The following is a 60,657-nucleotide window of genomic DNA, read 5'->3' as shown; positions in this document are numbered from 1 at the left end:
GTTTTATGGTAATTAAGCTGGCTGAAAAAATGAAAAGCCTTCCCACATTCTTTACACTCAAAAGGCCTCTCACCACTATGAAATCTCTGATGTCGAATGAGATGTATATTAAGTCTAAAGAGCTTCCCACATTCTTTACACTCAAAGGGTTTTTTTCCAGTGTGAATACTCTGATGCTCAGTAAAATTTGACCGTCTACGAAAGAATTTCCCACAATCCTTGCACTGATAGGGTTTCACATCAGTATGAATTCTTTGATGTTCACTGAGCTGGTACTTCCGTCTGAAAGCTGACCCACAGAGCTTACACTTGAAAGGTTTGTCATCAGTGTGAGTTTTCTGATGCTCAGAAAGGTATAGGTGAAGCCTAAAAGCTTTCCCACACACAGTACATTCAAAAGGTTTCTCACTGGTATGAGTACTCTGGTGTCGTATAAGGTAAGAGCCACTGCTAAATATCTTCCCACATTGCTTACACTCAAATGATTTCTCTGAAGTATGAATGTTCTGGTGCCGAGTGAGCTGTGCCAACATAGTGAAGGCCTTTCCACATTCCTTACACTGAAAGGGTCTCACACCAGAATGAATTTTCTGATGCTGCATGAGGTTAGATCGTCGATTAAAGGCTTTTCCACACTCGTTACATTCATATGGTTTCACACCAGCATGAATGATCCTATGTTGAAAAAGGGTAGAAACACGATTGAAGGACTTCCCACAGTCCTCACACTCAAATGGTTTAGTACCTGTATGAATGGTTTTATGGTACTTTAGCAGGGTGGGAAGATGAAACGCTTTTCCACATTCATCACATTTGAAAGGTTTCTCACCACTGTGAGATTTCTGATGTCTTGTAAGCTGTTGGTGGAGTCTGAAGGCCTTCCCACATTCCTTACATTCATAGGGCTTCTCTCCAGTATGAATACTCTGATGCTGAGTAAGATTTGACCTACAACCAAAGTACTTCCCACACTCTTTACATTCGTACGCTTTTTCTATATTGGTAGGAAGAGTCTGGCAGGTGTGAGTAGGCATTTTTTCCTTGTTAGTAATTTGATTAGCATCTCCTTCTTGACAACCTTGTAGTCCCTTGAATGTATCGTTGGGACCATTACTAAAATGGGAACCTGTAAGGTCAAAAGTTTTACTTAATTGCTTTACGCTCTGTTTGGGTGGCTTTATATTATAAATACGATTGTCTGGAGATATATTCTCAGCTTCATAACATGACTCCAAATCTGAAAGAAAAAGAGAAAGCAAAAATACTTTATTTTCCTGTAACACGCACACATACAAATTCCATTAAATGAATGGCCAGACTCGAAAGTATTTTCTGAGAAGCTGAACAGGAGCAAGGAGAGCAGCCATAAGGAAAGTGTGTGTACAGCAATACTCTTTAGAGCAGAACAGCTTGGGGAAATGGGAAGACATGTCTGCTTAAGGAGATGATAACAAACTAAACTGAAGTGATCTGTGTGCTTCTTGCATACTACAGGAAATACACACAAGTTGGTGAAAATTTTTTAACCAAATCATGAGATAAAAAATCTACACCACACAAACACATACTATCTGTTACACCATTCTGTGAAGGTTTTTGAACCTGTGGGAACATGATAGCCAGCCCTAACCTGATGGCACTGTGTTACTGCCTGTCCTAACATGAACTGCTCTTTCCCAGTCATTAGTCTTCATATCTGAGTAATAATTTGCACAGGTTCCCTGTGATGACTAAAAATAAAAAAAATAAATGTAGAATGGATCTAGGCATCCCTTAAGTGGCACTGACCTTTCCCTCTGGAATACTTGGAAGATCTTAGTGGACTGCAGGTAAGACAAGAATAAGACAGTGGGCTGTGAGTTCTTTACACCTGCCTTTGTTTCAGTAAAATTTGCTCATCTATTTTACAAAAACACAACAAACAAGCAAAAAAGCCTTGCTTATCTCTGTGTGAAAGAGATGAAATGGTTGTTTCATCACTGTACAGTAGGAAAGAAACAACTGTGGGAAGTAAAACCAGCTGTGGATTCTGAGGACAGTTGTAATAAATGCCTTTCGATGTCCCCTTTTAAGTCCCCACCTAAAAAGGTGGCGTGTTTCCATGGGACATGCTCTTTGGCCCTAAGGCTTCCTTCCTTCTGCTAGCAGTAGAAATAAATTCATTTAATGTAAATTTGAATTGAGTCTGAGACTTTGATCTTTCACAGAAGATTCAAATGCCACAATAAACCAAATCAAGAGAAAGAAAAAAAAAAAGCAATGCTACATAAATATATGGGTCATGCTTTAAGAAAACTGGCTTGGACTTGGATTTTATTTTACTTTCTTTTTGGTTTTTCAAGATTAGGTTTCTCTATGTAGCCTGGGCTGTCCTGGAACTTGCTCCATAGACCAAGGTATTCTTGAACTCAGAGATCCACCTGCCTCTGGCTCCCCACAGTGCTAGTTCATAACTACCTCTTGGCCTGGACTTGGGAATCTTAAAAAAGAAAGGAGGTAAAATCTGTAGTGGTGGTGGTACATAATTGTAATTAAAGCAATTAGGAGCCAGAGTTAAGTATGTCATAGATTACAGGACAGCTTGGACTAGATAATGAGAGTGCCTAAGAAAAACAAGCCAAAAAGAAAACAAAAAGAAGGTGGTGAGGGAGTTCAATAGAATCTTTTTTAAGACTAGAAAGGATCTCCAGCCAGGAAAATAGGTAGGCTACCCTTCCCTTCCTCCAAATCCAATTCCCCGGTCTCATCCCTGGGTCTGTAGCCACCATCTACCGTAGCCTGCCTTTCATCCATGTCCCCATCTCCAGTCCATCACACAGACCTACATATCCAAGCTTCCTTTTCTCTACTCACTGCTTTATCCCACCTCCAACTCCAACAGGCTTTCTCTGGACGCTCTGCCCAGTGACACAAGCACGCTAACTGCAGAGCTTTACCTCCCCCTCCATTCTTCCAAGTCCAGTCCCCAGCTCTACAGCAGACCATCTGTTATGGCCTCTCCTCACTCTGCCCCAATTCCCAGAGACTCAGCAGATCTTTGTGAAGCACCTGCTTCCTTCCTTACAGTGAATCCCCTCGAAACTATCTGCCTATCCCATCCCAGTTCCTAAGCGGCAGCTCCCAATACCAAGAAACACATTTTACCCTGAACCCCAGTGGCTACACCTATCAGGATCCCACAAAATTTTTTGCAGGGCTGTATACTGCCATCACACTCTCCTAAGAACTAGAGAAGGCAAGAGAAACCACAGAACAAAACACTCAGCCAACAAAGACAAGACCAGATATGAGCACCTGCAGTCTTCCAAAACTCAAATGCTTAAGTGCCAATGTAAAACACAATAATAGTGTGTCTGCACTAGATCTCAGCAACCGAGTCACCACAAGCCCCGAGTATTGTGACATAGTGGAAAAATAAAAAAGGGACATTAAAATGCCACTATAGGTAGGGTAGAGATCATAAAAGAGGGAATAAATCCCTTAAACTATGGAAACACAAACTATGGAAAGAAATGAATATAATAGTTCAAGACCTGAAAGTGGAAATAAATCAACAAAGAAAACCCAAAATGAGGAAAATCTGGAAATGAAAAGTTTAGAAACTCAGACAGGAACCTCAGAGGCAAGCCTCTCCAACAGAATACAAGAGACAGAAAAAAGACACTCAGATGCTGACAACAACAGAGAAAGGGACACCTCCATGGAAGAACATGGCAACACTAAAAGCATTCCAGCACAAAAAATTTCAGAAGGTCTGGGACAATGAGAAGACCAAATCCAGACATAAGAGTAGAAAAACCCAAGCCAATGGCACAGGAAATGTTTTCAACAAAAGCACAGAAGAAAATTACCCTAATTTAAAAAATAAGATGCCTATCAAGGTACAAGAAGCAATCAGAACACCAAATAAACTGAAAAAGAAAAGAAAATCGTCGGTGCCCCTCCCCAGGATATAATAATCAAAACATTAAATGTACCGAACAAAGAGTTTATAAGCTGAAAGAAAGCAAGTAACATGTATTATAAGCTGAAAGAAAGCAAATAACATGTAAAGGAAGACATATTAGAATAAGACCTGGCTTCTTATTGGAGACTTTAAAAGCCAGAGGGGACTGGACAGGTGTTCTACAGACTATAAGAGACCACAGATGCCAACCTAGACTACTATACCCAGCCAAATTTTCAATCACCATAGATGGAGAAAATAAGACAATCCATTATAATACCAAATTTAAGCAATCCCTATTTATAAATCCAGCCCTACAGAAGGCACTAAAAGAAAAACTCCAACCTCAAGAGGTTAACCACACCCAAGAAAGCACCAGGAACAGTCCCAGACTACCAAATCAAAAGAGAAGAAACACACTCACCACCACAATAAAATAACAGGAATCAACAAAAACATCTCATTCATATCTCCCAACATCAATGGTCTCGATTCCTCAATAAAAAGACACAGACTAACAGAATGCATGCAAAAAAGGATCCATTCTTTTGCTGCATCAAAGAAACACACCTTAATATTAATGATAGACATCGCATCAGGATAAAAGTATGGAAAAAGATCTTCTAGTTCCAAGCAAACAGACCTAACAGGCAAGCTGGTGTAGCCATTTTAATATCTGACAAGACAGACTGCAAACCAAAACTAGTCAGAAGAGACAGAGGATATGACATGTTCATCGAAAGAAAATCCACCAATATCTATACACCAAACACAGGCCAACCAAGTTCATAAAAGAAACAATACCACAGCTTAAATCACATATTGGCCCTTACACACTGATAGTGGAAGACAGAAATATCCCACTCTCCAATAGACAGGTCATCCAGACAAAAACTAAACAGAGAAATGCTAAAGCCGCCATTACAAACCAAATGGTCCTAACAGATACTTACAGAACATTTCACAGAAACACAAAAGAATATACCTTCTTCTCAGCACATCATTGAACTTTCTCCAATATTGACCACATACTTGGATACAAAGCAAATCTCAAATACAATAGAAAAAATTTCAAATAACACCTTGTATTCTAACCACCACAGATTAAAGCAGGTTATCAATAACCACATATAACAGAAAGTATACAAACACCAAACAACTCTCTATTGAATAAAAAATGGGTCAGACAGCTATTAAGAAAGAAATTAAACTCTTCCTAGTTGAATGAAGACTCAACACACCCAAATTTGTGGAACATGAAAAACACAGTCCTAAGGGGTAATTTCACAGTACTATGTACCAACTTAAAAAAATTGGAGAACTTTCATACTATCAACTTAACACACCTGAAAGCTCTAGCACAAAAAAAGACAAAATTACACCCAAAAGGACTATCTGCTAAGAAATAAGTAAACTCAGGGCTGAAATTAGTAAAATAAAGACAAATATATATATATATTCTTTATATATATATATAAAGAATCAATAAAACAAAGAGTTGGTTCTTTGAGAAAATCAGCATGAGTGACAAAACTTGGCCAAAGGCATACGAAAAGAAGATACAAATGAAGAAACTTGGAGATGAAAAGATGAAAAAAAGACATAACAACAGACACTGTAGTGATCTGGATAAAAACAGCCTGCACAGACACATATGTTTGAATGTTTGGTCAGAAAGTGGCACTACTGGGAAGTGTGGCCTTCTTGGAAGACAAGTGTCAATGGGATGGGCCTTCAGGTCTTAGAAGCTAAAGCCAGGCCCAGAGGCTCCTCAGTTCTCTTCCTGCTGCCTTCAGCTCAAGATGTACAACTTCTAGCTTCATCTCCAGTACCATGTCAGCCTGTATGCCACCATGCTTCCTGCAATGATAATAATGGACTAAACCTCTGAACCATACGCTACCTCCAATTAAATGTTTTCCTTTATAAGAGTTGTTATCATTATAGTGTCTCTTTATAGCAATAAAACCCAAAGACAGAAGCTGGCCAGGGACTGGGGTATTGCTGTGATAGGCCTGACTATGCTGTTGATTGGAGGAATGTGGACTTTGGAACTTTGGGTTGGAAAAGCAGTTGGATGCTTTAAGTGGAGCTCACTGGGCTATCCTAGTAGGAACATGGAAGACAGTGGCGCTGAAAGTAATTTGAACTATAGTGGCCTGGCTCGAGAGGCTTCATATTTCAGAAGAGAATAAGTTTAGTATGTGTCCTACAGACTGTTCTTATGATATTTTGGTGAAGAATGTGGCTGTTTTGCCCTTGTCCAAAAAAAAAAAAAAAAAAAAAATCTGCCTGAGCCTAAAGTAACAAGTTTGGATTAATGGCACTGGCAGAGGAAATCAGAAAACAGCCTAGTATTGACTCTGTCATGTGGTTATTAGTGTTCATTCTTATGCAGAGCTATAATGAAAAGGAGCAAGCTGAAGAAGGAACAACAGAAATGTATAGTTCAAGAGAAGAGGAGCACCAGGAATCAGAATGGAGCTAAATCCTGTGTTCAAGGAGATAAAAAAGATTAAAGTCTAATGTTAAATGGAATAAAGAGAGTGTTGACCTCAGGGCAAGATCAAATCCAGGTAAGCTTCCAACTTGTGAAAAGAATAAAAGCTCAGAGCTAATTAATTCTAGCACTTCAGAGGTAGAGGCAGGTAGATCTCTAAGTTCAAAACCATTGTGGTCTACAGAGAGATTTTCTAGATAGCCAAGCCAAGATTTTCTAGATAGCTTCAATATCTTTCTAGTGAAGAAAACCACTGAAAACTGAAAGCTAATGAAGATGTAACTGAATGAGGGGCCATCTTCCAACCCCAGCAGGCAGAACTTGGCAGCTTCGGCCACATGGTTCTGGCTTTAGAGCCAAGGATAGAAGGGGTTATGGAATTTCCCTCCATGACCAAGAAAAGCTGCTGAGGCCAGACCTGTCAGGAGTGAATCTGAATGGAGGCCTAGAGAGGCCATTGTGTGACCCTCTGAAGGTGAAACATGAATTGCCCTGGGGAGCCTAAAATGTTGGCGATGCTGTAGCAGTGAGGTAACTGCCAAGAAGCTCTGCTAACAGGGAGTGAAACAAACCCAAGAGAAAGAAGTTTCAACAAAGCTGAAAGGAGTTGGCGATCTGAAGAACATTTTGACATAAGATGTGGAAATGCAGTGTTTGGAGTTTACACAGCTAATTTTCAGTCTTGCTTTGGTCCAATATTTCCTTACTATGTTCCTTTGAAATGGTAATGTATATCATATGCCACAATATATTGGAAATGTGTGATCTCCTTTTTTATTTTGATTTTACAGGGGATTAGAGTTAAGAGATTGAATGAATCCAGGAACAGACTTTGAGCTTCAGAAATCTATTAAGTTGGAGACTGTTATGGACTATGGGGACTTTTGAAGTTGGACTGGCTGCATTTCCGCATTATGATACAGCTACAAGCCTATAGGGGTGGGGGAGGGTAAGGAGCGGAATGCCGTAGTTTGAATGGGAAACCCCTCATGGACTGATAGGTTTGAATGCTTTGGTCACAGGAAGTGGCTCTATTAGGAGGTGTGGCCGTGTTGGACTGTCAATGGAGGCATGCTTTGAGGCCACAGACGCTCAAGCCAGGCCTTGTGGCTGAGTTCACTTCCTGTGAATCAAGATGTAGAACTCTCAGCTCCATCTTCAGCACCATGTCTGCCTGCATGATGCCGTGATCCCCTCCACTATAATAATGGACTAAACCTTTGACACTGTAAGCCAGCCCCAATTAAATGCTTTCCTTTATGAAAGTTAGCATGGTCATGGTAACTCTTCACAACAATAAAACCCTAACACAGACAGTAAGGAAATTCAGAGAATCATAGGGACATACTTTAAAAGCCTATACTCTACAAAACTGGAAAATTAAAAGGAAGTCATAATTTTTAAATACATACTACTTACCAGAGTTAAATCAAGATCAGAGAAGCAATTTAAATGGACTTATAACTCCTAGTGAGATAGACTCAGTAATTCAAGTCCAGGGCCAGATGGTTTTAACACAAAATTCTACCAGACTTCCAAAGAAGACTGCATGCCAATATTCCTAAAATTATTCCTCAAAATAGAAACAAAAGGAAGATTACCCAATTCTTTTTTTGAGGCCACAGCTACCCTGATACCAAAACCACATACACCAAACAAAGAGAATTACAGACCAATTTCCCTGATAAACTTAAGGCACAAAAGTTTTCAATAAAAATACCAAATAAAAAAACATATGAAAAAGATCATCCACCATGATCAAGTAGGCGTCATCCCAGAGATGCGGGGATGGGCAATATACATGTATTTACAACTGTATTCAACATGCACACGTTGAGAAATGCAGCCCGCCATATAAAAAAGCTGAAAGACAAAGCCACAGGATCAATTCATTACATGCAGAAAAGGCCTTTTATAACATTCAACACAACTTTACAATAAAAGTTCTGGGGACATTAGGGATACAAGGGACAAACGGAGAGAAACTTAAAGCAATTCTATTATAATATGAAACAAGACAAGGTTGCCAACTCTATCCATACTTATTCACACACATAACCAACAATACAATATTTTTTAAAGTTACAGAAGGAGGGTACCTGCTCCAGTGAGAGGGAAGAAAACAAGAACAACTTCAAGTGATTCCTGAAACAGAAGCCCCTTTGACAGCTTTTGCTATGACCTTGACTTTCTTCCCAGGGCTCAGGCATGTTTTCCACAGGCCCTGGGGTTTTGAGGAAAGTTTGTCAAATCCAGGGTCAGCTATGTGGGGCCTCTGACCACATGCTGTGCCTGGCAATGCTGGAGTCTCACCTTACACTTACTCACCTGGGCTCAGCCTGTCTGTCTCTTCCTTCACAACCATCCAGGGCTCTCTCTCCTGCTCCAATAAGGTGATCAGATCTGGTTTGCAAATCGAACTTCCCACTTAAAAAAAAAAAGGACACATAGTATAAAGAATTTTTTTTTTTTTTTTTTTATATATATTTGGTCTTTCTAATTATCCCAAGATGTCCTGAAGCTTGATATGTAGAGCAGGCTGGCCTTGAACCTGATCTTCATCTTGTTGCCTCTGCCTACCAAATGCCGGGATTAAAGGTATGTGCCAACATGCTCTGCCTGTATAAATTTTTCAAATATAGACTTACTTATTATAAATGTCTATATAGCTTGCTATGGTGGAGCATGCCTGTAAGCCAAGGAGGTAGGAGAATGAGCCAGGCTGTCTGGGCTCCACAGCAAGACCCTCAGAAAAACCATGAAAATTTCTAGGAGCCAAAACAATACTGAGGAAAGACCTTCAGGAAGGAAAAGCAACCCTGGTAGGAACTACCTGTTTCAGCCTAGGGTTTTAGTCTCATTTACATGCCAACAGGGGCTTGCCACTTAAGTGGAAAGTGTAATCGAGTGGGTGAGAGCATGAACCCTTAGGCTACACTGTCTAGTGTACACCCCATCTCTGCAGCTCACTAATAATGCCACTTATTTAGGAGAGTCCATAAGAGTCTCTGCTCAATGTTCCCATCTAAGAACTGTGCAGGGTGGCACACAGTTGAAATTACTACACTTCCGGAGTGTGAACAGGCAGATGAAAAATTCAAGGCCAGCTCTAGTTGGATACTAAGTCCAGAGCCATCCTCAATTACATAAGACCTGGTCTCATAAACATCAAATGATGATGAGGATGATGATGATGTCAGGCTTTAATGCCAGCACTTGGAGAGGCAGAGGCAGGCAGATCTCTGTACCGCAAATAGAAACCTTGTCTAGAATAATGATAATCATAACTTCGATGGACTTGATATCTACTGGGTAGGGTTGATACTAGACTACATACTATATTCAAACACTTTGACCAGTCTGGCCTATACTAACACAGAACCAGTATATTTTAAATCTCCATTTATTTATTTAGTAGTCCTGGGGATAGAACTAGGGCCTTGAGGATGCTGGGGAAATGTTCTACCACTGAGTTACATCCCCGCCATAAACACTATTACCATTGTTGTTATTTGCCTTCTCTCACATTTACACATCATTCTTAGATATTAGCTCAATGAAAAAGATGAACCACAGCCTGAAACTTCCACTAAAGGCAGGTAAAGTGTTCACTGAGAGAAATAGAATGTGTCCACTTCTGTTTTAAATTACTTACGCTAACTCATTATTAAGTATATCATGAAAGTCTTTATTAGTTCATTATGCATGCATGCACAATGTATGTATGTGTTCAAGAGGATGTGTGCAACAGTGTGTGTGTATGTACGTATGCATGTGTACGTAGGACAGAGACCAGTGTTCAGTGTCTTCTTTGGGCACTCCACTTTCATTTTGGAGACAGGGTCTCCCACCAAACCTAGAGCTCTCTGAGAGGACAAAGAAGGGTGGAAAAGCAGGTGCTTCAGGAAGCTCCTATTTTGAACCCAACAAAGCTCACATTATTCTATTGGGAAGAAGGAGGTACACAGCTCCCTCTTTTTTTTTTTTAATGAGAAAATTTTATTGGCCTTTTGGATAAAGTTTATTTGCCAGAAAGGATGATCCCATCATACTTCTGCTGGAACCAGCTCATGGCCTCCTCTTTCCTGATCCTGTGCTTGGCCCCAATGCAGCCTGAGCTTCTTGTCTGCGATGCTGAAACCTGGCCTACCCAGCACCACATAGAAGTCTAGGCCGTAGATACCAATGCTTGGGTCGTATTTGATGCCCAGATCAATGTGCTCCTGAATGCCAAAACCAAAGTTCCCCGTATCTGAGAAGTTATCTTTCCGTAACTCGTACTCCCGCACCTTCAGGCCTTTCTCCAGAATTTCCTCTGCCTTGGCTCCATGGACTGTGCAATGAACAGCAATCTTTTCATTTCTCCTGATGCCAAAAGACCTGACGGTGTACCTGGCTTTGGAAAACACGTGTCTGGCCTGTGAGCTGCTCCAACACCGTGGCTGCCCCAGGTCAGTCTGTCTCCGCTCTCCCCCACACAGATATTGAGGCAGAGCTTGTGGATGCGAAGTTCCCGCATGGGGTTCTCCTTTTCACCTTGATCTTGCTCCATGATGGAGGACAGCCTCAGCGCCCTCTTTTAAATTCAACTGATTTAAATGTACTTTCCTTTATGTGTACAGGAGTGTCTGCATGTAGACTGAGCACTACATGAGCACATGGGGCCCATGTTGGCCAGAAGGGGGAATCAGATCCCCTGGAACTAGAGTTACAGAGTTGTGAACCACCTTGTGTTGGTAGGAATTGAACACAAATCCTCTGCAAGAGCAACCAGTTCTCTGAACTACCAAGTTAGCTCTCTAGCCTCTGATTATATTAACTGATTGATTGACTGATTTTTTTTTTTAAAAACAAGGTCTCAACATGTAGACTAGGCTACCCTGAAACTCGCTAAGTATTTGAATGACCTTGAACTCACAGTAATCTACCTGCCTCAGCATTCTAAGTGAAGCAATCACAGGCATAGGTCACCAAACCAAGTGTCAACTAAACTTTGAAAGATGGCTATGACTTTGAAATCACAGTGAGCAAAGCCAACAATGTAGAGGACACATCCCCCATTCATGGGGACAGATGGCCTTACCCACTGTGACGAGGTGGCTGTAGATCTCCAACATCATGTCCCTGTATAACATCCTCTGAGGAGCATCCAGGCAGGCCCACTCCTCCTGAGAGAAGTCAACAGCCACATCCCTAAATGTCACTGAACCCTGGAACCACAAACACAAGCAGAGTGAAACTGGAGAAGCTTTCAAGATGGAAAACAGCAGGGAAAGGACTCAAGAGTGAGAAAGGAGCCACATGAAAATGCTCAAGACACCTGCCTGCACGAGCTCCCCAAATCCATGACTGTGCCCACCTACACATCCAAAACATGTGCATTTCCATCCACCCGCATCCTTCAAGTTATGCCACAAAAGAGAAATGCCACCCGGTTCAGTGTAGAATACCTAAGTCATACTGTGACACCTTGAGCTTATTATGGTATCTGATGATATAAAGATTTGTTTGCTGGGTATCGTAGCTCCTGCCTTTAATCCCAGCAGTCTGGTGGCAGAAGCAGGTGGATCTCTGTGAGTGAAAGGGCAGCCTGGTCAACAAAGAGAGTTCCTGGACAGTCAGAGCTACACAGAGAAACGACAACTTACACAGACCATGTCTTGAGACTTAGAGCTGGTCATTCTTCCTCAGCTTCCTCCCCTGGGGACAGAAAGAAAGCCTTTGGTTGGACTGTGACCTGATGTTCCCAGCCTGACTTATGTCAGTACGATTTCATCCACTACTTTTATCTCTCAAGCATCCCCACCCACTTTCTCCTCCCACTGCTCTCAGCCTCCCTCACACACATCAGAAGCAGACAGGAGTCACACAAAGCTGACCCTCTCCTAACCCCAGACAGCCAATGCACAAGGGGTCAGAGTGCGAGTGCAGCATAAGCGGGTCTGCCTTGATGTTCCTCCAGGAGATGCCAGCAGAGGGGATCCCATCTTCTATCCTGAGATGCAGCCAGACCTGGAACTAGGCCTCTCCTCCTACCGTGAGGACATCTTCCTACTGGAAGCCACCCATCAAGGCTGATGGGGTCACAGCATCCAAATGGCAAGTCCTCTCAACACTCAGGGCTGGAGCACAGCAAGGCTGGAGGGGCTGCAGCTGCAATGCTCAGGCACCATCCAGCATTCTGCACCCACTTTAGTAAATGGAATCGCACACCTTGGAACACTTCCTGAGTGCCCTGGTCCATCTATAATTCCAGCTTACACTGCATCAATTAAACCATGATCCTTTATGAAGATAATTAGCTCTAAAGTATGCAGTCCCAGGAGGTCAGTGTGATCTGTTTCCCCCTATCCATATTATGGGATATTTCACACAAAATTATTTTAAATTCATTTCAAGTGTCATAGGTCTTCTGAGTCTAGAACTGGGTTCCTCAACCTCAGCACTGATGATGCAATTACTCTGTCTGGGGTGTGGGGAGGACTGTCTTGTGCTCTGCACTGCATTCACGGGCATTCAACCTCTTCTCACAAGATCTGAGCAGCACACACAGCCCTCAGAACTCACTAAGACACTGCACCAGGGAGCGTCCACACCCAAAGGGGGAACCAGTGCTCTAGCCCAACAGGTCTCAGCCTTGGCTCAATACACTTTAGGATTGTTTGTCTAACTCTGTTTTTAGACAGAATCTTGAGTAACCCTGGCTGGCCCTGAACTACTAATGCTTCTTCCTCCCTCCCATGCTAAGATTACAGCCATGCACCACCATGCCCACCTCCCAAGAGCACATCTGAGGTATCTTATGAAATTACACATGCTTGTCTCTGCACAATATTCACATACAAGTTTTCTTTCTTTATACATCCTTCCCTCTTGCCTCTACCTCCCATCCTGCCATAGGACGGCTGGGATTGCAGACATGCACTGGTGCATCTGGCATTGCATAGTTGCATGCTTGAAAGCAGTGCACCTGACTGTGTTCTGAGTTACACGGGAGGACTGATCAAAGGAAAAAGAGATACCGCAAGATGATTTTTAACTTTCTCTGCAGCTGGAGGTTCAGCCTCAAGGATTGAGACTGACAGCTTCCTAGAAGCTCTTTTTATTGTTGCACAAAAGGCACTTTTAGCAAGACAGTTTCTGAATACCAAAACTTCTTACCTGATCTAGGGGTTGTCTTGAAAGACCTAAGCAGTTCTTAAGTCAAATGAGACATCCTGGTTTGCCAGGCATGTCTCAGGACTGAGTTATGCAAGAGCTCTGAGAATCCTTCAAAAGAATAACCCCATAAAATCTCAAAAAACAATCACTGACAAAAGGCTACTTCAAAGCCTAAGTGCTACAGTCTGGAATACATGCCATGTACAAAGGTTCGTTAAAGCCAGGGCAGAGGTACAGGAACATGAGCCCAGGCTCAGGGAGGCAAAGGCAGGTGGATCTCTATGAGTTCAAGGCCATCCTGGTCTACACAGTGAATCCAGGGCAGTGAAGGCTACACAAAGAAACCCTGTCTCAAAAAACAAAAAACAAAAAAAACAAAAACAGGTTCTGCTAAAATTCTGCTACATTTCCCCATTTTGTCTAAGCTACATTATTGAGGATTATTTCCATGTTGAAGATTAAGCATCCTCACAGTAAATACAGCTTTTTCTCTATCGTTTTGTTTCAAAACCTTTACAGAAATAAAACAAAATACATTTTAAAGCCTGCAAAGTTACTACAGCAAAAACAAGTATAACAACTGCCAGGACATGCAGTCTATTAATGTCAGGCAGAGGATTAAATGAGACTGAAGAATCTGCTATATCTACTGAACAACATCTCTTCCTGACACATCTGGTAACCTTTTTGAAAAAATTTCCTTCATTTCTTGCTCTAAGTCATAAATCATTTGAGAAGAATCAGGGTGACCAACCAGGCATCTAACCAGGCCACATTTTGACATTTCTGTGACAGAGTTATGATTAGGTCACGACAGAAGTCACTGTTCTGTGACACTTATAACTGCTAATGCTTCATAAATTTGTGAAGCCAAAGACAGCAGATAAAAGTGCAGGAAGTCTTGCTGGGTGTGGTAGCATAGGTCTCTATTGCCAGCACTAGGGAGGCAAACACAGGAGGCTTGCTCAAAGTCCCAGGCCAACCTGGTCTACGTGACTTCCAGGCCAGCCTCTAGACTCAGTGGTACTGGCAAAACTGAGTATTAACATTCATGAGAAGAACGTTAGCCCTTCAGCCACTCCACATGCAAAAGTCAACTCAAAACAGATTAAAATTTAAGAATTGACACTACTAGAAAAAATATAGAGAAAAACCTAACACTGGACATACTGAGTATTACTCTTAAAACAAAGCATCAAAAGCAAAAGGAGCTAACAAACATCTAAACTTCTGCACAGTGACTTTTGAAGACAATTCAGTGACAAGGAAACATCCTAATTAAGAAAGAGACAAACTCAGAAATAGGTATTTTCCCCAAATGGAACAGTAATATGGCCTATTAATAGGTACATACACACACACACACACACACACAACCACCAGAGAGATCGACGTAAAATGAAAATGAGAGGCCTCCTCATGCCTATTAAGTGGCATGTCAATTACCCGAGGCCTGGAGAGATGGCCCAGTACAGAAGAGAGGGTTTGATTCCGGGCACCCACATGGTGGCTCACAACCATGTCTAACTTCAATTTCAGGGGATCTGACACTCTCTTCCTGCCTCCTAGAGAACCAGGCATACACATGGTGCACATAAAGTCATGTAGGCAAAACACTTAGAAATATTAGAAAATGAAATGAATAAATCTTTTTTTAAAGTGTCTATTGTCAGAAAGAAAATTCACATTACGATGGAAATGTAAATTAATAGTCACTGTAGAAAACAATGTGACAGATTCTCAAACAATTAAAATAGAATGAACATGGTCCATTGAGCCCACTACTGAGTAGAAACATACAAAGGAAATAAAATCAGTCTCTGTAAGAGATAGGCACACTTGTCTAACTGGATGTCTACATGCAGAATAATGCAAATAGATCCATATTTATCACCCTGCACAAAACTCAAGTCAACGTGGATTAAAGATCTCAACATAAAGCCAGATACACTAAATTTTCTAGAGGAGAAAGTGGGAAAGATCCTTGAACTCATTGGCACAGGAGACAACTTCCTGAACAGAACACCAAAAGCACAGGCTCTAAGATCAATAATCAATAAATGGGACCTCACGAAACTGAAAAGCTTCTGTAAAGCAAAGGACACTATCAATAGAACGAAACAACAGCCTACCGATGGGAAAAAGATCTTTACCAATCCTACCTTTGACAGAGGCTTAATATCCAGAATATATAAAGAACTCAAGAAATTAAACACCAACAAACCGAATAATCCAACTGAAAAATGCAGTAGTGAACTAAACACAGAATTCTCAGCAGAGGAATCTCGAATGGTGGAGAAACACTTAAAGGCTTAACATCCTTAGTCATCAGGGAAACACAACTCTGAGATTTCATCTTACACCCATCAGAATGGCTAAGATCAAAAACTCAAGTGACAACATATGCTGGAGAGGATGTGGAGAAAGGGGAACCCTCCTCCATTGCTGGTGGGAGAGCAAACTTGTCTAACCACTTTGGAAATCAATCTGGCACTTTCTCAGAAAATTGGGAATTACACTACCTCAAGACCCAGCTATTATCACTCCTGAGCATACACCCAAAAGCTGCTCCATCATTCAACAAGGACATTTGCTCAACCATGTTCAAAGCAGCTTTATTTGTAAATAGCCAGAAACTGGAAACAACCTAGATGTCCCTCAACCGAAGAATAGATAAAGAAACTATGTCACATTTTACATAATGGGATACTACTCAGCCACTAAAAACAAGGAAATCACGAACTTTGCAGGCAAATGGATGGATCTACAAAAGATCATCCTGAGTGAGATATCACAGACCCAGAAAGACAAAAATGGTATATACTCACTTATGAGCAGATTTTAGTCCTATAGTACAGGAGAGACAAACTACAATGCACAGACCCCAAGAAGATAAGCCTGATGGGCATCTTAGGCTTCATGTGGGCCACTAGTTAGGAAGTGGGGCATATCTCTGACATGGTCTATGTTGCCTGCTTTTTGCTCACTTCCCCCTGATGGGACTTCCCTACCAGACCACAGGGGAGGAAGACAAACCCAGTCTTCATGGAAATAGATGAGCTGGGGTGTCTGGCTAGAGGGGCTTCTCTAGTCTGAGGAAAAGGGGAAAGGGAACTTGGGAGGGAGGGTGGGGCTTGAAGGAGAGGAAGGAGGGGCCTATGACCGAGATGTAAATTGAATTAAAAAAAAGAGAGAGAGGCATGTACACTCTCACATTTACTCCAGCATTATCTACACAGCTGTGATATGCAACCCCACCAAAAGATGAATGGACAAAGAATCACTTGAATGAACCGCAAGAACACAGTGGAATGACACCAACCATTTACTACAATATGGATGAACACAGAGGAAAACAAGGGAAATACACTAAAGACAAAAAAGACAAATGCAGGAGTTGGTGAGATGGTTCAAAGGCTGAACGCTGGTATGACTTTCCAGAAGACAGGAGTTCGGCATCCTGACAGCTCAGAATGCCTGTAACTCCAGCTGCAGTAGATCTAACCCTAACCCTCTGAAGACCATGTGCTCAGGGACACATAACCCCACACACAGAATTTTGAATAATTCTGTGTGAAATTATTCACACAGATTGAAATAATCTTTAAAGATCAGAGGTCATCTGGTGTGATGCCATCGAAATAGTAATCAATATAGCAAATCGGAAGGCTGAAAGCCTTAACGTTAACATCTGGAGATCCCTATCTATTAACATCTTGGGGGAAGGGAGTTATTGTAGGTAGATGTCAAGGGTCATTGAAATGATAATGTGAATATTAAGCAGAAAGGGAAGAGACATTGTAAAGACCACAGAGGTGGAGTTATAAATTTCCACGTTCCTCATTCATTTACTGACAATTCTATACTCTAAAACTGAAACCTCACTTCTCAAAGATAAAGAGCAAACTCCCTCCAGAATTTTACATGTGCAGCAACTGAAGGAACTTAGGATGGCAGAGGTGGCTCCATTTTGTTTCTATCTTAGGTTGACTGACCTTGGAATGACTTGACCCCCACCTTTGGGTTCCGGGAAGGGCCACATGGTCCTCCACCCCCTGCAGGTTGTCTCGGATACCACAGAATGTGTAAATAGATAACTAGATCAGGCCTCCTCCCCACAGGTTGTCATAAATACCACAGAATGTGTTAGTGGCTCCTCCACTCCGCCCAGCAGGCTATTGTACAACTATCTTAGGTACCTTACCTTTGACCAGGTGGCTTAGAACAATTAGCCTAAAGGTCATCTCGATTGCTGAACACACCTTATACCCAAAACTTACCCTTCCAACCCCAAGGCTTGGAATGCCCTACTTGTCGTTTCTCCCTTTAAAAACTCTGCCCCGCTGAGACTCCGGGCCTCACTTTCCAACCTGCTACGTCAGGGAAGATTGGCCAGAGCTTAAGCTTGACTAAAGATCCTCCTGTGATCTGCAAGGGACTGGACTTCTAGTGGTCTTTTGGGGTCTTTCATTCGGGCACAACACAATAATGACCTCATCCTTCCCCAGCCCTCCTTTGGAATAATGGCCGACTCGGGCGCCCGAGCAGGCAACAGATCCTAGACTCTTCTGAGAGCCTCCTCAGTGCGCGCTTTCCCTCACTTCCCACAACCCTCTCAGCTCCTGGAGCGCTCACAGGGCCTCGGCGCTCCGCGAGCAGCTGCCTCCGCGGCGACCCTCGCAGGCACTTCCGGCCTCAGAGGCTCGTCCCCGGCTCCAGTCCGTACCTCAGGGGAAGCTTCCGTCAGACCCCGTCCCCGACCTCTCCTTCCCGAAGCCTGGCCCTCTGCGTCCGCCCCTGTGGCCCTGAGCGCAGGAGCAGAAGGCGACAAGCTCAGGGACACAGGTAATGCAGAGGTGAAGATGTGCACAGACAGACGGACCGACAGACAAACACACACCCCACGACTCTACACTCTCACACACGTGTCAACATCCGCCCACGCCCAGCCGCTGGCTCCCGCCTCACTCCGTGGAGACCGAGGCCAAACACCGGTTTCTTAGTCCCACCTGAAGAGCTGACCGTCCGCCAGGACACAGGAAGTTGTTGTCTTGCTTCCGGCGCGGTGGCCCCTGGGAAATGCAGTCCTTGGACCGAACAGAAGCCTAGCGCTCTGATCCGGCCAGCAACTTGAACCAGCCCGTCCGGGAGCTGCGCCCAGAGGATTGTGGGAGTTCCCACGGGTGTGCGCGCTCAAAGGGGCGGAGCCCTCCGGTGAGTAAATGGTACTTCCGGGTTCTTCCCGTACATTAGTCTCCTCTGGAGCCTACGGACGAGCCTGAGTTTTGAAGTTCCGAATGAAGTTAGAGCAGGTCGAGATGTAACTGACTTGATTACGCTTCGCCTGAGACCCACCGAGGAGGACTCCGCCTCCTGTGCTCTGGTAGGGACTGTGGTAGATTTGAGAAGACGGAACTGAAGAGCTGGTTGGTTCAAACGTGGGTAGTTTACATCAGAGACTTCAGAGTCAGATGTTCTGGACCTCCCAGGGTTCAGTGTCCCCGTATCCAGACGGGAAAATGTGAGTGAGGACCAGTCGATATGTATCACGAGAACTGTGTACATTAGGCAGTCATCTACCTCATGTTGCAGGATGAATGCCTAACGTAAAAGTATCCTAAAACAAACACAAATGCACGCTTCGTTTTTCTAGGAAAAAAAAAAAAACTTGGTTGTTATACGACACTATCGAACTTTCAGAATCACTTTTGCTGTTTCTTATATTTACACACAACTTCTTTTTCACCCCAGAACGTGATGGAAAACATATGTCAAGAAAATAGACGATCCTAGTAATATCACTAATCGTATTAAATATATTGTAAATTATCTAAACTCTAAAGAATAGATTGTCATAACAGATTTGAAATAAATAAGACTCATCCATGTGTTAACTACAGAAAATATGTTAAAGATAAATACTCCAGCAGATTCAAAGTGACAATTCTCACAATAGCCAAAAGAAGACTTAAGCAGATTTTAAAATCGAGCCAGATTTTTTGGCAAAGAACATTGTCAATGATAATAAAGAGAGCAACTCATCAAATGAAAGGTAAACTTGACTGAGTATGGCAGGACATGCCTTTTCGTTTGTTTTTGTTTGTTTGTTTTTGATGGTTTATTTGCTTTGTTTTGGGGGTGGATGGGAAGAAGGTTGAGACAGGGCTTCTCTGTGTAGCCTTGGCTGTCCTGGACTCACTTTGTAGACCAAGCTGGCCTCAAACTCACAGTGATCTGCCTGCCTCAACCTCCCTAAGTACTGGGATCACAGGCATATACTACCACACCTGGCTTTTGTTTTTCAAGACAGGGTTTCTCTGTGTAGCCCTGGCTGCCTTGGAACTCTCTCAGTAGACTGGGTTGGCCTGGAACTCACAGATATCCCCCTGCCTCTGCCGCCCAAGTGCTGGGATTAAAGGTGTGCACCACCAGCTGTGGCTAGCACATGTCCTTTTTTTTTTTTTTTCAATTTATTTATTTTTATTTCATGTGCATTGATGTTTTGCCGGCATGTCTGTCTATGTGAAGGTGTCAGATCCTCTGTAACTGATTTACAGACAGTTGTGAGCTGCCATGTGGGCGCTGGGAACTGAACCTGGATCCTCTGGAGGAGCAGCCAGTGCTTTCAACCACTGAGCCATCTTTCCAGCCCCTACCACATGCCTTTTAATCCCAGCAGTGGGAAGGCAGAACCAGGTGGGTGTCAGTGAGATTGAGGACAACAAGGACTATATAATGAAATTGGAAACTGTAGAATCTGCAGAGTAACCCTATCAAAGACTCCTAGTGAGGTGGGATAGGGCCACAACTGGCCATCTTCTGAAACCAAACAAGGCCTCAAGTGGCAGGATTGGGCCACCAACCCAGACATAAAATTTGACCTACAGTTTGTCCTGGCTGCAGAGTATTCTAAGACCAGAGCCTAACAGAATCATCATCAGTGAGACCAGAGAGATTTCATCCAGCAACTGTTGGAGGCAGGTAGAGAGTACCACAGCCAAACATTAAGTGGAGCTCAGAGAATCCCTTGGAGGAGGGGGAGGAAGGATTAGAGGAACCAGAGAAGTTTGGGACATGCCAAGAGAACCCCACACACAGAATCAAGTGGCTGGGACTCATGGAAACTTGAGAGATCATGGAACCTGTACGGGTCTGACCTCGGACCTCTACATATGTTATGGCTGAGTAGTCTTGTGTGTAGTGCCCCATAGACTTGGGTGTTTAAATGCTTGGCCCAAAAGCAGTGACACCATTAGGAGGTGTGGCCTTGTTAGAGTAGGTGCAGCCTTGTTGGAGGAAGTGTGTCACTGTGGGGGCTGGCACCACCACCACCTGGCTGGGTCTTAAGTTTTGAATAATGTCAGACCTCAGTCTAATGAATATTAAAGAGCTGAGCTGCTGTCTTTCCCCCACAGTCAATACTGAACTCTTTAGATCCCGTGAAGTTCTGGATGGCCTGACAGTATCATTTATTGAGTGCTGTTCATTCCTTCTTCTGTTTTTCTTTTCCTTTCATTTTTCATGTGTGTGTGGTGTGCATGTTTGCACGTGTGTGAGCAGTGGTGAGCATGCAAATGTGCACAAGCAAACAACTGACCAGAAAAAAAGAACGCCAAAACAGTGCATAAGAAAACAAAAAGTGGGCCTGGAGAGAAGGCTCAGTGGTTAAGAGCACTTGCTGCTCTTCCAGGGGATTGGGTTTAATTTCCAGCACCCACAAGGCAACTCACAACTGTCTATAACTCTCACACAGACATACATGCAGACAAAACACCAATGCACATGAAATAAAAATACATAATTAAAAAAAAATCCTAAGAAAACAAAGAGTTCACAAAAATACAATGGAATTCATTTTGTGTTGGCCAGCTACTTCTGCGCGTGTGGCCTGCCCTGAGGTGTGGTTAATATACCCAGTGAGACTGCCCTGGAGAAAACTGAGTTTTCTTTTGCCAGCAGCTATCAGTTACGGCTAGGTCACTGGTTAGGGGTGGGAGCCCATGTCCTTTTCCCCTCTCAGTGCTGAGGCTCTGTGTGGCCTGAACCTGGGCAGGCCCTGTGAGTGCTGCACGGACTCTGTGAGGTCATATTGCATCAGTCCTGTGTGTCAGGAAGACACTGTTTCCTCGGAGTCACCTGTCCCCTCTGGCCCTTACAGTCTTTCTGCCTCCTCTTCTGTGTAGATCCCTGAGCCTTGAGGCTTAATTCTGTTTTATTTCATTATGTTGCTTTTGTTTGCCAGGTGACCCTGGGACTCCTTACATGTACCCCAGGCTTGCCTTAAATGTCTGACAACTCTTCTGCCTCAGCCTCTCCTATTCTGGAATTACAGGTGAAAGCCACCAAGCCTAGCTTCAATCATTAAATGAAAGGACTGTTTGAATTGTAGGCATCCAAATTTTTCTTCTAGGCGTTAGAGCCTTCGGGGCTTGGTGTTTGCTTTTGCTGGAACAAAGACAGAGTCTGTAGGGTCACATTAAGCCCCTCACAGTTTAACCGTCAGTGTTCTGCACCCTAACCCTGTAGGGAGTGCAGGAAAACTTCCCTCCCAGGCACTGCTGGCAGCATCCTGGAACAGGCTCTGCAAACTCAGTCAATTTGGACGATTAGAATGGGGGGGGATCATCAGGAGACTTCTTGCAGGCCTTGCCACTGAGGGTGGAAATAGAGCAATGATCACAGCTCCAGAGAGAGAGAAAGCTAGGGAAGCAACACCTATAACTGAGGGCCCATCCTTCCCCCCAGTGATGAAGGAGGGAAGTGGCAGGGAGACTCAGGCCTGGCTTCCTGAGTTGAGTGGTATCCCAACTGGGGATGGAGCATGTGTGCAACCTCCATCCAGAGATGGAGGCAGGAGGATCAGTAGCTCAGAGTCATCCTCGGCTACATAATAAATTAGAGGAGAGTCTGCCTTACCAGAGTCTTAACAAAAGTGAAGGAATGAAAGGGAAGGATGAAGGAAGGAAAAAGAGACAGGGGAGAGATGACGAACAGGCGGACAGAGACACATACAGAGGAACTGTCTGGAAAGGAAATGGGTTAACCCTCAGAGAGAGGCATCTGCACAGTCCTGACCACAGTGCATCTCAGAAGGCTCTGAGGGAGTCCCAGGAGCGCCTGGCTCTGACGCTCCAGGAAGCTCTGCAATCATGGCGGAGCCTCTTCTCAACAATTCACCTGTGGTGTCTCCTTGATTCCTTCCCTGCATTAGTTGCCTCTGAATGCTTTGATTTGTTCTTAGTCAAGCTAAGTCATGGAATCAGATGAACTCAACACAAAGTAGGAAGAATGTAGGGCTGGTGCACCAAAGAGCTTTTAAATCTTTTGATTACATTTATGTTGTGTGTGCAAGAGTGTATATGTGTGCACCACTACGGGCTTAGATTCCTCACCAAACCTACTTCATTTAGGGCTCCTGAGCACCTTTACCTCCTTCCAGTCCCCTGCCCCCACCCCCTGCTGCAACCTTAGGTAGGAGAGTAGGGGAAGGGCTGTATACCTTTTTAAATCAACTTCCTGATGATAAGGGCCAATGGGTCTTTGGGTGGTTAACAGATTCGGTCTTCAGGATACCAGCAGTCCAGTCCAAAGGCCCACACCAAGCAGCAACCCGAAGTCCGCAAAAGCTGCAAGACTCAGTTAGATTGCCCTGAGAAGCTCTCTGAAACATTTCTCTCTGCAAAGCAGAGATCAGCGCAGCGATGTGGATCCGCAAAGCAAAGGCTCACTGAGCATGGGCCTCTGTATACATCTTCTCCACAGAGTCCACCCACGGATGCTCTCGGCTGGCCAAAGTCACACCTCAAAGCCCGTACCCACTGACACACTTCCTCCAACAAGGCCACACGTCCTGATAGTGTCATGGGTCCTCAGGTTTTGTGGCCTCCTAGAGTTGTAGATAGCTTTGTCACTGTGTCCTTGGACAATTGTCTACCTGTATATTCATGTCCCTGTATGCCTCCATTTTTTTATGGATGCTGTATCAAACTCCCAGGGTCTAATTGGGCCTTGGCTGTGTAGTAAAAAGGGGTCTGAAAGGGGGAAATGCTAGCTGCAACCATTTAAAGGGGCAAAGTTAGAGGCTTAGAAGCGAGAAAGGTTTTGCAGCTGTGGAGAGTTGCACGCTGACCTGCAGGTTGTCTGCTGAAGGTGAGGCCAGCTTTGGGAGACAAGCAGGTTGTCTGCTGAAGGTGAGGCCAGCTTTGGGAGACAAGCCGTCTCAGCAGACATCCCTTTCTGGGCTGACAACCACTGAGTGCTGCCAGCTTCGCTTGCTTGTTGGGTTTTTTTCTTATTGGATACCATGCAGAAGAGACTTATTACTCTGCCTGCCTTTGATAACCTGATTACATCTAGTTGTTTGGCAGTTTAGTATTGTCAAACTTTTTTTTTACAAGAGTTTTTTTTTTTCTTTTCCTTTTTTTTTTTTTTTTTCTAATGAGACCCAGTAAGATGTACAGAAGCCAAGGAGGCAGTAAAAAGTACTGCTTCCAACAGACAGAGGTGAAAGGTCGAGTGAGGTGCCAGGCAAGTCTTATAAAAGAAAACATTTTGTTGGAGCTGGCTTGCAGTTTCAGAGGTTTAATCCATTCTCATCATGGTGGGAAGCATGGCAGTGTGCAGGCAGACATGATGCTGGAGAAGGAGCTGAGAGCTCTACATCTTCATCCACAGGCAGCAGGAGGTGACTGGCTTCCACACTGGGCATGGCTTGAACGTCCATATGAGACCGTGAAGCCGTCTCCACAGTGACACGCTTCCTACAAGGCCACACCTTCAACAAGGCCACACCTCCTAGCAGGGCCTTCTCTATGGGCCAAGCCTTCAAACACACGAGTCTATGGGGAACACCTATTCAAACCACCACACCAAGCCACGTTTCTTCAGCCATGAGTGGATAATTTACTAGGTTCGGTAGAGTTAAAGAAATCTTACACTTAACCACTGGGTGACCACTTAGCTATCTGATGGAGGAGTGACATTCAGGAAGTCAAGTTCTTGGAATGAAGGTTAGAGAGATGGTTCAGTGGTTAACAGTACCTACTACTGCAAAGGATTCACTGCCCAGGACCCATATGGTGGATGACAACTACATGCAACTACAGTCCCAGGAATCCAAAGCCCTCCTCTGGCCTTTACAAGCTCTTTTTTTTTTTAATTACTTATTTTTATTTTATGTGCATTTGTGTTTTGCCTGCATGTATGTCTGTGTGAGGATGTCAGATCTTAAAGTTACAAGCAGTTGTGAGCTGCCATGTGGATGCTGGGAATTGAACACTGGTCTTCTGGAAGAGCACCTGGTGCTCTTAACCACTGAGCCATCACTCCAATCCCTTGTGTGATGCATGTGGTGCACATAAACTATTGTAAGCTCATATATATAAATTAAAAATAAACAAAGTGTAAAGATTTTCGAATGGGTATAGTGATACATACATTTTTATTGCAGCATTAGAGAGTTGTAGGCAGGTGGATCTCTGTGAGTTTGAGGCCAGCCTGATCTATGTAGTGAATTCTAGGACAGCCAGGGCTACATAGTAAGACTCTGTCAGGGGAAAAAAAGACTTTTGGAATAAAAACAAAAATTAAAGGCTATACCATGTAATGCCAGGATCATGGGACCCTCAGAGACCACCAGAAGACAACTCGATGCAAGAGAGCTTTATAACGAGAGCGATTGAACTCAGGACCCAAGTCTCACTGACACAGCAGTGGAGAAGTGGGACCCCGAACTCTGAGTGAGCAGGATTTTTAAAGGGAAAGTCTATGAGCAGGGGGTTTCCATGGCAGCAAGCAGGGGGGCACAAGCGTTGGTGTTACAGGATTGGGTAAAATTTAGGAGGGCAAGGTGACCTTCTCTAAGGCACATAATCACAATTGCTAAGGCATATAATCACAATGGCTATTCTTCTAAACTATATCTGAAACACTGGGGAGAATTTTCCCACTCGATTCCCAACTGATTCTCATATTTTATGGCCAGGGAGATTGTCTCTATTTTCTATAAAGTATTTATTCTGTAATATTTCCTGGAGGCTGTTGCTAGGAGAGTTAACTTTGTTTTCTGCCAAGTGTACATTCTGTGATATTTCCTGGTACCCGAATTCAGCTCCCAGTCAAGATGGCTCTTAATTTCAAAATGGAGTTATAACCAGGCGATCTTAAATTCTTCAATCACACGCTATAAGAAATAGAGTACAGCATTAGTTTGGTATTTTAGCACAAAAATTAAAGTACTCAAGGTGTGTACGAAGTAGGGGGAGGGAATGTGATCAGATTCCAGAGTTTCTGTCATATATACTTAATTTGGCTTAATTTTTTTTTCAAATTACAATAGTGTGAAAGTGATATTCATTCAACAGAAATAGCAGTTATAATTTAGAATACTGGTGTATATCCAGACTAGGGTTGGCTAAAAAGATGGCTTAGCAATTCTGAGTGTACAATCTCTTCCAAAGGATCTGAGTTTGTTTACCAGCACTAGAGCTCTAGGGAATCTGATGCCCTCTTCTGGCCTCTGTACATACCTGCACTCATGTGCACATAACCACACATATACAGAAATAAAAACAAATGAATACAATTCTCATTTGTGCAGAGGCTGTATTAGTTACTAGGCATCTACACTCTTACATGATGTATCACAATTTTACTCCGGCACTGTGTTGCTGGTTATGATGTTTCGTAGGTGTGGTGGTTTGAATAGGAATGGCCCCTGAGTCATGGTAGCGAACACCTGTAATCCCAGCCCTCAGGAGGGAAAGGCAGGTGGATCTTTGTGAGTTGGAGGCCAGCCTGGTCTACAGAGCAAGTCCAGGACAGTCAGGACTACACAGAGAAACCCTATCTCAAATAAAAAAAATGGCCCCCATGGCCACTATAGGCTCATATGCTTTGCACTTAGTCACCAGAAAGTAGAATGCTTTGAAGATTAGAAGGGTTAGGTGGTGTGGCCATGTTGGAGGAAGTGTGTTAATGTCAGACCTTCGCTCTCTCTTCTCGCTCTCTTTCTCTCTCCTCCCCCTTCTCTGCTTACAGACCAGGATGCAGTTCTCAGCTACTGCTCCAGCCCCTACCTGATTGCCACCATGCTTCCCAAGATGTATTATATCAGAATGAAACGAGGGCAGAAGAGAGATGGAAAATAAAGGGGGCATGGGAAAAGAAAAATGTTCCTCACTGTGTAATGTGACATGGAGTCTGAACATTTTAACTAGCACATCCTGCACAGTATAAGGGATTGGCATAACTGGGGCAACAAAAAATAAATGACAGACACACACCCAGGAAAGCTGCCATCTGATGAGCCATGAGATCTAATGGAGAAGAGCCATCAACACAGAAAATGTGGGAAATCCATCAAAGATGACTAGTCAGATGTGGATTTAAGCCCATACAAAGTCTTTATTAGCTGGGCAGAGACTACAGTTTGTGTTTCGGATCCCAGTGTAGCCCAGCGTCTTTCTTAGAGTGAGGTTTCAAGCACCTAAGCCATATCCTGGATTGACATACTTCATTTAGCAAGAACAGTTAGCCAGAAGCAAAACTACAGAAGTCTAGATACAGGGTTTGTACATTTAGAGTTTGTTGGAACCATGAATTTTGATAAATTCCTAATTTTCATTTGGTACACTTAGTATAGTCTATGTACAGTTTTATGGCCTAAATAGTACTTCTGTTGTTTAAAAGAAATAAAGTATCAATCATTCAATTTTACCAATAAAGACTCAAGAGCCAGATACAGGAGTGAAAGCCTGCTACTTCAGAGAGGCAGAAAAGGCACTCAGATGGCCTCCCTACTCAGCCAAAGTCCCAGAAGGAAAAAGCTCTTTCTCCTTCTCCACATTGAATACACTTCAACTCAATGTCCCTCCTTTCCATTCCTATTCGTCTATCTGTCCTCCAGACTTACTCTCATTGTCTATAATTTTTTTCCCATACTCATTTCCTGTCAGTCTGGTTGCTTGCTCTGCCTCTTAACATAGGATTAGCTTTATTTAATCCTGTTTACAGAAAGTTATTGGATTAAAGGTGTGTGCTAGGGCTAAGCCACACCAAAAGTACTTCTTTACAGTAAATAGAAAGCAGTAGGATCAAAGACTGAGCCATACTACAATTATAAACAGGTTTACACAATTCACAGTCTTGGGGTTCACAACTGGATCAAATATGCTGCAACATGCATCCATCATGAAGTCAGCTGTGCTAAAAGGCCTGAAAGCCCATGAAGGTCTGGGATGGTGTTACATTCTTTACTGGTCTTAGTGAATATTGTGCTGTAAAGAGGTGCAGTTGGTCCTAAGGACCATTAATTTGACTGAATTAACCCTTTGTTTTACATAATTGGCCACACATATTAAGATGCAGAACCCCATTATTAATCCAATACTGTTGGTATAATGTTCTTGTGGAATGCATACAACTTACCCTTGTTCATTCAAATGCTGATTTCTCTACCCCATTGTCTGGTTTCAATCTGGACACTGCATTGTGATGCTATTCTAAGCATCACCTGTCTCAAGTTTGTGTAAACATGCCACCATTTGTTCTCTGTATTTTCAATAAAACAGCCAGCCAATACTGAGCAATGAAGAGAATAGGGTGGGATATCCTGGTCAGAGGGGAGGAGAAAGAAGGAGTGGGAGGAGTTGGAGAGGAGAGATCCGCAGGAAAGGACTTGAGAACTGGACCTAAGATATGACTAAAAGCAAGTATAATGTGGGAATCTGAATGGAAGGAAAGTATGTGGGTTTGGAGGTTTAGGATGGAGTGACTATTGCTCAGCATTGTGCTCTAGGTTAATTAAATAAATTCTAGTCTCTGTGTGGTGATTTAGTTATACAGCTGGTTTGAGAATAACTGCTGTTTAACTAAAAGATAAATCAATAATATTAATAATCAACAACAAATGGTGTACCAACATGTGGCAGAATTTAGAGTAAGCTAGCAAGAACTTCTATAGAAAGTAAAACTATAAAGCAGTTTTTTAGTTGTCCTTAAAAACAAAGCAAAGTAAGTACCTAAAGTTGGAGCTCACAGATTCCTGATTAGACAGATGCCCCCACCACCCACAGAGAAGCAAGGCCTCTAGCAGGCTGCAGAAAAACAAAAAATTGATACATACAAACCCCAGAGACGCAGTTTCTTTCGATAGAGTTAAAAAAAAGTCTAACAAGGAAGCTTCTCAAAGCTAGATTTTGCTAGCCAAAGCAGAAAGCAAAATCCCTTTGAAAAGGGGTTCTTGCTAGTCTGAGGAGCAAACATTTGTGGACCTTAACTTCCCAGAGTGAGGAGGGAGTCAGGATCCAGTAAGTGAGACAGAAAAACATCTCTCTCCCTGGAAGCAGGAGCCAGAGACAGACTGAGAAGCCACAAGCATCTGAGCTGGTAGGGTCTAGAAGGGAAGCTCATTCTAAGAAAGTAAAGTCCTTAGGGAAAGGTTTTGAGATTTAAAAAGATAATTTTCTATGTTGAAAATGGAGGAAGACATAATGACACAGTGCTTCTGGATACCATTTTGTTTCTCTTATCATACAAATAATTTTTTCACTGATATTTCAGTTTTGTATATTCTCTTTGGGAAAGATCAGGATAAGACAGACTTGTAGAAAGAAGAGACTGAGAAAATAGATGCTAAATTAAAGGCCATAAATAGAGAGCCTTCAGAGCAATCCAATCTGGAACTTACAATAACACCAAAAGAGGTGATTCCAAATGTGAAAAGTCCACAGAGGCTTGAAGATATTGCAAGATGGCAGCCCCTTGAGATGCTGGAGAGAAAGTCTTCAGCTATAGGCCAACTTGGTCAGACTGGATATTGTGTGTATATTGTCAAGGTTCAATTACTAAATGGAGGCCTTTATGCTAAAATAGAAATGAAGATCTTGTTTAGTGTTGTCTTGGAATAAGGTCATACAGTGGCTGGTGTTCTCCATTTTACAGAGTTTGGAGAACTGAAATACATGCACCACACCATAGATTCATATTCAGAATTCCAGTGGACTTTTGCCTTAAATTCTGGAGAGCATGATCCTAAGGTTTCACATTTGTTAGAGATGTTGAATGTTTTGGAGATGCCCTTGCAAATTGGGGCTGATAGTGCTTCAGCATGTATATCCATTGGAATTCAACAATATTTTAGACATTATGACATGAAACCTGTTACAGATATAACTTGTAATCCGATAAGTCAAACAATTATGAAAATATCTAACAGTAATTAAACCCGTGTCTTCTGGAAGAGCAGCCAGTAAATGCTGGCTCAAATTAACTATTGAGCTATCTCCCAGCTCCCTAAAACATACTCTTAATGTTATAACTCAATACTTATATATAGCCAAAAATAGTCAACATACTAAATTGTTGACAATCTTGAATCCAGAGGATATTTTTGATTCTTCCACTTTTTCCATATATATGAAAATTTTCATACATGTATTTTTATAAGTGGTTTCAATTTTGTCTATTTTTGTTAATGTTTTATGGTGAGCCCAGCAGAGCAGATCACTCGCACAGTTTGGCCAACTGAAAGTCTTTATTTCAGATGGTTGGGGCCACAATCAAGTGTAGCTCCAAGCATTTAGAGCAAGGGGCTATTAAAAGCAAAAATCACATTCTGTTATCTTGCTCAGCAGCTGCAGGTGGAGTTTTTGCCAAAGCAGGCAGTTTAACAGAAACCAAGATAAGCAGTTAGATGAAGAGGGAGGTCTGCACCCCCAGGCAGTTTAGCAGAAGCCAAGATAAATTAGCAGGGGCATCTTGGCCTCCGGTTCACAGAGTAGAACTGGGTAATTTCTCCCTGAGACTGTCCATCAGAAATCAATTTCCTAGTCGAACCTGAAATGGTGTCAGCAAGAATATGAGATGGAGGAGACTGTGCACAGGCTTGCCCTGTCACAGATGTACTTTATCTTAATGTCTAGGCAGGGACATACAGGGCTTTACCTTCTGAACGTTTTGTGTGTAACCCCTGTAAAAAGTACATATTCACCATCAGCTGTGCTTTTGATTTCTCTGCAGAAAAGCTCAAGCAATGGATTCTCAATGAAAATACTTTTGTATAGCTTTCATCCATCAGAATTTATTCAGAATGAAATTATTTGAAATAGTGGAGGAATGCCTGAGGCTTTTCTCAATTATCTGCAATACAATTTGCTTTTCATACTAGTTACAGTAATGCCAAAGAAAGCAAAAATACTGTAAAAGCTATAGTCATGAACCAAATACTCTCAAGGATTCTCTATCTATTATAACACTGTTTCCACAATTTTGGCTGGTACTGTGTCCACCATTAACAAATTAGGTAGAAAGAAAGTAAACATCCAGTCTAATATCACAGGAGCCATGAGAAGTTAATGGTGACAAGGAAGGTGCCTCAGATAATCCTGGTTCCAATAACTGCTATTCCTAAATTGACTGACTAGTGTTTTAAGTTTACAAAATGAAGATGAGAGTAAACCAAGAACGTGATGGCTATGCTTTATTTCTGACATTCAAAGACATTCTTGAAAAAGTATCATCTCTGAATAACACTACCCACATTCTCATTCCCAAATGGTTTCTTGGCATCAAGAAGTATATGACTATTCTGACACTGACCAAATCCTAGGGCAGAATGAAGTTTTTCTCACATCCCTTTATGTCAAACTCTTGCCAATATGAGTTCTGATGTTGAGTAAAATTTCCATATAAAGGCTTGTCCACCTTCCTTACATGCATAGGACTCCTGAGGATCATGGATTTTCTAATGTTGTATAAGCTCACCATTTACAATAAAAGCTTTCCCACATTTCTTACATTTATAGGATTTAGACCTATATAGACTCTTTAAGAGTTGAGCTAATTCCATAATGTTCCCACATTCCTTGCACACATAGTATTTGACACCAGCATGGATTCTTTTATGTTAAAGGCCTGTGCTCCAACTGAAAGTTTTTCCACATTCTTTACAGTGATAGGATTTCATATCAATATGAATTATCCTCTGTGTAATAAAAGCTGAACTAAATCTAAACATTTTCTCACATTTATTACGTTCGTTCACAGGTTTTTGTGCAAACCAAAGTTACTTTTCAAATTTTAATTACTGTGCCTAAAAGATCTATTAAATAAAAATGCCTCTAACCTGTTAAGCCCCTTGCCCAAGGAGAAATACTTCCTGAAATGCTGGAGGCTATTGCTTATGGGAGATAAAAGCCACAATTTTCATTCCCCTGAACAAGTTTGTTTGACCCAGATGTGCACCCCAGATGTGCTTGGTTGCATGTGAGAGAGGAGGTACATGAGCAGGAAACACATCAGAGTATACATTTTCCCTGACTTGATATGTAAATGGGAGGTACATAGACAGGAAATAAGTGAGGATACATGCTTGTCCCTTGATTATACCTGATGGGAAATACTGTAGCCTTGTGGGGTTAACCTTCTAAGCCTTTGCAAGGCATGACTCATAGTTATTTTCTAGAAACCCAGACCTGGACCTGGCCAGAGTCCATCACCTGGCCAGTATTTACTTAAAGCTTGCTTTGAAACTGGCTTTAAGTTGTCGTAATGGTCTTATTCTCCACTAGTGGGATTAAGATTTTCTTGTAAGAATGAATTCTCTGACATACAGGTAGCTTAGAATTACTACAGGCCTTTCCAGATTCCTTACATCATAAAGCTTATTAATATGAATTTTAGCATGTCAAACCAAGTTTTGTTTTAAATTAAAGGTCTTCCCACATTCTTAACACTGGAAAGGTTTCTCACCAGTGTGAATTCTTTGATGTACTTTAAGGTCTCCACGAGTAAAATACTTCCCACATTCTTTACATTCATAAAGATTCTTGCCAGGATGAATTCTACAATGTTCAAGAAATTGGTAATGCTGTTGAAAACGTTCTCCACATTCTTTACACTAAAAGGGCCTCTTGCCAGTATGGACTCTCCCATGGATTCTAAGAGCTGTACCACGAACAAAGCCCTTTCCACATTCCTTGCATCGATATGGTTTCACATCAGTATGAATCCTCTGATGTTGGGTAAGCTGGTACTGAAGTCTGAAGGCTGACCCACACTGCTCACACTCAAATGATTTCTCTCCAGTATGAATGGTCTGGTGCCGAGTGAGCTGGGCTAGAACAGTGAAGCCCTTTCCACATTCCTCACATTGAAAGGGTCTCTCACCAGAATGAATTTTCTGATGTTTCACAAGGTTTGAGCGACGATTAAAGGCTTTCCCACACTGATTACACTCATATGGTTTCACACCAGCATGAATAATCCTGTGTTCCAAAAGGCTGCAGGCACGCTTAAAAGACTTCCCACATTCCTTACATTCAAAAGGTGTTTCATCTGTATGAATTGTTTTATGGTAATTAAGCTGGCTGGAAAAATGAAAAGCCTTCCCACATTCTTTACACTCAAAAGGCCTCTCACCACTATGAAAACTCTGATGTCGAAGGAGATGTATATTAAGTCTAAAGAGCTTCCCACATTCTTTACACTCAAAGGGTTTTTTCCCAGTGTGAATAGTCTGATGCTCAGTAAAATTTGACCGTCTACGAAAGAATTTCCCACAATCCTTGCACTCATAGGGTTTCACATTAGAATGAATTTTCTGATGTTCACTAAGCTGGTACTTCCGTCTGAAAGCTGACTCACAGAACTTACACTTGAACGGTTTCTCATCAGTGTGAGTTTTCTGATGCTCATTAAGGTATACCTGAAGCCTAAAAGCTTTCCCACATACATTACATTCAAAAGGTTTCTCACCTGTATGAATACTCTCGTGTCGTATAAGGTAAAAGCCACTACTAAATATCTTCCCACATTGCTTACATTCAAATTTCTCTGAAGTATGAATGTTCTGGTGTTGAGTAAGCTGTGCCAGAATAGTGAAGACCTTTCCACATTTCTTACACTGAAAGGGTCTCTCACCAGAATGAATTTTCTGATGTTTCACAAGGTTTGAGCGACGATTAAAGGCTTTCCCACACTCATTACATTCATATGGTTTCACATTGGCATGAACGGTCCTGTGTCCAACAAGATGGGAGAGTCGCTTGAAGGATTTCCCGCATTCTTCACATTCAAAGGGTTTTTCAGCTGTATGAACGGTTTTATGGCACTTTAGCAGGGTGGGAAGATAAAAAGCCTTTCCACATTCATCACATTTGAAAGGTTTCTCACCACTGTGAGATTTTTGATGTCTTGAAAGCTGTTTGTGGAGTCTGAAGGCCTTCCCACATTCCTTACATTCATAGGGCTTCTCTCCAGTATGAACACTCTGATGCTGAGTAAGGGCTGAACTACACCCAAAGTACTTTCCACACTCTTTACATTCGTGTGCTTTTTCTATATTGTGAGTAAGAGTCCGGCAGGTGTAAGTAGGTATTTGTTTCTTGTAACTAATCTTTTGATTAGCGTCTCCTTGACAACCTTGTAGTCCCCTGAATGTACTATCTTTGGGGCCATTACTAAAAGTGGAGCCCTGGAGGTCAAAAGTTTTACTTATGCTCTGTTTGGGTAAATTTCTATTATGAATATGATTCTCTGAAGATATATTTTCAGATTCAAAACATTTCTCCATATCTGAAAGAAAAGAAGGAAGAATACTTTATTTTTGTTGTAACACATACACATATTTTCCTGTAACTTAAAATCCATTATGTGAACAGCCAGATTCTGAATTATTTTCTAAGAAGTCTTAGCCTTCAAGGTGTACCATGAGAATGAGAATGGTACACGGCCTTCAAGGTGTACCATGAGAATGATGAAAAAGCCCCCAAACAAAAATACATGATGATGGCCAAGGTCTGCCAAAGCAAAAGTCCAGGCTCTCTGGCCTCCCAAAGCCCGAGTACATTCACATCCCTGTTTCAAATGCAGCCAGGAGGGTCACTGGGCCTGGGCCTGTCCAGACAATGTCCAAGGAACCATCAGTAAGCACACTGGGGTGTGACTGCCCCCATGTCCCCCATGGTGTGAGGACATCAAGCCCAGATCACCCTTCACCTGACCTCCTGGGTCTGGCCAAGGACAATTGAGGGGGCTCAGGCTCCCCTGACCTGACCATAGCCATCTCCAACAGAAAACCCTGGGTAGTTATCGCAGTATTAGGGTGACCCATCTCCTTCCTTTTAGACACCAGAGACACTTTTTAGTCCTGAAGAAATTCTGGAGACCCACCTCTCCTTCTTCTTCTTCTTCTGTTGTCAGAGCAGGAGAACACCCTTACCGGGATCACCAAATCCCACCATTTAACTGCATCTTTAAGGGTATCTCCCTTACCCATTTCTTCCTGGTGGTACCAACTTGTCCCCTTTCTGGAAAGGAACCTCCTTGCCAAAGTGGGATTTCTCAAAGCAATTTCTCTTGCTTCCTCCATCTGCCTGACCCAGGCTCACCAACCACTCCCCTCTACTTCTCACATTCCACAAGGCACTCTCACGCCAGGCGCAGTGGTACATGCCTTTGATCGCAGTACTCAGTGAGGAAGAGACAGGTGGATCACTGTAAATTCAAGGCCAGCCTGGTCTACAAAGTGAGTCCAGGACAGCCAAGGCTACACAGAGAAACCCTTTCATGAAAAACAAAACAAAACAAACAAACAAAAAACAAACAAGGCACTTTCATTGTACCACCCACATTTTCATCGTTCCCAGAAACTCAACAAATTTCATCCTATCTGTACCAAACTTTTCGCCCTAATAGCCAGGCTCTGCCTCACTTTATTAAAACCCATTTACAGCTTACCTCTGAGGATCTAGCCTTCATAAAGACTATCACTGCTTGTAAATTTTGCTAACCTTCTAATCCCACCTCCAGGCATCGGAGTCTCCCTTTCCCCACTCCTCAATCCCTCCCTGGGTTGGATTGGCAGCTCAACCTCACCCACACGCCCACAGTTAAGACATTTCAGATGCCTTTGGTCCTGGCAGACAAATTCTTAGGATGAGTAGAAGCTTTTCCCACCAGTTATAAAGATCACAGACAGTTTCTGATCTCCTTTTCAAGGAGATCATCTTTGTTTCAAAGTTACAACCTCGCTTCAATTGGATAATGGCCATGAACCTACCCCTCAAGTCTCTCAACCAAAGCCCTTAATAGCCCATGGTGTTTCCACATCCCTTACCATCCCATCTTCAGGCAAGTTGAATGAACAAATCGCTCTCAAAAACATTCTTATCACACTCTCCCAAGAGCTTCACACTGATTGGGTAAAAATTCTGCCACTGGCTCTCCTGCAATTAAAATCCCTCCCAGGGAAACCCCTCTTCATCTTCCCTTCTGAGCTCATGTATGGATGGCCAATTCTGCCTCCTGGTCTCATGGTTCAGCCGTCACCTCTCCCTGATCAAGTTCTTACTACCTTGTTAGGCTTTCTTTACACTTTCCTTCGGAACTCCATCACAACCATTTGCCTCCGCCTTATCCTGACCCCTTCCCTTTTCCACGGAAGACTCGGTCTTCGGAAAACAGCCCCCTCCTCTTTCTCCTAAATGGACAGGCCCCTTTAGTGCCATCCTCACTACCTCGACCGCCATTAAGCTCAATGCTTCCCTCACTGGATCCATCTTTCTCCTTTCAGGCCATGTATGCCATCATCTCAATCAAGATAATTCTACCCCAACAGGACCTTGCTCTCTTAAGTTTCAGAAGATAACCAAAGTTGACCAGCCTGCCTTTGGTTTCAGAGGAATGAAGCTTCATACAACTGCTGGGACCTGGGCCTGACTCTATTGGGTTTTGCCCTAACCCTTCTCCTTCTTCTTTTTGCTCGCACCCATCAGTAGCAAACTCTACATATGAAGATTTGAGGTTCTGAAAACCTATACTCAACAGTTCAACCAGACCACTCATGTGGTAGAGTCTGGAGACTGCTCACCAGCACTCTGCCAAAACTTATCCCTAGAACACCTAACTCGATTTCTAAAACCCCTGTCCCCTATGCTTACTTTCTCTATGATCAACACAGAAATGATTGTTCATGTTGGTCAGAGACTCGTGGAGCTTGCCCTTACTGATCCCGTAGGAGATATAATACATATTCAGAAAGATGCTCTACATTTTATGCGGAATGGGGAATCTTTTTATATTTAAGAACCCATTGTACTTCAAATGGGAGGCAGAAGTCATTGGTTCACGTTACTGTAGCATTTATCACAGCTGCCTATCAGGCACAATCAAAACACAGAAGGTACACAGCCCATTCTCTTAAGCCCTAGATATACACAACGCAGACACGGTTCAAAGCTCCGAAGGTCCTCACTCACATCCCTAGTATCACCCCTTTAAACGATCTTGATCCCACCTCCCTGTCACACCACCTCTTGTCTCAGACCTTAACCTCTGCATATCAGATCCTGAATAACACTCTGCTTGACCACTTTGAAGAATGTTGGTTGAGTGTCCCTCCTGGGTCACACTCACCATTTGTGACCTCATCCACTGTCCTATTAGAGACTCTCACCTTACCACTTACTAACAGCTCTAAGCCAAATATCATTACCACCCCTTATCTCTTCCACATCTCTCTCTTTGGTATCACAGGTTGTCTTAGCTCCTCAGGGACATGCTTTATGGGCACATCAGATTCCACAGACAGCAATAATACATAAACTCTTAGCACCATCATCCAGACCCTATGTCCAAACATTCACAATGCCTCAACCATCTGCAGCACTCACAGATACCACTGCCTACCGGCTGGGTGGTCTGGGACTTGTGCCCCAGTGTTCTTTATCCACAAGGAGTGCTACCTGCTAAAGAACCTTTGCCAATCCCATCACTGGGTCTGTAGCAGCACAGCCTGATGAATGACTGGTTCCAGCCACACCCTCTCCCCTTTCTAGCAGTCCTGGGCACAACTGTTGCTGTCACCACTGAAGCAGTGGCACCGACTCCCTAGCTATTTACCATCAGTTTTCCTCTCAGCTCATCCACCAACTTTAAAGGTTGGCTCAGAACATCTTTACCCTCAAGGGCCAAACAGACTCACTGGCTCTGTAGTGCTGCAAAACGGGCAAGGATTAGATTTACTAACAGCAGAGAGAAGCAGTCTTTGTCTCTTCTCAGGGAAAGAATGTTGCTTCTACATCAATCAACCGGGTACAAGAGCAACATGTTGGTATGTCATTCAGGATGATCAAAGAAAGAGGGTCACTCCAGAATGAAGCCAGGCCTTACAGGCAAGCAGGGAGTCCAGCCTCTGATAGACTGAACACCAAACGGATGCCAAAGTGTATTTATTGACCATTACACAAAAGTTATTTTTAGAGAAAAACAAGTTTCTCATACCAAGACCCAGATCTAATCTATGTGTTTCTTGAAGAAGCGCCTCACCATTGCAATTTCAGTTCTTATTGTACACTGTTTGTCTTGCACAATTATGCAAGATGCTCCAGGTGTGCCAGGACTGTCTTGTGACTAAAGTCATGCAAAAGGCTGTTAAAGCTCCTTCGGAAAAATAATTCTATAAATCACAGAAAACAATCACTGTTTTCTACAGTTTTCTTCAAGGTCTAAGAACTTCCAGAAAACAACATCATCCTATTTACCTAGATACAATGACTCTACTAACTAGTTCCTCTACACTAGAAAACAACACCATCCTGTTTACCCTGGATACAATGACTCTTCTAACTTGTTCCTCTACATTGAGGACTCCAGATGGAGCTCCCAAAAATGTTAAGAAACAGCCTGAGGCCTCTGGCCACTTCAAGAAGTGAGTTACTAACTGATTATTACCATTCTTAAGCTCCCTTCTCCTCCTCTTAACCCTCCAAGTTATACCTGCCTCATAAACTTCTTGTCTAGATTTCTTCAACAACAGATCCAAAAGATTTCTAACTAGACTTTTAATCAGTTGCTCTTACAGGATTACTGGCCCTAACTATGCAGCAGGAGGCCTGCAGCACCCAGTTATACCCTGACAGCAAAGATCAAACTGGCCCCAAGGACTTCATCGGCCCCATTCAGCAAGAGGTAAACTGATGATAATGCCGCCTCCCGTCCAATCCCCGACTGTTTACTAGCAATAAACAAAAAAGAGGTAAATATGGCGTAAAAGGACCAGGGAAAGAACCCCGACCCTGACTTGAACCTGACACCAAGGCCAAGGAGTAATGTAGTTCCTCCGGAGGTAGGAACCTTCTATGAAGACTCAGAATTAAAATATTTGGTATGTCTCACTGTGTTCAAGCTGTCCTGTCATTGGTTTGGTGGTCAAGAGCACTGACTGCTCTTCCACAGGACCTGGCTTAGAGTAGCAGCGGCCACTCTAAGAAAGGACCTGATACTCTCTTATGGCCTCTTTGGACACCTGCACACAAGTGTGCACAAACACAACCAATAATAAAATACTCTTACCTGCTCCAGTGAGAGGGAGGAAAACAAGAACAACTTCAAGTGATTCCTGAAACAGAAGCCCCTTCGACAGCTTTTGCTATGACCTTGACTTCCTTCCCAGGGCTCAGGCATGTTTTCCACAGGCCCTGGGGTTTTGAGCGAAGTTTGTCAAATCCAGGGTCAGCTATGTGGGGCCTCTGACCACATGCTGTGCCTGGCAATGCTGGAGTCTCACCTTACACTTACTCACCTGGGCTCGGCCTGTCTGTTTTGTCCTTTACAACCATCCAGGGCTCTCTCTTCTGCTCCAATAAGGTGATCAGATCTGGTTTGCAAATCGAACTTCCTACTTCAAAGAGAAAAAAATGGTACACAGTATACACTTTTTTTTTTTGAAACTCCATCTCTCTAAATAGCCCAGGATGAACTGAAACTTGATATATAGACCAGGCTTACCTTCATTTGCCTACCTCTGCCTCCCAAATGCTGAGATTAAATGTGTGCCACTAAAGCTGGGCAGTGGTGGCACATACCTTTAATCCCAGCACTTGGGCAGATATCTGTGAGCTTGAGGCCAGCCTGGTCTAGAGAGTGAGTTCCAGAACAGCCAGCACTACAAAGAGAAACCCTGTCTGAAAAACAAACAAACAAACAAACAAACAACAACGACAACAAAGTGTGTTCCACCATGACCCCCAGTGCAGACTTTTAAAAATACAAACTTCATTATTATGAAGGTCTATTCCGCTTGGTTTGGTGGATCACGCTGTAACCCAGATGGTGGGTAAGTAAGCCAGGCCAGCATGAGCTGCAGAGCAAGACCATTGTCTCAAAAAAAACAAACAAAACAAAACAAAACAAAACAAAAAAAAAAAAACCAAATAAAAATTTCTAAGAGCCAAAACAATGATGAGGAAAACTTCAGAGGAGAAGGAAAAAACCTGGATAAGAAACCAGCTGTTTCAGAAAAGGGTTTTATTCTCCTTTAAAGGCAGATAGATACAAGCCTGTCGCTTAGAGGAAAGTGTAGTTGCATGGGTGAGAACCCTTAGGCTCCATTGTCTGAAGCTCACTGCTAATGCTATTAACCTGGGTAGGTCCCCTAAGAGTCTCTGCTCAATTTTCCCATCGAAGAATTCGGCATGGTGGCACACACATAGTCACAACACTTGAAGAGTGAGAGCAGGCAGATGAGAAGATCAATGCCAGATTTAGCTTCAGAGCAAGTCCAAGGCCAGCCTATACTACATGAGACCCGGCATCAAAAAACCCAAGTAATAAAATAATAATAATAATAATAATAATAATAATAATAATAATAATAAATGATAATAACTTAGATGGAGTTTATGATATCTATTGCACAGAGTTGACACTAAGATTAAATATTCTATTCAAACACTTTGAGTACTGAATACCTATAACACAGAATCTTTTTTTTTTCTCATTTCCATTTATTTATTTACTAATCCTAGGGATAAAACTAGGGCCTTGAGCATGCTGGGGAGGTGTCCTACCACTGAGTTGCATCCCCAGCCATGAAAATTGTTATCATTATTGTTATTTATGCTGCCTTCTTTCACATTTATAGCCCATTCTCAATGAAAACAACAAACTTCATAGCCTAAAGGAGGTAAAGTGTTCATTGAGAATATAATGTGTCCACCTTTGTTTTAGATCAGCCCTGTTAATCCATTAGTAAGTAAGTCATAAAGGTTCTTTTATTTAGCTCTGTAGGCATGCGTGTACGATGTATGGAGCATTCACAAGGTTTTGTGCACAAGTGTGTGTAGGTGTGAATACACTCTAGTGTGTATAACACAAAGACCGATGTCAGGGGTCTTCTTTTATTGCTCCACTGTATATTTTCAGACAGGGTCTCTCACTGACCCCAGAGCTCAATGAAGGGATCTCCAGCAGAGAAGCAAGAGGTAGGTGTTTCATGAAACTCCTATTCAAACCCAAGAAATCTTAAATTATTGCTGTGGGAAGAAGGAAGAAGTCATCAACCTCTTTTAAAAGTCTACTGATATAAATTTATTTTCTGCATATGTGGGTGTCCATCTGCATGTATGCCTGCATGGTGCCCATGGAGGCCAGAAGAGGGAATCAGATCTCCTGGAGCTGCAGTTACAGATGGTTTTGAACCACCTTCTGGTGGTAAGAATTGAATCCAGATGCTCTGCAAGAACAACCAGTTCTCTTAACCACGTCATCTCTCTAGCCCCTAATTGTATTTACTGATTTACTTACTTATTTATTTCATATACTTTGCTTTGTTTGAAGCAGAGCCTCACCATGTTGGCTAGGCTAGCCTGGGACTTCCTGTGTATCTAATGACCTGGAACTCGCAGCAGTCTTCTTGCCACAACCTTCTGAGTGAAGAAATGACAGGTATGAGACACCAAACCAAGCGTCAACTAAACTTTGAAAGATGGCCATGACTTTGAAATCACAGTGAGCAAAGCCAACAGTGTAGAGGACACATCCCCCATTCATGGGGACAGATGGCCTTACCCACTGTGACGAGGTGGCTGTAGATCTCCAACATCATGTCCCTGTATAACACCCTCTGAGGAGCATCCAGGCAGGCCCACTCCTCCTGAGAGAATTCAACAGCCACATCCCTAAATGTCACTGAACCCTGGAACCACAAACACAAGCAGAGTGAAACTGGGGAAGTTTTCAAGATGGAAAAGAGCAGGGAAAGGACTCAAGAGTGGGAAAGGAGCCACATGGAAATGCTCAAGACACCTGCCTGCATGAGCTCCCCAAAACCATGACTGTGCCCACCTACACATCCAAAACATGTGCATTTGCATCCATCCGCATCCTTCAAGTTATGCCACAAAAGAGAAATGCCACCCGCTTCAGTGTAGAATACCTAAGGCATACTGTGACACCTTGAGTTTATTATGGTATCACATTATATCATTAAGATTTTTCTGTCATGAGAATGACTTTACACAATATAGAAGAGTCCAAATTGCGTGTGCATTTGGTTTAACTTTTTACCATTAAAAAACAAACAAACAAACAAACCTTGGAAGGTGTCAGAGTGTGTCAGGGCCTCCCTAACTCTGGAGACCACGATCACTGAACTCTCTCCTAAGCCTCCCAAGCAGGTCACCTTGTCCCACACATGCACTGAGGACATTCACTCTCACGCCCTGGTCGTCAGCCTGAGAACACTGGAAATGTCAGTCACGTTTCCCAGCGCAGTCACATGAGACCATCACCTCACAGTTCTGAACCCACAGCCCGTTTCCCTGTGGGAATGACGCCTCCACTACAGTCCTCCCTGAGCACAGAGCAAGCAGAGAGCAGATGTGGAGGAATGCATTCCAAGAGAACCCCGGTGCCAGCTGGAAAGAGGCACAAACAGGAAGTGCCCTGACCTTCCAGCCCTCACTGTGAAGGAGCAGACTGTGCAGGAGGATTTCAGATCCTTGCGGAGCTTCACAGAGCAAGACGGGAGGGAGTCACCTAACCTGAAAGTCACCCTATGTCAATAGAGAAAATCCAACTTACACAGACCATGTCTTGAGACTTAGAGCTAGCCATTCTTCCTCAGCTTCCTCCCCTGGGGACAGAAAGAAAGCCTTTGGTTGGACTGTGACCTGATGTTCCCAGCCTGACTTATGTCAGTATGATTTCATCCACTACTTTTATCTCTCTAGCATCCTCACCCACTTTCTCCTCCCACTGCTCACAGCCTCCCTCACACACATTAGCAGCAGACAGGAGTCACACAAAGCTGACCCTCTCCTAACCCCAGACAGCCAATGCACAAGGGGTCAGTGTGCGAGTGCACAGCATAAGCGGGTCTGCCTTGACGTTCCTCCAGGAGATGCCAGCAGAGGGGATCCCATCTCCCATCCTGAGATGCAGCCAGACCTGGAACTGGGCCTCTCCTCCTACCGTGAGGACATCTTCCTACTGGAAGCCACCCATCAAGGCTGACGGGGTTACAGCATCCAAATGGCAAGTCCTCTCAACACTCAGGGCTGGAGCACAGCAAGGCTGGAGGGGCTGCAGCTGCAATGCTCAGGCACCGTCCAGCATTCTGCACCCACTTTAGTAATTTTAAATTCATTTCAAGTGTCCTAGGTCTTTTGAGTCTAGAAATGGGTTCCTCAACCTCAGCACTGATGACACAATTACTCTGCCTGGGGTGTGGGGGAGGACTGTCTTGTGCTCTGCACTGCATTCACAGGCATTCAACCTCTTCTCACAAGATCTGAGCAGCACACACAGCCCTCACAACTCACTAAGACGTTGCAGCAGGGTGTTATGATATAAATTACACACCTCAAAGCAGGTTGTGATGCAAGGAAGGAAAGGGAAGACAGAGACAGTGGAAGATCTTAGACGAGAAGAATACTGAGTGGGGAGGGAGACAGAATCAGAGAAACAGACACAGAGAGAGGGAGAGAGATGGGGAGAGAAACCATAGCAGAAAGAGCACGCAGTGACGGGCCAATCCTTTATATCTGGTGTGCATACACCTGGGGGTGGCAAGTGATGACCTCAGGTTGCTAAGTAACCTAGAAGTGAGCTAAGTGCATCAACCTGTGGATTAACACAGGGGGCAGCCATCAGCAAATACGAGGAAATGTAAACCAACACAGTCACTGTAGAAAACAATGAGGCAGATTCTCAAAGAATTCAAATATAACGCACACCTGATCCACGGATTCCACTACTGAGCAGACAAAAAAGAAAATAAAGTCAGTATCTGCGAGAGGTGTGTTCACTCCCACATTCACCCCAGCATCATTTACATGGGTGTAATGTGCGACCCCACCAAGAGGTGGATGGACAAAGAGAATCGAGAATGAAGCTCTAGAACATCTTGGGAAAAGGGAGTGATTGTAGAGAGATGTCAAGGGTCATTGAAAAGACTATGTGATTATTTTGTGCAATGCGAAGGAAGAATGTAAGGGTCAAAACGGTGGAGTTATCAATTTAAACCTTCCTCTTTCATTTACTGTCAATTCTATCCTCTCAAACGGAAACCTCGTTTCTCAAACATAAAGAAAGGACAAACTCGCTCCTGACTCTTACATGAGCAGCAATGATGACCTCATCCTTCCCCAGCCCTCCTTTGGAATAATGGCCGACTCGGGCGCCCGAGCAGGCAACAGATCCCAGACTCTTCTGGGAGCCTCCTCAGTGCGCGCTTTCCCTCACTTCCCACAGCGCCTGGAGCGCTCACAGGGCCTCGGCGCTCCGCGAGCAGCTCCCTCCCCGGCGACCCTCGCAGGCACTTCCGGCCTCAGAGGCTCGTCCCCGGCTCCAGTCCGTACCTCAGGGGAAGCTTCCGTCAGACCCCGTCCCCGACCTCTCCTTCCCGAAGCCTGGTCCTCTGCGTCCGCCCCTGTGGCCGTGAGCGCAGGAGCAGAAGGCGACGAGCTCAGGGACACAGGTAATGCAGGGAGAAAGACAGACAGACGGACAGACACACAAAATCGACACCCGCCCGCACCACCCCACCGTCCCCGCCCCCGCCCAGCCGCTGGCTCCGCCTCACTTCGCCAACACCAGTTTCTTACTTCCACCTGACAGATGGGACCGTCCGCCGTAGCTCCTCCAGGATACCGGAAGTTGCTATTTTACTTCCGGCGCGGTAGACCCTGGGAAATAAAGTCCGGATGTCCAGAACTCCAGGAAGCCCCCCCTCTGCAGTTCAAGGAGATCTTAGCAACATCAGAGGCCAGCCCATCTGGGAGCTGCGCCCAGAGGATTGTGGGAGTTCCCACGGGGTGCGCGCTCAAAGGGGCGGGGCCCTCCGGTGAGCCAAAGGAACTCCCGGGTTCTGCGCCTGTCCTGCTCTTTCTCTGGTGGAGCTTACAGACAAATTTAAGTTTTGAAGTTCCGAATGAAGTTAGAGCAGGTCGAGATGTAACTGACTTGATTACGCTTCGCCTGAGACCCACCGAGGAGGACTCCGCCTCCTGTGCTCGGGTAGGGACTGTGGTAGATTTGAGAAGACGGAACTGAAGAGCTGGTTGGTTCAAACGTGGGTAGTTTACATCAGAGACTTCAGAGTCAGATGTGCTGGACCTCCCAGGGTTCAGTGTCCCCGTATCCAGACGGGAAAATGTGAGTGAGGACCAGTCGATATGTATCACCAGAACTGTGTACATTACACAGTCATCTACCTCATGTTGCAGGATGAATGATTAGCAGGTAAAGTATCCTAAACACAAATGCATGCTTTTCTGTAGGAAAAACCTACGTTTGTTGTAACATGACACTATATAACTTTCAAAATAACTTTTGTGTTTCTTATATTTCTCTCTCTCTTTTTTATTTTTTTATTTTTTCGAGATAGGGTTTCTCTGTGTAACCCTGGCTGGCTGTCCTGGAACTCACTCTGTAGATCAGGCTGTCCTCGAACTCACAGAAATATACCTTCTGCTGCCTCCCCGAGTGCTGGGATTAGAGGTGTGTGTCACCACGCCTGGCTATTTCTTGTATTTTAAACAAAACTGTTTTTATTCCAGAATATGCTAGAAAACAAGTGTCAAGATAATAGACATTCCTGCTAAGACCACTGGTCATATTAAGTGTTTTGTAAACGATCTAAACGCCTAAAGTTTAGTCAGATTAGATTTGAAGTAAGTCAGCCCCAACTACGTATTAAAATGTTAAAGATAAGTTTTCTTGCATGTTAAAGTGGCCATCCTCAAAATACTCTTAACCACTGAGCCATCTCTCCAGCCCCCTCAAAAGAACACACAAGTCGATTTAAAATGAAGACAGATTGGGGGAGAAACAACATGGCCAGTGATAAAAAAGAGGGCAAATAAATCAAGTGGAAACAAACTTTGGTGGGTGTGGGTACCACCCATCTTTAATCCCAGCAATGGGGAGGCGCAGCCAGTCTGTGAGACTGAGGCCCCCTAGGACTATAGAGTGAAACCCTGCTTAAAACCTAAAATGAACTCAGAGCATACTTCTAATTGCACAGCTTCAAAACAGAGCGGTAAGGAATGACTGCCAAGTCCATCATCACATTCAAATGTTTTCAATCTCAGTGACTGATGGAATAAGGAGCAGTGTGGGGCTGCACCTTTCTCTGGCATTTATATCTTCCCAGAGTCCTCAGAATTTAACTTCTATTACATTTTCCCCTTTTAGTCTTAAAAAAAAAAAAGGCCTTTCCTTTAACATTAATAAACTATATACAATAATAATTATGAGAATTATCAGGTAAGGATTACACTCACAATGTCTACTTCATTTGTATTGGGCAACCTTGGAAAAAGAATTTCACTATCTATTCTATCCTGGTGAGTCCAAAGTTCTGTACCTAAATCACTTTCTGGTAACTTGCATTTATCAACCTAGAAACATCTTTTAGAGCCTAAAACATTTTCTTAGATCTTGTTTTTATTATTAATAAGGAAAATTGTAAAACTATAACAATCTACTCTTTAACCCCATCAGAGACTTGAGAAGTATAAATATATGGAGGCTAGAGGGATTGCTTAGAAGTCAAGAGTACTTACTGGTTGTTCAATTCCCAGCAATCACATGGTGGCTCATAACCATCTCTAGTGAGATCTGGTGCCCTCTTCTGGTGTGCAAGCACACATGCAGGCAGAAAACAGTATACATAATAAATAATGAATAGATTTAAAAATAAGATGTGAAGTATGAATATTACCTGAGAAAACAGGAAATACAGAGCAAGCAAAGCTTCTAAAACAATAGAAAAACTATAGAGGTTGCTGACTGCCTGGAGCATCATCAGAGGTTTCTCTGTGTCCTTGGGGCACCCAAGTCTTCAGCCTAAGGCCCAGAATATCTAACAGATTTATCTGTGAAGCAGGAATTTTGAAGGACTGTCCTACCTTGATTGTGCAAATTTGGACAGTCACTTTTTCAGTGTCCTGCTTGTCGACAGCTTGGACAATTTGCTGTCCGCAGTCAAGGTAAGGGCAGTGTTTTTGACCAGTGGCTGTTTTTCCATGTTTGAAGTAAACTCCCAAGTGGAGGTTCTTTGATCTCCATCATCTTCTTTGGAGTAGAATAGGCATGCTGCCAGGAGCAGATGTGTCCTTTGCAAGAAAAGCCTTTTATTATGAACACGTCTTTAAATGCCATATTCCCTAGATCTCTGAAGTGTTTGAAGACCGTCTATCTATCTATAGTATATTAGAAGAGAAGTTGCTTGTTTCTTGCATTCTACTGTCTGCTCAATTTTGGTAACATATAAAAGAGACTAAATAAAGCTTATTTCTGTAACTATATACATACAGGCAAAAAACACCCACACACATAAAACTGTTTTAAAAGAATTCAGCGGGGGTGGAAAAATGGCTCAGTGGTTAAGAGCATTGTCTGTTCTTCCAGAGGTCCTGAGTTCAATTCTCAGCAACCTCATGGTAGCTCACAACCATCTACCCTGAGATCTGATGCCCTCTTATGCTGGTGTACATACAGATAGAGCACTCATACACATAAAATAAATAAAATCTTTTTTAAAAAAGAATTTAGCTGTAAAAATAGAAATTACAGTGACAATTCTGTTTCATACAATCCAGAGAAATTCAAATGTCGCCTCCCTGTGTCTCCAGATGCTGGAGCTGGGCACAGTCACCAGTCACTGATGGATGGGGTTGACAGATGGGGTGGTGGGTGTGGCCATCCTCACTCCAACTGGGGATTCTAACTCTGTCTACTCTCCTTTTAGAAGACATGGTTTGTGGTTTGAAAGATAATGGCACCTATGGGCTCATAGAAAATGGCACTATTAGGAAGCGTGGCTGTGCTGGAACAGGTGCTGTTTTGCTGAAGAAAGTGTGTCACTGGGGGAGGGCTTTGCTCAGATCTCAAGCCAACCCAGTGGCTGATGATGGTCTCTTCCTGCTACCTGCAGATCCATATTTAAAACTCTCAGTTCCTTCTCCATCACCATGTCTTGTAAATCAGGGGCTTTTTCTATGGCCACCCTAGCTCCCAAATAATGCCACAGAGAACTATTCCATTTATTATTAAGCTCTAAGTGCTATAACTGGGCAGATACTCATCTATTCAAACCCAGCTATGCTGGCCTGGCCTACTTCCCAGCTATGTGTCTTATCACCTGCCATCTTAATCTTGCCCTGGCTGCTCCTGCGCCATTGGCATCCTCATCATGGTGACCCCCCTCTTTCCACCTGGGAACCCTCCTCCTGGGATTGCAAGTTCTGCCTTAGCTCTCCTCCCAGCTATAGGCTGTTCAGAGGTGACGGGGAACAATTTTTACACCACACTAATACAGGATATGCTTCAGTAATAATGACAATGCTCCCAACTGACTGCAGCCAGATCTCCGGAGACAGAGATCAGCATCTGAACACAGTGCACCAACCACTCTCCAGCAACGTCTTCCGCCTCCTACCATGACGGCAATGGACTAAGCCTCTGAACCTATACGCCAACCCCAATTAAATATTTCCCTTTATAATCTAGGTGTGGTAGCACACACCTCTCAAAGCATTGGAGAGGCAGAGGCAGGTGGATTTGAGTTTGAGGCCAGCCTGGTCTACACAGCGAGTTCTTTGACAGCCAGGGCTACATAGAGAAATCCAAAAAGAAAAGGAAAAAAAAAATTTAAAAAGTGTTGGGTTTTTTTTCCTTTATAAGAGTTGCCATGGTGATGGTATCTCTTGACAGAAATAGAAATAAGACACATGGATTGAGAGCACAGGAACAAATAACCAACTAAGCTGACTGTCTTGTGTTGGCCGGTATCCTGTGGATTCCATGTGCAGGAGTCCCACAGAGCACAGCAGCCTTTGGGCTGCAGTATTTCCTGGACAGTGTTGCATGCAAGCTTATCTTCTACTGTGAGGGGCTGGTCTGGTGCTGTGCTAATTTCTGGCCCTCAAGATCTGGTTGCTGCCCAGAGGAGAACAACAGCTTAACCAAGGCTATAAAAAAACTTTGGTATCGCCATAGGCTGGAATACCACCAGAGCTAAACTGTAACACTCCATGGAAAACCTTTTCTATAACCTATCTTAGCACATGGTGTTAGCATTCAGGCTAACAGCCTGTTTCTCGGTTACCTAGTAACTTATAATGTTATCATGTGTTGCTGGCCAGCTAGGCACACCTGGCAGGCACAGTTCAGCTGCACGGGAGCTATAAATGGACCCCTGCCTCTTACCTCTCTCTCGGGCTCTCTTGTTCTTACCCCTCTCTCCTGCTGTCTCCCCTTTTTCCATCGGGGCAACCCCCTATCATGTCTCTCTCTCTCTCTCTCTCTCTGCATCTCCATCCGATAACCTCTTAATATCTGTGGTGCACATTATTTTTAACACATGGGCCCCCACTGTAAAGTACTCTAGCTATCCCTGAGATAAACGGAACCCCCATTCTCTTTCTGGAAGCCAAGTTCCAGGACCCCAGCCAAGATCTAGGCCCCCATCTAACAGAGAACAGAGAAAGAAAGCTAGAAACAAATGTTTGTCTACTCAGATTTACTATAGATAGATAAATAATTATGCATTCTTTAAATGTATATAGAGTTAGAGGGTCTTCAAAACCCTCAGAGACCTACAGAAAATAGCATTTAAAGATTTTTATTTTGTTTTATTTTAAGGCTTTTCTGGCTATGAGACATGTCAGCTCCAGGCAGCATCCTATTCGACTTGTAAGAAGATGTTGAGCATCGAAGAACTTCCTTTAGAAAATGCCTTCGAGGGGCTGGAGAGATGGCTCAGTGGTTAAGAGCTCTGACTGCTCCTCCAGAGGTCCTGAGTTCAATCCCCAGCAACCACATGGTGGCTCACAACCATCTATACCTTCTACTGCTCTCTTCTGGCGTGCAGGTGTACATACAGATAGAACATTCGAAATAAATAAATAAAATCTTAAAAAAAAGATACCTGTTTAAAAAAAAAAAGAAAATGGCTTCGAAAGTGGCAAGCTGCCACTGAGCAAGGAAATGCCTTCGCTTCAACTGCAGACAGACTGCTGTCCAAAATAGATAAAATTTGGATGCAGGCAAAGTTGACTGCCAAGCTCTGCCAAGACAAGGTAAACAAGTCCTTCATAATTCCTGCTACACAGTTACGTCTATCAGATACACCTGGCCAGAATGCTGAAGATAGGTGCTCCAACATCATACAGGAATTTTGGGTGACTGTCTAGGCAGCCAGCTGTCTGTCAATTCTCTATCTTGAAAGCTGCTTGCTGGCACTTCCTACATACTAAGGTAATATTATTTCCTTCTCAAATCTATGATAGGGTTGAATAGTTTAGTGTCACAATTAGGCTTAAGTTGCTTAGGATTTAGAAAATGTTTTAAAGAGATATTTTTAGGTCTAAGTAGAATTTTTAGGTTGCTAAATACAAGTTATGAGAGAAAATCATTGGGGTACAGAACTCTGAACTCACCAAAACAGGACAGATAGTAGAGTGCTTACTCCTAAGTTGTCAATCACAACGATGGACCGGACATCGGTAATGTAATTATTGCATGATACTTTTCATAATTGTTTCACATTTGTTCTTACTGTACGGGATCTATTATTGTAAGACGAAGAGCCTTTTTATTGAGACAAAAGAGGAATTGTTGGAGGTTGGTCTGATGCTATGTAGTCTAATGCTAACTGCTGGCCCTGAGATCTGCCCAGAGGAGCACATTCGCACATACACCTGCCTTTGTTGTGTAAATCTTGCTCTACCTGATTTAAGTTGATTGGTTAATAGAGTTGCCGAAGCCTGTGACTGAGCAGAAGGGAGGCAGAGGGAGCCTAGGTTCCCAGGCTTGGGGTCTGAGAAGGATGAGGCTGTCCAACAAACAGTGAACGTCAGCGTGTCCTTGAAGAGCAAACCTGCAACTTTCTTTTCAATCATGATGTTATCAGGAGAGAGGGTTCGGCAGTTAAAAGCACTTGCTGATCTTCCAACAGACCCGAGAAGGACCCGCGTTTAGCTCCCAGGACCTGTGCTGGGCAGTTGACAACCAGCCACCTGTAACCGCAGCTCTAGGGCACTCCTCCTGCCTGCCGAGCTGCTGCACGTGTGCACACACAGGGTGGGGATCACGAATAAAAGTAAAATCATTCTAAAATGAAATTACCTCTCTAGTCTGCGCTAGAGGGTTTCCCCAGCCGAACCCCACTGCCTTGGAGAGAGGGATAACCACCTACAAGGTGGACATGACCACGGGCTGCACTGTGAGCTAGGCATTCTGTTCCCATGCTACCGACCTGTAGGTTGCTGAAGGGAGATCCCTTATTAGACCACCAGATTTGATCAGTTTGCCCTGGGAAATTATAGAGACTTCGTGGTATATTTTGTGAAAGCAAACACACTCCACCCAGGCAGCATTTTAAAATTAAACGGTTTACTTACCTCGTGTCGGTTCCCCTGCTCCGGCGGAAGCAGACCACACCACTGGGCTGCTAGGGGAGCGCTTTACCGGCACAGCTGAGGCCTCTGACAGAGCCAGCGCCGTCTTCCAGGTGAGGAACCAGACCCTCCTATGGCATCTTGAGAACCCAAGCTGTCTGACTGGAGAGAGAGACAACGTCTTTGAGTCAGAACAACACGAATAAGCTACTGTGATTACCTGATCCCCTTAAAATGGGCGAGATAAATGTTTACTGGTTGGACCAATGGGAGTCTTCACTTTTAAATCTAGAAATCTGCTGCTGCATATAATGGTCACCAGGGGGCAACAGGAGTCCAAGGATAAAAGCAAAGAGAACCGTGTTCTTTGCCCCTAAGTGTGCGTTCACAAACCCATCTCCATCCCATTACAGATATCTTGAAGCAGAAAGGAGGAGCAGGAGGGGAGGAAGAAGAGCAGATGGTCAAGGTTGCCTGTCCCCACCAGTCCCTTTCCCACCCCCATCCTCCATTCCTGAAAGTGAGAAAAAAAGGAGGAAATGGGATTAACAACGTTCTAATGTTTTTCATTGTTCCTAGAACCAGACAACTCTGCTATGAATTTTTTTTTGTAAGTTCAGTAGGAAAATCATGGGGAAAATGAAAACAAATTAAAAATAACAAACGAGGTAGGTCTGCCAGGCATTAAAGCAATATAAACGGGGCAGTGATGGCTGAGCAGATGAAGGAGCTTGCAGCCAAGCCAGACAGCTTTGGCACATGGAGGAGGAAAAGCACAAGCCAGGAAGCTGTCCTCTGAGCTCCACACATGGGATAAGGCACATATACACACACATAGAGAGAGAAACACATAGACACACACAGAGAAACACAGAGATACACACACAGATACAGAGAGAAACACATAGACACACACAGAGGAACACAGAGAGAGAAACACATAGACACACACAGAGAAACAGATACACACACACAGATACACACAGAGAGAAACAGAGATACACACACACACAGAGAAAAACTCATAGACACACAGAGAAACACAGAGACACACACACACACAGATACACACAGAGAGAAACACATAGACACACACAGAGGAACACAGAGAGAGAAACACATAGACACACACAGAGAAACAGATGAACACAGAGAGAGAAACAGAGATACACTGAGAGAGAGAGAAACACAGACACACAGAGGAACACAGAGATACACAGAGAGAGAGAGAAACACATAGACACACACAGAGGAACACAGAGATACACAGAGAGAGAGAGAAACAGACACACAATGAGAAACAGAGATACACACACAGAAACACAGAGATACACAATGAGAAACAGAGATACACACACAGAGAAACACATAGACACACAATGAGAAACAGAGATACACACACACAGAGGAAGGGAGAGAGAGTGGGAGAGAGAGGGGGAGAGATACCGACTTCTAAAAAGAGGAGCCAGACATGGTGGTGCACACCCACCTATAATTTCAGCACTCATAGGAGGAGGCAACAGAATCAGAAGTTTGAGGCCAGCCTGGCCTAAGTGGACACTGTCTATAAAAAAAAAACCCTCAAACAATAACAATAGTAGTAGCAAATTTAAAGTAAATGAAGGGAATCAGGAAGAAACCTGTGAAAAGTAGGCAAGATCGCTGGGAGGTGGTGGCACTAACCTTTAATCCCTTTAATCTCAGCAATTGGGAGGCAGAGATAGGTGGATCTCCAAATCCGAGGCAAGCCTGGTCTATAATTGAGTTCCAGGACAGCCAGGGCTACACAAGAAAACCCCAACTGAAAACGGGGGGGGGGGATATACATGACAATTCACACACAAAGATATGTAAATATTCTGTGTAAGTACATATTTTTTTGTGATGAAAGAATCATCTGATTAGCTGGGCATGGAAGTGTCTGCAATCCTAGCATCCCAGATCTAGGAAGATTGAGGCAGGAGAGCCCTGAGTTAAGGGCAATTCTGAGATACAGAGACTTGGAAAGGAAAGGAAGAGAAATAGGGAGAAAGAAAAGAAATGGCTCAGCATTTAAGCGTGGGCAGTGCTCTTACAGAGGACCCCAGTTGGGTTCTGAGCACTCATACTGAATGGCTCACAACTGCCTGTCACTGTCACTTCATCTCCTGGAGATCCAGTGCCATCTTCTAGACTCTGTAGTCACCTGCACTCATGTGCAGTGACCACGCACAAATAAACACACACGCACACATAATTTAAAAATATTTTTAAAGGAGGAAGGCAGTTGATGTTGCAGTTGTATGCCTTTAATCTTAGGCAGATGTCTGTGGGTTCAAGGTCAGTCTACACCACAGGGGGAATTCCAGGCCAGCCAGGGCTACACAGTGAGACACTGTCTCAAAGGGGGGGGGGGGGAGAGGAAGAAGGAAGGAAAGAAGGTAAAGATTTCCCTGAGATCCCATTTGTCTTGTCACCTGAACCCAGAATGATACTGCTGGCAAAGCCATGGGGAAGGGACACTCCATTGCTTATTCCCTGCCTCCACAGAGAGAAGAAACACTGTGGTCAGAGGCAGGGCTCGGGATTGGACCAGAAGCCTAGAATCCAGCAGTGAGGAGTATGGATGTGGGTTACTGATAGAGCCCCTGCCCAGAGTCCCCCAGTGAGGGGCTGGGGTGTGGCTCAGTGGTAGAGCCCCTGCCTAGAATCCCCCAGTGAGGGGCTGGGGTGTGGCTCAGTGGCAGAGCACCCTCCTATAATCTCCCAGGAAGGGGCTAGGGATATGGTATGAGCAAGGCTCCAAATTCTATCCCCTACACAAATACATAGAAGAGGAGTCTGAGGATACTATGAGGGAAGTCTGTCCCTAGTTAATTTTAGTGGAAAGAAGAGTTGAGGCTGGGTGAGCTAACAGGAATGTCTGGGTGGCTGGCAAATTCTATTTTTGACTTGGCCGTTGTTCTAAGTGGTTCACCTTAAAAATAACACAATTTGGTTTTTTGCTGAATTTCAGGAATTACTATTTTAAGAACTTCCTTGGTTTGCTTTAACATAGAAAGACAGTGCTTAAGTTGGCTTTTTATCTTTTTTATCTTTTTGTAATTTATTTTTATTTTATATGCAATGGTGTTTTGCCTGCATTTATGTTTGTATGAGGGTGTCTGATACCCTGGAACTGTAGTTAAAGAGAGTTGTGAGCAGCTGTGTAGGTGCTGGAAATTGTCCAACGGCCCCTCGAAGAGCAACCAGTGCTCTTAACGACTGGGCCATCTCTCCAGACTCTTAAGTTGTTTTGTTAAAAGGAAGATTTTTTTTCTCTCTCTTGAGTCAGGTTTAATGAGTTTAAGTTGGCCTGGGTATAGTTAGCCTGAGTATAACTCCATTTTGAAATAAAGAGCCATCTTGACTGGGAGCTGAATTCAGGTATCAGAAAATATCACAGAGTGTACACTTGGCAGAAAACAAAGTTAACTCTCCTAGCAACGGCTTCCAGGAAATATCACAGAATAAATACTTCATAGAAAATGGAGACAATCTCCCTGGCAATAATCAATGAGAATCGGTTGGGAATCGGGTGGGAAAATTCTCCCCAATGTTTCAGATATAGTTCAGAAGAATAGCAATTGTGATTGTATGCCTTAGCAATTGTAATTCAGAGAAGGTCACCTTGCCCCTCTAACTTTTACCTAATCCTGTAATGTCAAGGCATGTGCCCCCCTCGTTTGCTATCATGGAAACATGTGACCCCTGCTTGCTGCCATGGCAACCCCCTGCTCACAGACTTTCCCTTTAAAATCTTTGCTCACTCAGGGTTCGGGGTCCCACTTCTCTGCTGCTGTGTCAGTGAGACTTGGGTCCCGAGTTCAATCTCTCTCATAATACAGCGCTCTTGCTCTTGCATTGAGTGGTCTCCTGGTGGTCTCTGAGGGTCCCGTGAACCTGGATTACAAGGTGTAGAGGAATTTTAATTCAGAATATGGCTGCTCTGGCAAGAAATCACATCCAAAGACCTTCTAGGTCTGTGTGATCCAGCTGGAATATAGACTTGCCTTTAATCTCAGGAGACAGAGGCAAGCAGATCTTTGAGTTCAAGGCCAGCCTAGTATAGAGCAAGTTTCAGGTAAAGAAAAGTTTAGGTCCAGGTGTGGTGGTGCACACCTTTAATGCTAGCACTTAGGTAGACAGAGGCATGCAGACCTCTGAGTTCTAGTCAGGGCTGTTCAGGCAGTTAGGTTGAGCCAGTGAGTTGAGAGGCTGTGAGGTGGAGTTGAGCCCATGGCAGATGAGTTTGTGGACTTCAGAGGCAGCTTACCAGGAGAGTCTTACAGAGAGAGGTTGAAGAGAGAGCAAGCTAGACACCAGTGAATACAGAACGAGACAAAGAATGAGAAGAAGCCAGAAGGTTAGAATATATTGCCAAAGTTAGTATGAAGCCACGCAGAGCAATTCAATCAGAAGCTGAGAGAAGCCAATTTGAATCAATCAGCTTGGTGACAAATTTTGAGCCAGAACAGCTGAGTTGCACCAGCCAGCCAGAGTTCTGAAAGAACTAGAAAATGTGAGCTTATTTAGCAGTAACTCTCAGAGGCTGAAGACCTTCTAGGCCCAGGTTAGATTGTACAAAGGATAGAAGCTGCCAGAACTAAGCCTAGGTTAGCAGGCAGAGGCAGTAAGCCTCCAAGACAATTAAATCAGGCAAATAAAAGTTATTTTAACAGTCAGGATCTCATTCATACACCAGCTTAGGCTAATCTGGAGCTCACTATGTAGTCCAGGCTAGCGTCTAATTTGAAGCAAATCTCCTGCCTCAGCCCGGGAAGTGCTGGGATTACAGGTGTGAGACACCAGCTCCAGCACCCGTAAACCAAAATCAAGCAGCCCTCCAAGTGGACACACTGCAAAGAGAAATGCAGGGGCGTCAGCGAGATGCAGCCACGGCCTGGGCTGCTCAAGTCCAAGTGAGGCACCACTTCACTTACTGTACCGATCTACTTCGTAATAGATCAGGAGCAAGGATTTGTTGCTAGGAAGCGCTCTTCACCGCAAGCCATCTCTCCAGCCTGCAGTGTAGGTTGGAATTCAGTCATATTTACTTTCTGAGATCTTTTCACATTCCACCCATTTTCCCAAAATGGCATGGTTTCTCTTCTTCTTTGTGCCTGAAAAAAAAAAAGCCATGCTGTATATTTTGCACATTTTCTTTATCCATTCCTCCTATGACAAGGATACCATATGGCTCCATGATTTGGCTTTCGTGTATACCTCATCATCCTTCAACCTCCGTGTTTGTTTCCTCTTTCTTTCTTCCTTTCTTTTTTTATTTTTTGATCTCCCCTACTCCTCTGCACCATCTCTCTTTTGGCAGGATTTCATGTCTCAAGCATCAAGCTGCCTGTGTAACCAACAATGACTTTGAACTTCTGATCCTTGGGCCTCCACACCACGGACTGCTAAGGTCCCTGTGCCTACTGGAAAAGTACACTCATGCCAGAGAGCATCTCTCTCCCTCCTGCCCTCCCTAACACCTGCTGTTCTTTCGTCTTCCTCTCCTCCCCCTCAGCACACCCCTCAGGGCTTTAACTCATCCAAGGCTTCACATTATGCCAAAACAGTTCAGAAAGTCTGGGGCCCCCGAAGCTCACTGCCTGTCCTCAGATTCATCCTCAAGCATGAAGCAAAGGCTGGAGATGTGGCTTTGTGTATGAGCACTTCGCTCGCATACAGTAAGCCAGCTCCAGCACCCGAAAACCAAGAGCAAACAGCCCTCAGAGTGGACTACAAAGAAACACAGTGAGATGCAGCCACAGCCTGGGCTGCTAAAGTCCATGAGCCAGGCAGGGCTGTGACTCGGGTGTGATGTGGCCAGAGCTGGAAAGGCTCCCCACAGTCCCTGAGACAAATCATAGCTCCAGGTAAAGAAGTATCTGAAATTCCAGTCATGGAGTCTGTGTTTGTCTGCCCTGTCTACTGCTCTGCAGCCCCAGACTGGGTAAGGGCCTCAGTAAAAAGGCCTTCCCTCATGGCTCTGGAGTCCACAATCAAGGGGTCCTCAGGTTTGGTTGCCCTTGAGCTTCTCTTTCCTAAGGTTGCAGATGGCTTTATCACTGTCTCCTTGGACAGTCTCCTCCCTTTATATTCACATCCTTGGTATGTCTCCATCTTTTTCTTTCCTTTTCTTTTCACTCATGCTGGGCAAGCCTAGCCTATGTAGTGAGTTAAAGTCCAGCCTAGTCTACACTGTAAAAGTGCTTTAAAAGGCTGTGGATGGAGCTCAGAGGTAAAGCGCGAACCCTTACTTCAGTCCTCAGCACCAACAGAGCAGCCAGAAGTGTGAAAGCAAACACACCAGACCCTCATAGGATGCAGTCAAATGCTGCACAGGCACACGAATGATTTAATATTTATGCTCAATATATTTAAGTAATAACAAAGAACTATAGCTTGCACGGTGGTGCATGCCTTTAATCCCAGCGCTTAGGAGGCAGAGGCAGGTGGATCTTTGAGTTGGAGGCCAGCCTGGTCTACATAGTGAATTCCAGGACTGCCAGGGCTACACAGAGAAACCCTGTCTTGAAGATAGATAGCTAGATAAATAGATAGCTAGATGGATAGATAGACAGACGGATAGATAGATACATAGATACATACATATCTTGAAAACGGATAGATAGATACATAGATACATACATAGACAAATAGATGTGTGTGTATGTATACCAGGCTCTGATGAATATATAAAGAACTGCAGTTTACTTTTTCTATTTTAAAACAATGTCTCTATGTATAGCTCTGGCTGACATAAAACTCACTCTGTAGAGCAGGCTGGCCTTTAACTCACAGAGATTCACATATCTCTGCTTCCTGAGTGCTGGGGTTAAAGGCGTGAGCCAGAACTGAGAAATTAAACAACAAAAACCACAAAACTGCCAATTAATAAATGGACCACTGAAAAGAAAATACAATTATCAAATGAAGAAACAGAAATGACCAATAAGTAGTTTCTTAAATGTTCAACACCCTTAGCCACGTGGGAAAGGCGAATATTCGCCACAGGAAGCGCCCATCTGTTGCCAGGTGCGGTGGGGAACGCCTGTAATCCCGGCAACGAATACGCCTCTTAATTCCAGCACCCGGGAGCAGGGGCAGGCAGGGTTAGAGGCCTGCCATGTCTACAAACCCAGGCCTGGTCCAGCGTAGCTAGTGCTACAAAGTGAAAACCTGTCTTGAAAAACCAATAAACAAACAAACAAAGATTCCATCTCAGCCCAGTGATAGCAGTTATGACAAAGAACTGCAATGACAACAAATGCTGGTGAGCTTGTGGGGAAAAAGAGGCCCTGAGCCCCTGCTGGGAAGTGAAAAGTGACATCGCCTAATTCTTTGTAAACCACTAAAAATTAAATGTAATAAACTGAAAATAAAATATCCAGAAGAAATCGTCAATAAGGCAAAAAAAGCTGGGGTTCTTGGATTTGACTTGATTTTGTTTTTATTTTGTTGTTGTGGGAGGGAGAGTACAGACAGATTCTCAAGTAGTTCAAGCTGGCCTCAAACTCAGTGCAGCAGAGGGATTTGAACCTGGGTATTTGTGATTCTAAACACGTTCCAGCTTAAAAAGATACATCAGGGAGCTGGGGAAGCTGCCTCAGCGGGTAGTGTGTTGGTTGCACAGGCGTGACCATCTGAGTTCAGACCCTGAGAACCAGTATTAGGAAAAAAAATCTGTGACTTGGTAGCTTGCCCAAAACTAGAGAGTCAAAGACAGTAGATCCCTGGAGCTCAGTGGCTGGCCAGCCAAGCAGAACCAGTGAGCTCCAGAGTCACTGACCTCAGGTCAGTGACCTCATGTCAAAAATGAGCCTGACGGAGGAAGACTTCTATATCAAATGCTGCCTTCACATGCAATGATGTCAGCCTAATCCAAGCGTGTTGGTTATTGTGGGACTTTCAGTAGAAGTTAGTGTCTTGAAGCCTCTTGGGCAACCATCTCACAGTTAAAGGGCAAGTCAGTAATGAAAGATTAGTAGGTCAGGCATGGTGGCATGGCGCCCATCATTCGGGTGGCAGAGGCAGGTGGAACTCTGTGAGTTCAAGGCTAGCCTACTCTACAAAGCAAGTCTAGGACAGCTAGGGCTCTGTTAGTGAAACCCTGTCTCTAAAAAACAAACAAACAAAAAGCCAGGTGCAGTGGCAAACGCCTGTAATTCCAGCACCAGCACTCCAGGAGGCAGAGGCAGGCACATCTCTGTGAGTTCGAGGACAGCCTGGTCTACAAAGTAAGTCCAGGACAGCCAAGGCTACAAAGAGAAGCCTTGTCTCAGGAAGTGGGGAGGAGATTATTTTCTTCTCTTCCCTCCTCTCTCCAGAGTCTCAAACTATTTAGGAGCATCAAACTGGAAAGACCCAGAATTCCACCGCTAACATTCATGGTTCTTGAAAAAGCCACTGGCGTTATACACGACTCAGTTTCTGCATTCTGTACATGGGAAGGTGTCATTTTAAAACACGGTGCTGAGGGAAAGTTAGGAAACTATATGGGCAGGTAGAGAAAGCAGAAACGGGCTTCCTGCAGGGCTACTTCTTTACTTATGAGAAAGGCTGGCAGGACAAATGCCTAGGCAAGATGGTAAGATGGGAGGACCCAGCAGTCTCATAAGATGCCAAACACACAGAGCCCTTGGGTTGACCCCTGACTCAGAGATATGTCCGCATGCCTCCATAAACCTCCCTCCCCCACTTTTGTCTCACTAAGACAGTCAGTTCTTTGCCTGTCCCCCAAATGAACTCGTGCATACTGCTTTTGCAGAGAACCTGAGTTTGGGTTCCCAGCACCCACATGGGGTGGCTCACAACCGCCTGTGACTGAAGCTCTACGAGATCCGACACCCTCTTTGGTGCCTACATGTACACACACACACACACACACACACACACACACAATTTAAAAATAAAATCAGTGAGTGGCTTTGTTTTGTTTTTTTAAAGTCTTTGATTCTTGCTTTGCCATTTATAATTTCGCAATCTTGGACAAGTGACTTTGTTTCTCTGGGTAACCTGTAAACGAGGCTCTCCGTGAAGAAATGATGTCAAATGACATCATTTAAGCAAAGCCCCGACGCAATCACTGAAACTGAAGCTCAGACAAGGTCTGACTGCTGGTGATTCCACAGCAGGTAAGGCAAGCAGATGTAGCTGTCAAGTCTCCGAGAGAGACTACTTTGCCCGCCAGCCTCCCCTTGCTCATAGAGGCCCCACAAGCCCCACATGCTCCGGTCACCCCTAGCTCCCTGAAACCGGTGGTTTCCTGCAGCGCAATTTTGCAAGAACGGACTACATTTCCCAGCATGCACTTCCGGTCAGGGCCCCAAGAGACTATCCGG

At 43.8% G+C, this 60,657-nt stretch overlaps 2 protein-coding genes, 1 long non-coding RNA gene and 1 pseudogene across 6 annotated transcripts in view; 1 reads left to right on the top strand and 3 right to left on the bottom strand.

The window, feature by feature from the left end:
- The window catches only part of LOC110556723 (zinc finger protein 60-like), a 20,979-nt gene extending 2,240 nt beyond the window's left edge, over positions 1 to 18,739 (bottom strand). Inside the window, exons 1-5 of one of the 3 annotated variants that reach the window (XM_060366524.1) lie at positions 18,617 to 18,739; positions 12,095 to 12,146; positions 11,530 to 11,656; positions 8,775 to 8,873; positions 1 to 1,237 (exon numbers count right to left, since the gene is read on the bottom strand). The exon at positions 1 to 1,237 is cut by the window's left edge and continues 2,240 nt beyond it. In XM_060366524.1, coding sequence (XP_060222507.1) covers positions 1 to 1,237; positions 8,775 to 8,873; positions 11,530 to 11,656; positions 12,095 to 12,127 — 1,496 coding nt within the window. In that variant the 5' untranslated portion in view covers positions 12,128 to 12,146; positions 18,617 to 18,739. The other 2 variants (XM_060366525.1, XM_060366523.1) reach the window with 2 other exon arrangements.
- LOC132647105 (large ribosomal subunit protein uL5-like) lies at positions 8,917 to 11,329 on the bottom strand (annotated as a pseudogene).
- A 6,377-nt stretch (positions 18,740 to 25,116) lies between the features above and the next one.
- On the bottom strand, positions 25,117 to 44,447 carry LOC110556725 (zinc finger protein 60-like). 2 transcript variants are annotated; one of them, XM_060366522.1, is made up of 7 exons: positions 44,249 to 44,447; positions 42,471 to 42,522; positions 41,457 to 41,583; positions 39,473 to 39,571; positions 39,190 to 39,288; positions 33,363 to 34,181; positions 25,117 to 25,788 (listed from the first exon to the last, which is right to left on the bottom strand). In XM_060366522.1, exons 2-7 carry the CDS (start codon positions 42,501 to 42,503, stop codon positions 25,778 to 25,780), a joined length of 1,188 nt encoding a protein of 395 aa, XP_060222505.1. In that variant the 5' UTR covers positions 42,504 to 42,522; positions 44,249 to 44,447; the 3' UTR covers positions 25,117 to 25,777. The 2 variants fall into 2 exon arrangements, with proteins under 2 accessions (XP_060222505.1, XP_060222504.1); XM_060366521.1 differs by lacking the exon at positions 25,117 to 25,788 and having other exon boundaries at positions 30,661 to 34,181; positions 44,249 to 44,441.
- A 47-nt stretch (positions 44,448 to 44,494) lies between these two features.
- On the top strand, positions 44,495 to 53,115 carry LOC132647104 (uncharacterized). The gene is made up of 2 exons (XR_009585375.1): positions 44,495 to 45,131; positions 49,539 to 53,115. It is a non-coding gene; the product is annotated as an uncharacterized LOC132647104 (long non-coding RNA).
- Positions 53,116 to 60,657: the final 7,542 nt, after the last annotated feature.

This window comes from Meriones unguiculatus, chromosome 14 (genome assembly GCF_030254825.1).
Source record: "Meriones unguiculatus strain TT.TT164.6M chromosome 14, Bangor_MerUng_6.1, whole genome shotgun sequence".
NCBI lineage: Eukaryota > Metazoa > Chordata > Mammalia > Rodentia > Muridae > Meriones > Meriones unguiculatus.
Note: the sequence above shows the minus strand (reverse complement) of the source record. Positions and strands in the feature narration are given on the sequence as shown.

What these genes read in the sequence shown, in the direction of transcription:
- LOC110556725 (XM_060366521.1), bottom strand. Translation starts at nt 42,503, where the DNA reads ATGGCTAGCTCTAAGTCTCAAGACATGGTCTGT. An exon ending in AGTCTCAAGACATGGTCTGT is followed by an intron (nt 41,584 to 42,470) that starts GTAAGTTGGATT and finishes TTGTGGTTCCAG; the next exon opens with GGTTCAGTGACATTTAGGGA. An exon ending in CAGCCACCTCGTCACAGTGG is followed by an intron (nt 39,572 to 41,456) that starts GTAAGGCCATCT and finishes TTTGTTTTTCAG; the next exon opens with ACAGGGTTTCTCTTTGTAGT.